Here is a 72089-nt window from a genome sequence, read left to right as displayed (position 1 = left end):
CCACACGAGATGAAGGAAGCTCAAGCACAGGACAATCGCGATCTTGCGGGCATAGTAGGTCAAGTAGACAAAAGTGAGATGGTTGTAGATCTCTGCGTTACTATGCTAACAAGGAAAGCATAAGTAATTCATGTAGATATTAGTCTGAGAGCTACTCTAAAACTAGATTTATAAGTAACTATGAACAAAGGCATCGCAAACCTAATTTACGCAAGAGATTAAATTGAAAGCAGCCTGACCTTCGCAAGCACCTAAATTGAAATGCACTTAATTTGCATAATCAACTTAATAAAAATGCAAATCAATAGCCAGTGGATCCCACCCAATTACGAGTAATTCAATTAGAGGATAAATTCAGAAAATATCAACATGGAAAATATGGCAAGTTGCCAGGTTACGACTCAGACGAAGAAACTGAGCCATTTCATCCCAATATCTTAAATTCAAAATTTCCTTAAGGATTTAAGAACCTACATGTCTCGTAATATGATGGAACCATATACTTGGTTGCTCATTTAAATAATTTTAATACCATTATGCGAGCAAGTAATGTTTCAAAGATCTTGCGCTGCATTTTATTTCCAACCTCCTTAATAGGGGCCACGAGTAGTTGATTTGATAAATTCATAAATCATTCCATAACATCCTGAGAATAGTTGTCGAGAGACTTTAAAAATTAGTTTTAGGCTTTAAGAGACCGTCGACTCGAAGCATCATCTTTGACCAACATAAAACAACAACCTAGGGAATCTCTTAAAGCGTACATGAGTCACTTCCGTTCAACTGCTGCCAAAGTCACAAACCTGAATGATATTATAAAACTAACAACACTTCAAGCAGGAATCACAACTGACTGATCTACAACATGAGGTGAGTTATGGGATGTTCTCCAGGGTCGCCCTATGAGGAATATTAACGAGTTTAATGAAAGAACACAAGTCTTTGTGCGAAAAGCGGAAGCAAGGACTGAAATGAAGCTGTTGAAGACTGGCTTGGGAAGTAAACCAAGCATAAGTACGGCTACAGTGAGCACAGTCACAATGAAAGTAGACAATTCTAATGGAATAAATATAGAAAGAAAGAATGAGTTAAAAGAATCATCCAAAAACAAAAAGAAACAAAAAAAAAAAACATGAGAAGTATGTATCCTTCACTCGGTATATACTGAGTTGAATGAAACTCACAAGAATATCTTCCTCGCTAATGAAAACAGGGTTGTGTTTAGCAAACCAGAGCCAATGAGGCACACGAGGCAAAAGCAAGATTACCCTAAATACTATCGATTACACAAGGATATAGCGTATACCACTAAAGAATTTCGACAATTGAAAGATGAGATAGAAAGTTTGATCTTGCGAGGATACTTTAGGTAGTATGTGAAAAATCAAGGAAATGAGCCTAACCAGCCTAACAACCCGAATAACCCGAACAATCTGAGATTGCAACCTCCCCCTATTGAGGGCGAGGATATCTTGGTAATTAATGGAGGGCCACACCTGGCGGGAAACAACAACAATGCCCAAAAGAGGTATATAAATGAAGTGAAAAAGGAACAATCAGCATTCGCTCTAGTACCATTGAAAAGAGCAAAATTGAATGAACCACCGATTATCTTCTCTGAAAAAGATACAAAACATGTGCGATACCCACATGTTGATCCCCTCATGATAACGATCCAGCTCAAAAATAAAAGGGTGAAAAGAGTACTAGTAGATAATGGGAGTTCAGTCAATATCATTTACAAAGACACCTTAAAAAATGGGATTAGAGGATGCAAAGTTGAGACCATGCATGGTAAGCCTATGTGATTTTACAAGTGATAGTGTTGCGAGCTTGGGCATCATCAAGCTTCCATTAAGTATGGGAGAACTGCCTTTATCAGCGACACAAATGCAGTTTTTTTTGGTTGATGACATCCCTTCCTTGTATAATGTATTGATGGGTCGTCCAACTCTAATTAGACCAACGGCAGTGAGTTTGATTAAACACTTGTCCTTGAAATTCTTTACACAGTTAGGAGTGGGAGTGGTTAGAGGCGATCAGTTATTGGCTCGAGAATGTTACCGAATGGAACTTCAGAATAGGAGAGCCAGTCATTAATTAATGGTAATTCTAACTAAAGAAAATAAGAGGGAAGTAGAAGATTTGGATCCGAGAATCCAAGATGAAAGTATCAAACTCAAACCAATCGAAGAGTTAGAAGAAATTATTTTAGATCCAAATAAACCCATAAAGTGTGTTTACATTGGGAAAAATTTGGAGGAAGAACTAAAATAGCAATTAATTATTTTTCTCAGGGCAAACCAGGATTAGTTCGCCTGGAGCCACTCGGACATGGTAGGAATAAATCCAAAAGTAATTTGTCATCATCTAAATATCGACCCCAACTATCGAGCAAAACATCAAAAGTGACGACCATTGGATTCTAAGAGACAAGGTGCACTCAAAGAAGAAGTTGACAAATTGTTAACTAATGACTTCATACAAGAGGCCTTCTACCGCTCGTGGATTTCAAATCCAGTCCTTGTTCCAAAACCAAATGGCACTTGGGGAACTTGTATATATTTTTTAGATCTGAACAAGGCATGTCCCAAAGATTGCTTTCCACTACCTAGGATTGATCAGTTAGTGGATGCAACAGTAAGACATGAGTTGATGATTTTCATGGATGCATACTCTGAATATAACCAAATTAAAATGCATGTCCCAAATCAAGAGCATATGAGCTTTGTAACAAACATGGGACTTTACTATTATAAATTCATGCTGTTTGGATTAAAAAATGCTAGAGCGACATACCAATGTCTTGTAAATGGTATGTTCGAGAACCATATTGGATGGAAAATGTTCTTGGGATTTCCTCAGGAAAATTTTTGGTCTTCATTGTCAATGCAAGAGGAATTGAAGCCAATCGAGAAAAAATAAAGGCCTTAATCGAGATGCCCTCACCAACAAAGCCAAAAAAAGTTCAGGCTTTAATAGGAAGGATGGAAGCACTCAATAGATTCATTTCAAAATCAACTGATAAGTATCTCCCATTTTTTAACATTTTGCGAGGCAATAAAAAATTTAAATAGACTAAAGAGTGCGAGGAAGCATTTAAGGTGAGAAACTTTATATCTTTATATTCTTGTCTTGGAACATGCCATCAGTGCAGCTTTAGTGTGAGAAGAGAGTAAGAACCAGCAACCTATTTACTATGTTATTAAAAGTTTACTGGGGGCAGAATCGAGATACCCACCTCTAGAAAAACTTGCACTATGCTTAATTCATGCATCTTGCAAGTTGCGGCCATCTTTTCAGGCACATCCAATTAAAGTCTTAACGAATCAATCATTAAGACACGTCTTATAAAATCCTGATGCTTTAGGAAGATTGATAAAATGGTTGATTGAATTGGGACAATTTGACATAACTTATCACCCGAGAGTATTAATCAAAGAACAAGCTTTGGCTGACTTTTTAATAGAAGGAATAAACTCCGAAGAAGACCTTGATGTTGAACGCGGGGCAGAAACATGGAAACTATATGTTGATGGGGCTTCAAATGAGAATGGCTCGGGGGCAGGAGTTATAGTGATGTCACCAGAAAACTACAAATTCCACTATGCACTGAGATTTCAGTTTGATACTTCAAATAACAAGGTAGAATATGAGGCCTTATTAGCATGTTTAAAAATAGCTGAGGCACTAAAAGTCAAAAACATTACGTGCTATAGTGACTCATAGCTAATTGTGAACCAAGTCTTGGGAGAATACCAAGCGAAAGGCCTAAAAAGGGCTAAATATTTAGAGAAAGTTTGAAAAAACTTAGAAAAGATTGATTATTTTAAAATTGAACAAATTCCAAGAGAACAAAACTCTAATGCAGATGCACTAGCAAAACTAGCATCTCAATTTGATCTCGATAAATTGAATTTGGTACCAGTGGAGGTCTTAGGCGATCCAAGCATATGTGAAGAGGAATAAATCGAGATGATAGATACTTTGCCAACATGGATGACTCCAATTTTCAAGTATCTAGTAAGTGGAGAACTTCCTACAGACAAAACCAAGGCACGCAAACTCTTATACTTAATACCTCGTTATACGATGGTCGATGGGAAATTGTACAGGAGAAGTTATTCCATGCCTCTCTTACGATGTGTGTTACCAGTAGAAGCAAATGAAATAATTAAAGAGATCTATGAAGGCTTCTGTGGAGATCATGCAGGTTGGCAGAGCTTATCCGTCAAGGATATTATTGGCCAACAATCAATAAAGACACACATGAATTTGTTAAGAGATGCGATAAATGTCAAAGGTTTTCACATATACCTCGCATACCACCAACCAAATTGAGAATGATGACCTCGCCATACCCATTTGTAATATGGGGAATTGATCTGATTAGGGCCTTACCCACAGGGCGAGGTGGAGCGAAGTATGCAGTTGTGGCAGTCGACTTCTTCACAAAATAGATAGAAGCCAAACCTTTAGTTTCCATCACTTGCAAAAAGGTTCTCAATTTTGTTATCAAGAACATCATATGTAGCTTTGGCATTCCAATCAAAATAGTATCTGATAATGGAACTCAGTTTGATGGTGAACTATTCACTGAGTTCATAGAAAGAAATAAAATCATTAAAAGGTTTTCATTAGTATCGAGGCCTCAGGCAAATGGACAAGTAGAAGTTGTTAATAAAACCTTAAAGGATACTATTTAGAAGAAGTTATATGTTGCCAAAGGAAGATGGGTAGACGAACTACCACAAGTGCTCTGGGCCCATAGAACTACAGAGAAAATAATAACAGGACACACTGCATTCTCATTGGCATTCGACTTGAAAGCAATGTTACCCAAGTTAACATTGCGACCCACAGGCGCGAATTCTACAATCAAGAGCAAAACCAAGAACTTTTGAATATGTCCTTGGACCTACTTGAAGAAAAATGCAATGAATTGCAAATAACCAATGCAGCTTACCAATGCCAAATAACGAGATACTTTAACAAAAGAGTCCGGAAAAGGTTGTTTAAGGTAGGAGATTTGGTATTAAGACGTGTTTTGCAAACACGCGAGATCCCATAGCACGAGTGTTCAACCCAAACTGGGAAGGTCCATATATTATTGAGGTTGTTGTAGGAACTGGGGTTTATAAATTAGCTTGGCTTAATGGCTAGCTAATAAAGACTCACTGGAACAACGAGCATTTACGGCCTTATTACCAACAATTTTATTATATAAATGTTGTATTTATCTCTCTAATGATTGATCAATGTTATGAATAAAGTTTAATTTTTTCAAGTAATTACAAAGCTTATTTCCTTTAAAATTAACTGGGGGCATATACATGTGTATAATAACTAGATTCCACCTAGAAATATATAATGTATTGCAAAAAACCTAAAAATTGAAATTTTTTCACAAAGGAGAAGGATAATTGATTAAAATTGTCTTTGGACAGTACAAAGTCAAGAATTGAAAAACCTTTTCTTTAAAAAAAAGAATTAAAATAGCAGTTGTAAGTGAGACTTTTTCTCATAAAACAATAGAAAGCTATATGTAATCTGAGAATAACAGCTCACATGTTTGTAGCGTAGATTGTAAACGAGACACAAACGTGCCTTGATAAATAATACATAAGCTAAAAATATGAATAGAGGATTAATTATTCATATAAGCAATCAAAAATATTCAAAATAGTTTTCAAAAGAGCTTTTTAGAAAATTGAAAGTTTGCTTTAAACATAGCAGATTATAAAATGCTCGCGAATAACATAGCAGATTGTAAATGCTCGCAAAATACGTGGTAGATTATTAATTACTCGTCTAAATTATGATAATGACGATGGAACACATGTAACTCAAGTATATCCTAAGAGAAATTGAGAAAGAAAAATGTTTGATTGTGAACTAAAATGCAATAAACAAACATAAATAACTCGAAAAAAGAAGGATAAGAGGCATAAAAAGTAAGATTATACAAATAAGCAATGTTGGCCATCCAACAAAATAAAATTTTTACAAAAAATGCCATAAGGGGCAACCATTGTCTTCCCCAAAAGGTTATTGTTCAGAAATTAAAATAAAAATAACTAAGTCTACTTGGTTGGAGACTTAGTTGGTTCTTCTTCTTCTTCCTCGGCCTCTTCATCCTTAGCAATCCCTGCTTCATCTTTTTGGTTTGCTCGCAAAAGGCCAACATCGCAGTGACTCCTTCCCCCAAAAAGCTTAGGTCCATATTTGGATTTGCCACCCAAGGTCAATAAATAGATCGTTTGGCGATCAAATTTATCCTAGCTATGGCATTTTCCTTGACCCTTTCAAGTTTTTTGCTGGCTTCATTAAGCTTTTTGGTGGCCTCGTCAAGATCTTCCTAAATTCTCTGATGGGCTTCACGGAGATCACTGGCTTCTTTTTTAGCACCTTTGAGCTCAGCCTTATGACTTTTCTTCTGCTCCTCAGCCTCCTTCATTAATTGAGTAACCTTTGTTCGAAATTATTCCATTGCCTCGCAACTAATTCATGTTGTTCAATGGTTGTGCGAAGCTCAGATTCCAATTGCTCAATTTTTTGAAGGCCTCTTTGGTGAGCCAAGTGAGAAAAGAGAGATTCCTGCAATTAAAAACAATTCAGTAAAAGGATGACAAAGGAAGAGTAAGAAATTTAAATATGAGATGAAGATAAAGACTAATCAATAGAGTGAGATTTAGACTCCTCTCAGATAAGCTCTAGAAGTCACCATTATTAATCAAATCCCAGTCATCTTGTTGAAAATATCTGTAATGACGCCAGTAGGAAGTAGTGAGCTGCGAGCATGCTTGCGAGCCTGTAGTGCCTGCATGACTTGGCAGGGGGCAGGAGGGCTCCAAAAACACTAACTCAGGTTGTGAACCTGAGAACTTAACCTGATGAACAGATTTTAGAACCTGTTGATCGGTGCTCGTAACAGCTGGGAGTGGGGAGGTTATGTGGGGAACGACTGGCTCAATAACCATCTGAGTCGAGGCACATTTCTTATTTGTTGTGGTCTTTCTTGATATCTTCAATGGTTCAGGGTTCGTCCCCGAAGAAGTTTTCAAAGCAACAACTCGCTTCTTACCTTTCTTGGAGCTTGGAGGGCTTGACAGAAGGTTTTCAAAATTCATATTTGTGAGACAATAAAAGAAGAACACCAACACTTGTTCAAAATAAACAAGGAAAATGTGTAGAGATAATCTCCCACTTAAGAAAATTACCATAGTCATTAGATGAAGATTAAGAACTATAATAACAAATAAATTCCCTAGATCCAGTGATCATGAAAAGGTCAAAGGTATTTAAGGGAGACATGTCCCAATCTGGATGGCTCACCCTATCAAAATTGGTGACAACTATTGGGCAATTTCGAAGTAAGAACGGTTACAACTTAATTGAATGTGGTGCTCGGGATACCAACTATCAAACATATGGGCTATGCGATCTACACAATTCCAAATGTAAAAATTGTACTGGCTATCCTTAAATTTAACTAAGTTAGTACGCTCGACTCAAAGTACAATAGGAGACCATCCAAAGAGACCAAAGTTATTAACTTGGGAGGCATCTTCTTCAGCTTCCTGAGGGGTTATACTCCTCAAATAGTGGGAGTGAGCCACGTAATCCCCGTCTTCTTCGTTGACAAGGACTGAAACTTGTTGCCAGTCAGAGTATTTGGGGACTTTGAAGTTTTAGGTAGACTGGTTGCTACTGAGGAGGTTGTAGGTCTTCAGGTTGTCCTCTTGTAGTAAGAATTCAGCCGCTTGCAACCCAAAGGGGAGACCGAGAAGAATCCTATGTCTTCTTTCAAATTCTGGAGTCGCAATGGGCCTCCTTGTAACTATTGTCAATATAACATAAATGAAATAAGTAAATGCCTACAATTATTAAGTTGAAAACTCAAAACCAAGTTTTTGAGATAAGGCAAAAACTTACATATTATACGAAATACAGTTATGTTGATAGGGGCGAGACCGGTTGTCCAAAAGAATTTGTCCTTGAATTCAGTCTTATTAGGCAATCTCACAATGATCCTTTGATCATTGGTGTGGGTCTTGAGATAATAGAAACCACTTGCTCCTACACTTCCTTGTAGGACATGCCTTCACATATTAGAAATACAAAATTTCTAGTGGGGTTGGACACTCCCACTTCAAGATTTGATATAAAACTTTCAAATTGGCCAATATTCTGTAAGAATTTGGTATCAGTTGAAAGGGAGCAATGCCTAAGTAATTGCATAACTCCTTTTAGTAGTCTTTGAGAGGAAGTACTGCTCCAAATCTTATGTGTTCGAGGCCCCAAGCGCCTATCCTAGACGGCTCGCTTGTACTACAACCTTCCTCTTGATTTACACGTTCAAGAGGAAAGCGACTGGATTCTCCTGGCGCAACAAACCTAACTCGACATTCTTGCCCATACTTGATGCCACATGACTTTAGTACCTCTCCAACATAAGCTCCTACGTATCTAACTTTAGACTCAATGAGCTCTGCCTCGAAGGTAGCGGTGGGGACTTGAGGGGTCTTGGATTTTGGAGCTTTTGAGGCCATGATCTCAAAATCTAAGGCACCTGGTGAAAAAGCAACAGTGACTAGAGGTAAAGACAAAGGTCTCGCTAAAGGAATATTAGTTAAATTTTAGGGTTTAGGCCAAGTAGCTTCTCGCAAAAAATGGTGTTTACCCTCAGCTATTTCTTGCAAAAATCGTCTAGAGAGACTGGAATTTTCATCTTGATTGGTTTTAATAAGATGATTTCTAATCCTTTCATCATTTAATTTGAGAATGGTTTTTGGTAAATCTATTGTTGACTTCGCTTTTAGCCAACGACAATGAGTCAAGGACTAAGCAATTGAATAATACAATTAAAAGAGAACCAAAACGATAAAATAAAAAGAACAACAGATTTTAAAGAGGTTCAGCCCCGTGAGCGTGGTAATAGCCTACTCCCCTTGGATTGTATTAACTTAAGAGAAGGAACAAAGTATTCTTCCTCTTTGAAAGCTCTTACAATTGATCTCTGAGTAATTCTCTTAGATCACTATTTTCTCTCTAGAATCTCTCTCTCTGAAGTAATTATTTTGATCCCTTTCATAGTGAGGCTAGGTCATTATTTATAGAGGCTTAATGCATGACGGATGGTTTCTCTTTTGCTTACAATGCATAAAATATGAAATTACAATGATTACATGATTATAATACACAAAATAGGAAACTAGAATAGGTTGCCATATTTCTCTAACCCAATCCCACGATTGTAGGGATTGTCTTCGTGTCTGTACATAAGAAGATCATTCTGAAGTAATTATCTCTTGTAAGTGGCTTGGCATAATAGTCTTCTACCTCGTCAGATGTCTTCTTTACAACTCTACTCAGGTAATTGACAATCATAGATGTTGACGAATTATGTGTAGGCTGCTAGGGACATTTACCTCTACCCAGGTATCAAAAATGTGAGACATATGTCGCTCGATCATCTTGCCACGTCAATGTGTAGAAAACTGAATCACATTTGCCCCCAAGTCTGCGCGGGACCTTCCCGGTCGCACGTGGACTTTACTCAATCTGGAGTCTTGTACGGACGGGTGACGCGTGTCCTAGGCGTCGATTGAAGAACTGACGTGACCCTGACCACGGGTCTCTTCAATTTCAGCTCATTAATGCTGATTGACAATTTTGCCTCAAATTGCATTTTAATGTTCGTGCATGAAGACGGTTATTTTGCCAGCAATGAGTACATAACGTACACTTTTGGGGGGAATTTGAGACATTTAAATTTTGAGATGATTACTTCTTTCTTTCGATCTGCCTATGAATAGGATTGAAAACCCTAATTAATCATTTTAGACATTTTTATTCTTGAAAAACCAGAGCAAAGAAATTTTCCTCTCTCAAATTCTTCGAAGAATTTCTAGGAAACTTGCCAGCACCATTCGAGTAGATCAAAAGCTTCAAATTAGTGAGTAAGTTCTTTATTTATTTCTTTTATACATTTTCATGCTTAATTTTCTTGGTTTTTGTCTACGAATCTTGATTGTTCTTGAACGTTTTCTAGGATAACCATAGAAATTCTAGGTTTAAGATTTTGAAATCTCGACTTTGCTTAACCACGACATTTGATTCTAAGTTCGATCTAATTTTAACCCCATGATATTCACCTTCACTTATCCATTTGGGGTTTAGTGAGAATCAGACTCCAATTCAAAGTTTTGAACTTTTGGGCTGAAAGTTCCATTTCTGAATGAAAATTTTATTTTTGACTCCTCAATCAGACCTGGTCGGTATATCCAACCTGTTTTTTATTCATTGCCCCAACCAATTCCCATCTTCTTGTCTCCTACCTTTTTTAGATGAACCCTGGTGAGTTTTGGGGAGGCAAACACCATATGGACCAGGATCTGCTTCAACTATTATACGAGGATCATCCTCATCTCTGTGCCAGCCCATCTTTGTCCAGTGATAACCTCTCTAACTCTATCTTTGAAGATTGGGAAGTAAGTAGTGAACACACGCCTTCCCCAGAACCCGAGCTGCAACACCATTTTTATCCCAGCCAGATCCAAGGTCCAGGATACGATCGCTCTATTCGGGAACTCAAAAAGGGGTGGAGACACTATCTTCCATCCTACTGGACATACATAGTCCGTCTCGACATCGTTGACACTTTGCCCGAGGGCCGTCCAAACCCTGTCGTTGGAGGTAAACCTGTTGCCACTTTTGCTGAAACTATCGCTAGGCACACAAACAAAATTCTGTCCAGGTGTAGAATGATGGCGCAAACCAAGCAAAATGTACAGAAATCTTCATTGTCTGACCCACACATCGCCCGTCTCGCCACCTTTCCTAAGGCAAAAAAGGGTCGGCCTACTACTGAAGAGGAGGACACAATTGGGGACGTTGAAGTCCAAGAGATGGAGGACCAAGGCGAGGTCCATCCTGCTACTCCTCCTGAGGCAAAAGGAGATGAAGAAGAGGGAGTAGCTCAGGTGCTGCCATTCGATGGCTTCAACGAAGAAGGGAAACCCGTGTCTGAGGCTAGGGAGGTTTTGGAGGTCAGTGAAGGCTTTGTTATTGAAGAGTACATCGAGGCCATCCCCCTGAGGAGGCAAGGTGCACTAGGAGATCGATGGGTCTCTACTCCATCCGTGGTGACCATGGAAAAGATGAAGAATTTTCTCAACCATGGTTACCTAGGGAGTGTCGAATGATTCCTTCCCTCCCCTTACCAACTGGCGACTAGCCCAGGGGAAGGTTACTATGCCTAGTCGGGAGTCCATACCAAGTAGGGTGCGATGTTGCCCATGCTCCCATACTTAAAGAGGATTGCCGACTATTACCATATAAGTCTGACCCAATTCACCCCAAAGGGCCTCAAGTATTTGTCTGCCCTGTTCATCCTTTACGCCATACAAGGATGGGGTGAGCCGTCCCTGCATGATACCAATTGGCTCTTTGATCTGAAGTCAAGTCCCAAGCATAACATGTCGGGATTCTTCTATGTTTCCCAGATTAAAAAGAAATGGTTGACGGGCACCACGACCAACGAGGTGACCAAGATAAGGGGCTTTGTGGACGAATACTACTTCGTCAAAGGAATGGGCACCGTTCACAGCAGCTTCCAGCAGGTGCCGTCCTATTGCTACCCTCTGTTCACACTGGAGCTTAGGAAGAAGGCACAAAAGATTCTTCAACTGCCTCCTGTCACACGGAACGTCTCCCTCTTGACTTCCAAGGCCAATTTTGTCAAGTATAAACTTTTCTAGGCTGATTTTGTACCAAGGCTGTGAGACAGCAAAGGAGGCTGTGCCCAGACAAGAAACTCCAAGCAAGAAGAGGAAACAGAAGGATTCTCCAAGTAGCCAAACACTTGTTGAGCGGTCTATCAGGATCAGGGAAGAGCTTGGAAGACCTGATCGGCAATCTGCCCCAATGGAGGGAAAGGAAAAATTTGTTCTGATAGAGCAGGAACAAGAAGACTCTTCAGATGATCAGCCTCCATCTTTACTTGTTCGGGAGAACAGTCCTGCCTACGTGTAGGGTATTTTAACTCATATTTAATTTTTATCTGTTTTGGCTTATATCATACTTTTTTTTAACCTTCTTATTATGTCCATGTGAAGCCATGTCTCAAAATGTGTTCTAGGCTCTAAAGAAGAGGTCAGGTGACAGCTCCGGCCAGACCCCTCTGCCCAAACGAATAAAGGGTGATGAAATACTGCCTAAGGAGAAAGGCTTGGTCGAGTCTCCTATCGATGTCTCTGAGGAGGTGGTGTCTGAGGTGGAGCCACCAACTAAGAAGGCCTTCAAGTCCAAGGGTGCCAAGGGAGGTAGCACAGATGGGTCTGGTCTGCCCAAGCCCTGAAACACTCCTATCATGCTAAACCCTGAGACCAAGAAGGGCAAGGAGAGCACTACAAGGATCGGCTACTTCCTGAGGTAAACGACCAACTATTCGAAGAGGACGAGATGTTCGTGGAGCTTCTGATGGGCGGGCTCCTGAAGGAGTCAACCTGAGTAAGTATTTTTTCCTTTGGTTTTTATCTTATCCCTTTATCCGTGTAGGTTTTAACCTTTTCCTATGCGGCTCAATTTGAAGATGGTCGTCACTTACTCCCGAGCCAAGTCTACTGCCGTGAAAACTATCACCACCACTACCAATCTATAGAAAGAGGTGGATGTGGCCAAGAAGGAGGTCGAGGTCGTAAGGGAAGAGTTGGGCGAGGTGAACAAACAACTTCTGGCCACCAATAATCGAGTTGAGGAGATGAAGAAGGAGATGCTAGAGATGCCATCTACCGCCCAGCTTGAGGCGGATGTCGAGGTTCTATCCAACGAGGTCAATAGTTTGAAGGACGAGAGGGAAAATCTCTGGACTCTTCTTGCCACTTTAACTACAGATAAGAGGAAATTGGAAGAGGATGTCAAATCCAGGCAGACAAGGGAGGAAGAGCTTTTGAAGGAGGTCGAGAGTTTGGAGTCTACCACCCTGGAAGTTTTCTACAAATTTTGGAAGGCCAACCTAGAAGGAAACTTTGATTACCTCAGTGATACCAAAGAGGCATATCTTAGTTACTGTGCGGGCCAAAAAGATAAGGAAAACTGTGAGGTAGCTAACTCCACAGCTCTGACCGATCAAAACACTGAGACTCCAGCCTCTAATGACCAAACTAATCCGTACAAGGAACCTGGTACTCCTGCTGTGTGAACCTTTCTTCTTCTTTTTTGTTCGGCCCATGGGCCTTTTTTAAATATAATATGGCCAACGAAGCGATCTTTAAACTTGGTAATACTTCATTTTATTTTAAGACAACTAGCTAACCGAGCACCTTTGATCCTGGGTTTATACTGTGCTTTATCATCTTTTCTTTTAAATGAATATTTTCCCTTGTTTTAGTAATTACACATGCAAACTCTTATGTTTTTTTGAGCTTGTTATTTACCAATGCTTTGTACGGGTATAGTTGCCCCCCAAGTGACCGAGCAGACTTATGACTCTTGGTCACTTACATTTCACAAGTTCAATTTTTGTCTGTTTGGCTTTTGGGTTCGAGCTCACCCTTTGTACATATTTTAATGGTAAATTCATGAGTTGCTATAAAAATAATTGATAGAATTAGAATAATAATTAATATCTTTATTCATTTATTAGTTTGAATAATTTTGTTACCGTAGTAACTTACATTTATTGAATTATGGAAGCTATTACCTGATCTAATTAATCTTTAGCTATTTTAAACATAAAACAATTGCACTTTTAAAACTGTACTTTGAAGATGGTCATCCGACCTGAGTACTAGTTATTTTATCTCAACCTTTGTGCGAGATTTTCCCAGAAGGCCATTTACTTAAGAGTAAATGTTCTAGCATTGTGTACTTGAAGTTGTCATCAGACCTTGTACAATTATTGGTAGTATTTCCTCAAATGTTCCCCATTCCAATACCTTGGTACTAGAACGAGCTCCATATTTTTGTCTTACCATCCCAACTTATTGTTGGGTTTTATGCCCTAAATAAAACTCATTTCAATATAATCAGATTTACTTATTAATAAAGATCAGAAATAACATTTAATGTTGCATGGTTCACATGATTTATTTCATGATTATATATACATTATGTATGAATTCTATTTAAGTCCAGAACATATGAATTTGTTAATGATTATAGTGTTGTCAGCACAATGGAATATAATCTTAATTATATGTTCGAAAGTTTATTCCCTGATTTGTCAGAACAATGGATTTAGACTGGCATGATAATCAGCGATAGGTATTCTTACACCTTGGATAAGTGTTATGTCCCTTCCAGGGCATTGGCAAAGTTTACCAGTATCGGATGTATGGACTATACATCGGAAGGGACCGATATTGAACTTTGATTAGATACATTAAAATTTACCGTAATATCTATTCAATTCAATATCACCCGTTGATCCTAGATTAAATGATCTTAATCCTGATATGTTTAGGTTCGATCTCAAGAGTATTATACATGTTCTTTGATTTGTTAGTTAAGCCTATTTTTTGGTCAGGGTGATACGTACATTTTGGGAACATGATAGTATAATTGAGTGGGAGCGCTAACATAAATATGGAATCTATAACTTCTATAGGAATTTAGAAGTGAAACGATGATATCCTTCGAGCTTGGCTAAACAGAGATAAATGGTGGAGATCTCATTTCACTTCGCTGAAATATCATTTATACGAAGCTAAGTGTTTTAAGGATAAAATACATTGAAGGTGTAACGGTAATTTAGTGCGTATTCAATGTAGATCATATATTAGAGGGTCATTGATCAAATTAGGATTATAACAATGGATAACTAATGATGCATCTATATCGTGGAACATATAGAGCGTTTTATATGACTGAGACTGCAATTCCAAGTTCTAAGTGTGGATTCAATAAGGAATTAATAAGTTAGGGAATTTACTTGGTAAATTCGGTTCGACTTATTGGAAGCTCGGAAATATAGGCCCACGGTCCCCATACTAGTTGAGACCATACTACTTATAAGACTTAGTTAATTGATTTTAATTAATCAATTTTAATTCTAAAGTTAGACTATGTCTAGTTTATGAATTTTCACTAAGCAAGGGCAAAATTGTAGAGAAAAGAGATTCTAGGTTTATTTATTAATTAAGAGACTTTATACGTCTAATTAATAAATATATTAAATGACAATATTATTTAATAATTAATTTTAGTTATTAAATAATTAGAATTGACATTTAAATAGTTGAATTTGAAAATTGTCATTTTTGAGAAAATGAGATGCAGAAATGATAAAATAACAAAATTGCATAAAAAAGGCCCATTATCCAAAGCCCATGGCCGGCCACACTTAATGGATTTTATCATTTATTTTTTCATTATTTTAATGCCACATAATTCTAACTTCAACCTAGGTGGTTACCTATAAATAGGTAGTGATGGCTTCAGGAAAAAGATGATGCATCTCCTTCCTTCAGAGAAAATCTTCTAGCCGCCACCTTCTCTCTTCTTTTCTTCTTCCATTTTGAAATCATTGAGTGATAAAGTAGTGCCCACACACATCAAATGGTATCTCAATCATAATGTGTAAGACTGTAGGAGATTCCAAACAACAAGAAGGAGAATCAGCATCAAAGGAAGGAGAGAAAAAGTTAGTAGATATGCAGTTCAAAGATCATTAATTTGATTTTGAATTATATCCAAACTTACCTCCCCAGAAATTCGAGTTGCATATTGATGATTAGTTACTAGTTGTTGCCTAAATCCTTCTATGGTAATAAAATTTCAGAATGATGCAATGGTTGTATACTTAATGTAAATCATTACTAGATTCATGGATGACCCAATTGAAATCTTAAGAAAAGCTAGAACTGCTAACCCTGGTTTGCATGTTTGTTAGCTATTCTAAGTGATTAGGGGTGGAGCATCCCATAGTCATTAGATAAGAAAGTGTTTGTTTAAACAAATACTACTTTTCTAAGAAAATGACTAAGTTTGAAAATAAAGTAGCAAATAAAGGAGATAATATTTTTTGATTCCAAAAGTGTTCTATCATCTTATTTTTACAAGATGATCCCACTGCCTCTGTTGTCTTAACACAACTGAAGAGGTCTATACAATTTAGTTTTCTTTGACATAGTTCACGGTACCTTGTTGTAGTGGGAGAGTTTTTAGGAACTCACCTTCTTATAACTTGGAAGACACTAGTGATTAAAATCCATTGTGAGTTTAAACAAGTAATGGATTGTCAAGATAAGAAACTAAGAAGAAAGCCAAGAGAACTATCGTTTGTTCCATGATTTCCTTCGAGCTTAACAAAACGAAGATAAATGGTGGAGATCTCATTTCACTTAGGTGAAATATCATTTATACAGGGTTAAGTGTTTTAAGGATAAAATACATTGAAGGTGTAGCGGTAACAATAGTGCCTTTTCAATGTAGATCATCTATATAGAGGATCATTGATCACATTAGGGTTATAACAATGGATAACTAATGATGTGTCTATATCATGGAACATATAGAGCGTTCTATATGACTGAGAGTGCAATTCCAAGTTCTAAGTGTGGATTCAATGAGGAATTAATAAGTTAGGGAATTTACTTAGTAAATTCGGTTCGACTTATTTGAATCTCGGTTATATAGACCCATGGTCCCCATACTAGTTGAGACCATACTGCTTGTAATACTCAGTTAATTGATTTTAATTAATCAATTAAAATTCTAAAAGTTAGACTATGTCTACTTTATGAATTTTCACTAAGCAAGGGCGAAATTGTAAAGAAAAGAGATTTTAGGTTTATTTATTGATTAAGAGACTTTATATGTCTAAATTAATAAATATATTAAATGGCAATATTATTTAATAATTATTTTCAAGTTATTAAATAATTAGAATTGGCATTTAAAAGGTTAAATTGGAAAAATTTGTATTTTTTAGAAAATGGGAATGGAAAATAACAAAATGGGAAAGTTGCAAAGTGAGGCCCAATACCCTTTGTATGACCGGCCCTATGCATAGGAAATTCCATTTGTAGTTTCCATTATTTTAATGCCATGCAATTCTAACCTAAACCTAGAGGGAATTCTATAAATAGAAAGTGTTGGCTTGAGGAAACACACACACATCTTTGATCACTTTGTTTCTCTTAGAAAAAGCCTCACATGCCTCTCTCTCTTTTCTTCTCTCTAAATTTCGAAACTTTGAGTGAATGAGTAGTGCCCACACACATCAAGTGGTATCTCAATCATAGTATGTAAGACTATGGAATTTCTGCATCAAAGAAGGAGAGAAGAAGATCCAGGTTCAGATCTTGGTGATGCTCTGGACGGAAATGAATCAAGGGCTAGAGATCTGAACGGAAGGAGTCATATTATTCCGCTGCACCCACTGTAAGGTTTTCTAACTTTATATGTGTTTATTTTCATTGTTTTAGAATTCATATTAGGTTGTTAATTTAACATACTTGTTAGTAAATCTAGATCCTGGTAAAATAATTTTCAACACTTACATGGTAGTAAATTTAGATCCTGGTAAAATATATCTAACAACTGGCCTTAGAGCCATGGTAATGATTTACTTTCATGAAATATGAATTAAAACGATGTTATGTGTTGATTTAGATGGTTTCATGTGGTTTATGTGCTTATTTGATGATAGTTTAGAAATCGCAATATATGTTGCTGAAATATTTTTTATTTCGATCTTAAATTATTTTTTCTGAAAAGTAGACAAAAAAATAATAAATTTAGGCTTTTACAGAACCTAATTTGGATTTTTTATGAATTAGTTATGATTTTTTGAAGTTGAATGAAAATATCTGAAATCGGGTTGCACACACGCGCGCGCAGGAAGGGAATATCTGAAATCGGACACGGGCTGTCTGAAGACGCATCCCGCCGAGCTCCCTCGGTCAAGAAGGCTGTATGCAGCCTCATGGCTCGGTCGTCCCCTTGATTCCGCGCGCGCAGGGGTATGCAATGCATACCCCTGTGCACCAATTTTATTTTCTTCATAACTTTTGATTCAAAAATCGTTTTTCATTGAAACAAAAGCCAATTTTTGGTAGAATTTTGTGTAGAATCTGAGTTTTCAATTAAAAATCTAATTGTCAGAATAAAACTAATTTTTATTATTTTTTAATTAACTAAAATTAGTTTTAGATATTAGTAGGCTTTGATTTTTGAAAATTTGATTTCTCACAAAGGAGCCTTATGGTTAATTTTGAAATTTTAGATTATTTTATTTATTTTAATTATAAGATCAGATATTATTTTTTATTAAATTTGAATGATCTTACTTTGATATTAAAATATTATCTTTTAAAATAATCTTGTTCAAATTTCAAAGTTTGCTAACCATATATTTTTTTTTTTAAATTTGTTATTTTTTGAAATATATTTTATTAATTAAAATTATAAGAGTAGGAATATGTTAGGTTTAACATTTTATCTTATAAGACATTTTTTTTATTAAAATTATATTTTGGCAAAAATAACATGAAGATTTAAAAAATTGGTTAGTTTAGTTTGATTAGATATTTTACAGTTTCAAACCATAAATTTTTCAAACTTATTATTATTTTATTTTTTTTTTAAATATTCTAACCATATAAAATATCTTATTTTTCAATTAGTTTATTTATGTAATATTTAAATTTATTAAATTATAAGACTTAGAATATAATAATGAAATATCTAAATTTAAAATTCAAGATATTTTATTATATTATCTTATTAGAAATTTTAATTAAATTTAAATTTTGAATAAACTTGATATTTGAAAAATTGGTTAGATATTTTTATTTTTTGTTAGAATTTAGGAAATTTAGGAGTTTGTTGAATTTTGAATTTTTTCAAATATTCTCTAACAACCTAAATTTGAATTCTAGTTAAGATATTTATTTTAAAATTTAATTTTATTTTAAATTTTAAAATTGAGATATTTTAGCTTACTTTTCAGATATTCCAGATCAGTTATTTATTTGTATTGTTTGTTTATATATTAATATACAAATTTTTTTTTACAAACCTATTATTTATTTGATCTAAATTGCTATGATTAACTTGTTGACAGATCCAATGATCTGATTTTAATCATAGTCCAATTGTCAATAGATCTTATAAATAATTTGTAACAGGTAATTTTTGCTATTTCTTTCATCTGTGTAAACCTAGTAACATGATAGGGCCCATACAAATCATTTGACCTGTGTGAGCCTATATGTTTGCTATTGGGCTTAGATGCATAGAGGAAGTCCATTTAAGTTTTACTAAGTAAATGGACTAGGTTGCTAAAATAAATTTTGACATAAGTAAATTTATTTAGGCCCAATTAGATTTGGGCTTATTCAATGAATAACAATTGTTTATTTAAAGGTTAAATTCCTCTCTTTTGGGCCTTGTGTGAGAGTTGGGGGCCAATAGAAGTGGGTACGACATACTGAACCCAGCTCCCCCTCACATGAACTACCCCAATTGTGAAGGCCCATTTTCCTTATTTAAATAATTGTATTAGGTTAATTATATTAGTCTAACCTAATTAAAATTGAATTAGCAGCATAATTAACTTTTAAAATATATGAAATCTATTTTTCATTTAATATTTTAAGGTTAATTTTAGAAAAACACTTAGTTAATGATATATATTATAGATAGTTATTTCTAGTACTAATTATTTTTCTAATATTTAATTAGGAAAATATCATAGATTGTCAAATTGATTGTTTAATATTTAATTTTGGTACAATCTAAGTTAAATATATTTTTCCTAGTATTAAACTAGAATTAATAATTAAGTCTCATCTATACTTAATTATTTATTTCTTGAACTTAATGCATTTAATTAAATTGAAAATTAAAATATCTAAGTTGATTTTCATAATGATACTTAAATATTATTATTTTCATGTTATTTAATTAAAATTAAAAATTATTTTAAGTTTGAAATCTTATTTCAGAATAACTTAAATTTGAATAATTTTCAAAATATATTTTATTTTATTTTATTAATCTTTTTCCCACAAATTTCGAAATTGCATTTCTTAAATGCAGAAATTTCGAATTTTCTTTGAAAAATATATTAAAGTTGAAAATTATTTATTTTAATTTTGGACCAACTTAAATCAATGATTTTTTCATTTAATGATTAATTAAAATAAATGAACTAAAATATATTATAATTAGAAAATGAATTAATTAGTCAATGAAAGTCTAGATAGTTATTATCTGTTTTACTTGAAGTATTTTTCTAGTGTATTTAATTAAATAGAAAATTAAAATTTAAGTTGATTTTCATCATGATACTTAAATATTTAAAATTTTTCTTTAATATTTAATTAAATTGGAAAATTATATTTTTTGTTGTAAATTAATTTTATTAATTAATTTTGGGCCAACATAAAATTAGAATAATTTTTTCCAAGATTTATTTTATTTTATTTTAACAAGAAATTTCGAAAATTGTATTCTTAAATACTTCAATTTTTCGAAATGCAATATATATTTATAGAAAATTAAATTTGAGTTGTAAGTTAATTTAAATTAATTTTGAAACAACTTAAATTGAATAATTTTCTAAATATTCATTGGAAATTATTACTAAGATGGCAATAATTCATTTTATTTTCATATCCATCTAAGTATAATTTATAAATATTAAATTAAAATTTATATTTAGAATTTTTCATTCTAAATTGGAAATTTTAATTAAATAAACATATATTTAAAATAAAATGATTAAAATAAATATTAGAAGACAATAAACTTTATTATTATTAGGACATTCGATCTCCATTGTTGGTCTTACAATAGTTAAATGTTTTCAATATAACCTCGAGACGCTAGACTTCGTCCCCCTTATGGATGGTTATTCGTTGAACGCATTTAACACCGTAAAATCTCATTTGATAAGTGTTTTGTAAGTTTTCGTCTCTATTAGACTCTCCCCTACGGTGACTACTTAGAGATAAACTTATAAAACATGAAACAATGGTGGAAGCTCATAAAATGAGAATAACCTTGACTCTCGCCTACCGGGACAACTTTGGATTCTTATTTTGATCGAATAAAAGGTTGTTAGAATGGTTTGCATTTTAGATGAGCTGACAACTCTGTTCAATGAATGATACTTTGACTCTCGCCTACCGGGACACTGTATCAGTTTGTTGAAAACCTTGGAAATTATTTAGGATTGTATGTTTTAGTTGTAACACCCCGATTTCCCGAGATGTCACATAGGATAGTCCGTATAAAACAATTTAATAAGATAAAGACAATCAAATACTTCTTTATTGAAAAATATCCAAGCATGAGATCTCATTGTTTAAAACAAAATACTTTAGTACTGTAAACTTAAATAAGAACTAGTTAAGTCAAAATAATAGTTCCAAAATGTTTAGCAGTTAAAAAAAACATTAAAAGCAAAATACTGTGTCAGCCCCCCTAACATGCGGGCCACACCTCGAGCTCTTCAATCTCACTGCTTAGCCTTACCCTTACCTGCACACAGAGTACCCGTGAGCTAACGCCCAGTAAGAAGAGCTATGTAGGACATAACCCTCCTAACTAGTTACTTGACATAATTTACTCTTTAATATTAATCAACAGTAATTCACATTCCATAAATATATCCACAACGCATGTTGTTCTCACATGCACACATCAAGTCTCATACCGCACATTATACTCACATACGATAATCAACTATTCTCTCATGTTGATCAGACATGAGGTAACCTGCCCTGCCTTGTGTTATTCTCACACTTGGCATCCAACAGGGCAATTAATTACCATAAGTTGTACTCACCCATGATAAGGTTATAACCTGCAAGTGATATGCTCACACAAGCAGCAAGACCCTAATATTATTCTCATGCTAACGATGCTCACAAAATATAAGGAAATCACAACACAATCAAATTAAATAGCAAACCAACCCAAGTTGTATGCATAACATACACCCTGTGCAAAGATGTCCACTCTTCTTACCTCAGTTGCTAAGACCACACTTGCTACCTCGAGCACCTCAACGAATTTCCTTGTTGAGAACAAGATCCTAAACATTCATTAACACAACAATACACTCAAAATACATTCAAGTATGAATCTCTAAACTCATACAGAAACTTACGTAAAAATACGTAACACATAGGTCTATTTCACTTGCATGACACACCATACATAAGCATTTATTATTTTGATTCACACAAGCATATTGCATGGACTCAAACAAACATTCTTAACGTAAAACATGAATTCGTACAACACATTTTTACGTAAAATTTACTAAAATACTATTTATTCTTATTAAAGTCCAAATAAATAGTTAATTAATCACCAATAATTATAATAAATACCTACAGCAACCAATAAATAATAAAACCTATTCCATTCGATATCATAGACAGTAAATGGTATTTCAAAAATACATTTTACTATTTTAACAGCACTTATCCATTTTTCATAATTAACTTAAGCATTAATTAAGTAAATTCATGAAAAATATCAAAATTGATTAAAAACCGAATGTAACTCTTCTAACACAGTTTATAATCTGTACTAAGTCATAAATAATTTTCTTTGAATTTTCTAAGCAACCTAGGTATTTTTCATAATTAAAATAAGAAATAACATCAATAATTCATGAAAAATACATAATCGCCTGAAAATTCAATCTACCAATTTTATAACCGTTTATATATCATAGTCCATCATATAAAATAAATCTAGATTTTTCTGAGCACCCTAAGTATTTTTCATAATTAATCTATGAATTATACTAAATAATTCACAATAATTCCAAATAAATTCAGAAAATTATGAAACTTCACCAAGCACCTTAGAATAAAATAAGGAATCAAAATATACAAAAATATATAAGAAAAACACCTCAGAAACGGTTAGAACGCGGTCGCCAGCGTTCTCGTCGGTTTCGTCGCCGGTAAAGTGTAACTTTGTCTCCGATTGCTCTTGAAGCGTCCTTTCGATTGGGGAAGCTCTCCACAATGATCAGGTTCTCAAAACGATCAAGAAAAGTTGTCCGAGAAGGCAGATCGGGGTTGTCTTCTTCGTTGGCGGTGTACCGTCTTTAATGGAGTCAAAATTTTGGATTTTCGTTTTGGACGTTAAGCTTCGTTTTCTTACGTCAAAAACATTCCTTAGGGTCCCATGCACTCAAATATAACCTCCCTTGACCCAAGAACAAGCTTAAACACGTTCGAATTCGAGTCCGTAACTAAGCCGCACCTTTGAAGCTTCAAAAATGGCGAATCTCAAAACGACGACTTCTGCCCCTTATACCACGTTAAAAAGCTTCCTTAGGTCGTATATAAGTGATCCCAAACCCCCACGTTCACTCAGGTTTCACTCCGCTTGAAGAAACGAAAATTTTCGGTATCGTATACGCCGTATACGTGCTCTCTCTCTCTCTCTCTCTCTCTCTCTCTCTCTCTCTCGTTGGTTCTCTGTTTTGGGTGTACGAAAATAGAGCTTAAAACTTAATTTCTATCGTGTTTAAACCCAAGCAAAATATCGCTTTGAACCGAAGTGGAACGATTCCCATTCCACAAAAATCTCGGTTGTTACGGGACGGTTCTACATAATATCGTATATATGCATATCTTAATGTTAATATTAGTAATAATATTGATAATAATAATAATAATAATAATAATAATAATAATAATAATAATAATAATAATAATAATAATAAAACTACGTTAATAATAATAATAATAATAATAATATACCCATATAACAATATATATCTATTAGGCATTATGCACATGCCAATAATATCATATCATCACAAAGAAAAATCTCATACATATTTAAATCCATAAATATGTAAAATAATAAAAAAAAATACTCTCAACTAAATAAAATTTCAAAAATACCCTTTCGGAGTTAGCAGATATTACAATTATCCCTCTCTAAAAGAAAATTTCGTCCCGAAATTTTACTCAAATAATTCAGGATATTGTTCTCGCATATCAGACTCAAGCTCCCAAGTAGCTTCCTCAACCACACTGTTTCTCCATAGGACTTTCACCAAGGTAATAGTCTTATTTCTCAAAATCCTATCTTTTTGATCTAGAATCTTTATCGGGCGTTCATTGTAAGATAAGTCTTCCTGCAAACCCAGTGTTGCATAGCTCAAAACATGTGATGGGTCTGACACATATTTCCGGAGTTGAGATACATGAAATACATTGTGCACCCCAGATAATGATGGCGGTAAAGCTATTCTATAAGCTACACTGCCTACTCTGTCCAATATCTGAAATGGACCAACATATCTGGGACTTAGTTTCCCTCTCTTGCCAAATCTCTTCACCGAGAGTCCTTTTCGTGGTGTCACTCGAAGGAACACATGATCACCCACTTCGAACTCAGTGTCTCTCCGCTTCAGGTCTGCATAAGATTTCTGTCTGCTCTGAGCTGTGATCATTCTAGCCCTGATCTTCTAAATAACTTCGTTGGTGTGCTGAATTGCATCTGGCCCTAGGAGTTTGTTCTCTCCCAACTCATCCCAATGCACTGGAGACCTGCATTTTCTTCCATACAACATCTCATAGGGTGCTACCCCGATAGTAGACTGATAGCTGTTGTTGTAAGAAAATTCAATCAAAGGCAGGTATTTGCTCCATGATCCTTGGAAATCTACCACACATGCCCTTAACATATCTTCCAAGATCTGATTTGTTCTCTCAGTCTGACCATCTGTCTCTGGATGATATGCAGTGCTGAACTTCAATCGAGTTCCCATTGCTCTCTGTAAGCTTTCCCAAAAAGACGAAGTGAACCGAGCATCTCGATCACAAACAATAGAATACGGTGCCCCATGTAATCTCACAATCTCATTCACATAAAGTTCAGCAAAATGGTCCATGGAGTAAGTCATGCGTACTGGTAGAAAATGGGCAGATTTTGTATACCTATCGACGACTACCCAAATGGCGTCATGTTGCTTTGTAGTCTTAGGTAACCCAGTCACAAAATCCATGGAAATCTCTTCCCACTTCGATTCAGGGAGCTTCAGTGGTTGTAATAATCCTGCTGGTCTTTGATGCTCTGCTTTAACTTGTTGACATGTTAAGCATTTGGCCACAAATTCAACTACATCCTTTTTCATACCAGGCCACCAATACAATGCTTTTAGGTCATGGTACATTTTAGTGGTCCCGGGATGAACTGAATAAGGTGTAGTATGAGCTTCTACCAATATCCCCTTCTTGAGCTCATCATTATCGGGCACATAAATTCGTCCCTTGAACCGAATTAATCCCGTGTCTGATATTTCATAATCTTTGGCGTTACTATTCAAAATTTCTTGCTTTAGTTCACTGAGCTTTTGATCTGTCGTCTGCCCCTCCTTAATTCTTTCTAACAAAGTGGATTGAAGTGTGACCTTTGCAAGTTGCCCTGTAATAAACTCTATACCAGCTCGTTCCATGTCTTCCACTAATTCCCTTGATACTCCTTGTAAAGTTGAAACTAGTCCGGGACCTCTACGGCTGAGTGCATCTGCTACCACATTGGCTTTACCGGAATGGTACATTATCTCGCAGTCGTAGTCTTTGACCAGCTCCAACCATCTCCTCTGCCTCATGTTTAGCTCCCTCTGGATGAAAAAGTACTTTAAACTCTTATGATCGGTGTAGATTTCACATTTCACTCCATAGAGATAATGACGCCAAATTTTTAGTGCAAAAGCCACTGCGGCTAACTCTAGGTCATGTGTCGGGTATCTCTGTTCGTATTCTTTTCATTGCCTTGAAGCGTAAGCAATTACCTTCCCTTCTTGCATTAGAACACAACCCAACCCTTGTTTAGATGCATCACAATATACCGCAAATTGTCCCTCTTCTGTTGGTAAACTGAGGATTGGTGCTGAGATAAGTCTATTCTTCAACTCTTGGAAGCTTTGCTCACACTTGTCTGACCAGGAAAATTTTAGATTCTTCCTAGTTAATTCTGTTAAGGGTGTGGCTATCTCTGAGAACCCCTCAACAAACCTTCTATAATAGCCTGCTAAACCCAAAAAGCTTCGAACCTCTGAGGCGGTCTTTGGTCTAGGCCATTCTTTCACTGCAGCAACCTTGGCAGGATCTACTTTTATTCTCCCGTTAGTGACAATGTGGCCCAAAAATGCAACCTCGGACAACTAGAACTCACATTTTTTGTACTTGGCATACAATTGATGTTCTCTCAGTCGCTGCAAGGTCAAGCGTAAGTGCTCCTCATGTTCCTCCTCTGTCTTAGAATAAATCAGTATATCATCTATGAATACAATGACAAACTGATCCAGATATTCCTTGAAGACTCGGTTCATGAGGTCCATAAAAGCTGCTGGGGCATTTGTAAGTCCAAATGACATCACCATGAACTCATAATGCCCGTATCTCGTTCTGAAGGCTGTCTTCGGTATGTCTTCATTTTTGATTCTTAGCTGATGGTATCCTAAACGAAGATCAATCTTAGAAAACACCTTTTTCCCTTGAAGCTGGTCAAACAAGTCGTCAATTCTCGGTAATGGGTACCGATTCTTTATAGTCACCTTGTTCAGTTCTCGGTAATCTATGCACATTCTCATAGTACCGTCTTTCTTTTTAACAAATAGAACTGGTGCGCCCCACGGAGAGTAGCTAGGACTGATAAACCCTAACTTAAGCAATTCTTCCAACTGTATTTTGAGTTCTTTCAATTCAGATGGTGCCATTCTATATGGTGCACGGGAAACTGGTGCTGTTCCGGGCACTAATTCTATCACAAATTCGATTTCTCTGTGTGGTGGTAACCCGGGTAACTCCTCTGGAAATACATCAAGAAACTCAGCAACTACCCGTGTTTCCTCTGGCTTTCTTTCAATTTTCTTGGTGTCATCAACCACATTAACTAGATACCCTAAGCACCCACGCTGCAATAGTTGCCCAGCCTTCATTGCCGAAATAATAGGAGTGCGGGGTTTCTTTCCTACACCCCTGAACTCGAAAGTCTCTCCATCTTCTGGTGTGAAAACAACTTTCTTTTGCTTGCAGTCAATTGATGCTCTATATTTGGTAAGAAAATCCATGCCCAAGATTACATCAAAATCAAATAAATCTAATACAATCAGGTCTACAAATAATTCTCTACCATCTATCCTGACAGGTATACCCCTAAGCCAACTTCTAGAGATTACAACCTCCCCAGATGGTAACATGGTTCCAAACCCCACAGTAAATAATTCACTCGGTGCATTTATATGATTAACAATTGTGCTAGCAATAAAGGAATGAGTTGCACCTGAATCAAACAAAACTTTACAAGTGGTGTTGGCCATAGGAATCTGACCTGATACAACCGAAGGACTGGCCTCAGCTTCTGCTTGAGTGATGGCAAAAACTCTGGCTGGAACATACTTGTCATCTTTCTTGGGTTCTGCTCTGTTCCCAGTCTGTCCCCATAGTGGGCAATTGCGTTTGATGTGTCCTTCTTTTCCACATTTGTAGCATGCTTTTGCGCGACACTCGCCGAGATGACGTTTGGTACATTTAGGGCATTCTGGAATGTTTCGCCCACTGCTGCCATTAAATCGTTGGTCGTTATCACTTTTGTACCTCTTGTCTTGACTTGGCTGCCCGGACTGGTCCTGTCCTCGTTTCTTGTGGTCATTAGAATTGGCTCCACCTTTCTTCGATTCTCTCCTGGTAACATTTTCCTTCCAAATTTTGTTTTCACTCCGCTCAGCTGTAAAAGCCATTTCGACAACTTGAGCATAACTGAATTGACCCCTTGACACAATTTCCACATCTCGAGCAACCATTGGTTTCAGGCCCTCCACAAATCGATGTGCTCGCACTCTATCAGTAGGTACCAGATCTGGAGCAAATTTCGCCAATCTATCAAATTTTTGTGCATGCTCAGTCACAGTAAGACTCCCTTGGACTAACCCAGTAAATTCATCGACCTTTGCTGCTAGAACTGCTGAGTTATAATACTTCTCATTAAAGACCCTTTTGAAATCGTCCCAGTTCATGGTATCTACATTCTTTGTTTGTTCCACCACCTCCCACCAGATACGAGCATCTTTCCTCAGCATGTAAGATGCACACTTCACTCGGTCATTCCCATCCACCCTTAGCATCTGCAAAATGCTTTCTATGCGACTTATCCACTCCTCAGCCACTACCGGGTCTATGCCTCCCTCAAACTCAGGTGGGTGTTGTTTCCGAAATCTCTCTGCTAACAACTCATGTCTAGCCTCTGTAGCAGGATATACCACTGCAGCTGGTGGGTCTCTATTTTCTGCATCCTGCCTTATTTGGACTGGCGGCTCCGGTTGACGTCTCAGCTGACGAAGTTCTTCATCCTGCCTATGAATGATTCCTTCCAATGCGGCAATGCGCTCTTCCCATCCCTGTGGTGCTTGAGGTGGGTCATTGATCCCTCCATCATCTCGGCCTTGGCCTTGGCCTCGACCTCGACCTCGACCCACTCTAACTGACCTTCTAGAAGGCATTTCTAAACTCCTGAACCACACAAACCAATACACATCAAGATCATTTTGATCATAAATTTTACATGAAAATAATGTTACCCTCTCGCATGCAGAAATTTAAGGCAACTTAATTATAAGTAATAACCACTTAGAGTACAGTGAGTCGAGCTCGTCTCATGGCGGTGAACTTTACATGTTAGGGCTAACCACATTCTTTAGGACCGTATTGCTCTTATACCATATTGTAACACCCCGATTTCCCGAGATGTCACATAGGATAGTCCGTATAAAACAATTTAATAAGATAAAGACAATCAAATACTTCTTTATTGAAAAATATCCAAGCATGAGATCTCATTGTTTAAAACAAAATACTTTTAGTACTGTAAACTTAAATAAGAACTAGTTAAGTCAAAATAATAGTTCCAAAATGTTTAGCAGTTAAAAAAAACATTAAAAGCAAAATACTGTGTCAGCCCCCCTAACATGCGGTCCACGCCTCGAGCTCTTCAATCTCACTGCTTAACCTTACCCTTACCTACACACAGAGTACCCGTGAGCTAACGCCCAGTAAGAAGAGCTATGTAGGACATAACCCTCCTAACTAGTTACTTGACATAATTTACTCTTTAATATTAATCAACAGTAATTCACATTCCATAAATATATCCACAACGCATGTTGTTCTCACATGCACACATCAAGTCTCATACCGCACATTATACTCACATACGATAATCAACTATTCTCTCATGTTGATCAGACATGAGGTAACCTGCCCTGCCTTGTGTTATTCTCACACTTGGCATCCAACAGGGCAATTAATTACCATAAGTTGTACTCACCCATGATAAGGTTATAACCTGCAAGTGATATGCTCACACAAGCAGCAAGACCCTAATATTATTCTCATGCTAACGATGCTCACAAAATATAAGGAAATCACAACACAATCAAATTAAATAGCAAACCAACCCAAGTTGTATGCATAACATACACCCTGTGCACAGATGTCCACACTTCTTACCTCAGTTGCTAAGACCACACTTGCTACCTCGAGCACCTCAATGAATTTCCTTGTTGAGAACAAGATCCTAAACATTCATTAACACAACAATACACTCAAAATACATTCAAGTATGAATCTCTAAACTCATACAGAAACTTACGTAAAAATACGTAACACATAGGTCTATTTCACTTGCATGACACACCATACATAAGCATTTATTATTTTGATTCACACAAACATATTGCATGGACTCAAACAAACATTCTTAACGTAAAACATGAATTCGTACAACACATTTTTACGTAAAATTTACTAAAATACTATTTATTCTTATTAAAGTCCAAATAAATAGTTAATTAATCACCAATAATTATAATAAATACCTACAGCAACCAATAAATAATAAAACCTATTCCATTCGATATCATAGACAGTAAATGGTATTTCAAAAATACATTTTACTATTTTAACAACACTTATCCATTTTTCATAATTAACTTAAGCATTAATTAAGTAAATTCATGAAAAATACCAAGATTTATTAAAAACCGAATCTAACTCCTCTAACACAGTTTATAATCTGTACTAAGTCATAAATAATTTTCTTTAAATTTTCTAAGCAACCTAGGTATTTTTCATAATTAAAATAAGAAATAACATCAATAATTCATGAAAAATACATAATCGCCTGAAAATTCAATTTACTAATTTTATAACCGTTTATATATCATAGTCCATCATATAAAATAAATCTAGATTTTTCTGAGCACCCTAAGTATTTTTCATAATTAATCTATGAATTATACTAAATAATTCACAATAATTCCAAATAAATTCTGAAAATTATGAAACTTCACCAAGCACCTTAGAATAAAATAAGGAATCAAAATATACAAAAATATCTAAGAAAAACACCTCAGAAACTGTCAGAACGCGGTCGCCGGCGTTCTCGTCGGTTTCGTCGCCGGTAAAGTGTAACTTTGTCTCTGATTGCTCTTGAAGCGTCCTTTCGATTGGGGAAGCTCTCTACAATGCTCAGGTCCTCAAAACGATCAAGAAAAGTGGTCCGAGAAGGCAGATCGGGGTTGTCTTCTTCGTTGGCGGTGTACCGTCTTGAATGGAGTCAAAATTTTGGATTTTCGTTTTGGACGTTAAAGCTTCGTTTTCTTACGTCAAAAACAATCCTTAGGGTCCCATGCACTCAAATATAACCTCCCTTGACCCAAGAACAAGCTTAAACACGTTCGAATTCGAGTCCGTAACTAAGCCGCACCTTTGAAGTTTCAAAAATGGCGAATCTCAAAACGACGACTTCCGCCCCTTATACCACGTTAAAAAGCTTCCTTAGGTCGTATATAAGTGATCCCAAACCCCCACGTTCACCCAGGTTTCACTCCGCTTGAAGAAACAAAAATTTTCGGTATCGTATACGCCGTATACGTGCTCTCTCTCTCTCTCTCTCTCTCTCTCTCTCTCTCTCTCTCTCTCGTTGGTTCTCTATTTTGGGTGTACGAAAATAGAGCTTAAAACCTAATTTCTATCGTGTTTAAACCCAAGTAAAATATCGCTTTGAATCGAAGTGGAACAATTCCCATTCCACAAAAATCTTGGTTGTTACGGGACGGTTCTACATAATATCGTATATATGCATATCTTAATGTTAATATTAGTAATAATATTGATAATAATAATAATAATAATAATAATAATAATAATAATAATAATAATAATAATAATAATAATAATAATAATACGTTAATAATAATAATAATAATATACCCATATAACAATATATATCTATTAGGCATTATGCACATGCCAATAATATCATATCATCACAAAGAAAAATCTCATACATATTTAAATCCATAAATATGTAAAATAATAAAAAAAATACTCTCAACTAAATAAAATTACAAAAATACCCTTTCGGAGTTAGCAGATATTACATTAGTATTTTCACTTGTCATTCCTACTTGCTATGTGTTTAATATTTTCTGAATTGTGTATGAATTTATATTGAACCATGTTATTTTCTGTTATTAAATTGTAGTTTAATTTTGAATCTTCATTGTTAGTCTAACTTGGTTTGTTGTTCTAATGGGACAAATCCCTAATGGATTGTCACCATTAGACAAACATAATAGTCTTGGATCTCGAAAGATAAATATTGTAAATGCAACATCTAGCTGTTCATCAATTGATGACACCTTAGACTAGTATTTACAATATGAAACAAGAAGATTGTATAAATAAGATTACTTTGACTCTCGCAAATCGGAGCATCGTTGGATTCTTATTTAAATACGAAATTATCCTAATTCCTCTTAGCTTATTCATGACGAATTAGCTCAATAACATATCATTGGATGAATGGTCTATAAATCATTTCATGTCATTCTATATTTTCTCTTAAGAAATTGAATGACGCATTTGATTATATTCTCGAAATTCTATCCCGAATTGATATAAATCCTCAATCTTAGAAATCTCCTACTTGTATGGGCAAATAAGACTTAGAGTTAAATTAGTAGTGGTGGTCCAAGAAAGAATTACTCATTATATTTGGTATAAATTTAAGTCTTTGACTTTAATTTTAGATTCCAAACAGAAATTTCTTATATTTCTATTTCCAGAATACAATACAGTTACACTTTCACAAGTGTTTAATATCCATCTTCTGTTAATGGATTCAAAAACTGTATGTTAAAGTATGGATATGAGTTTAGTATTCTGTGACCAAGATCCACTTGGGCTATTCTAAGAACTCTTTGATGTAACTAAACCTAATCATCAAAAGACTACAACCATATTTTATAAATCTATGGCATTTGTATCTTGTTCATAGTAATTTTGACAAGATCATTCACTGCAAAGAGTTAATATGCCTATGTCCACTGAAATTAAGTTCATCTCATTCGCAGATGGATGTACATTCAGGGGTGGATATGAGTTTTTTGTTGTATTCTTAAAACGATCACTCTAGATTTTACCTTAAGCAAAAGAAATTTGAAATGTTTGAAAAATTTCATGAATTTCTAGCAATGGTGAAAAACCATTAAGGTAAGTGGTTAAAGATCTTGGGAACTGATAGGGGTGGAGAAATAGTTAGTAGATATGCAGTTCAAAGATCATTAAATTGATTTTGAATTATATCCAAACTTACCTCCCCAGAAATTTCGAGTTACATATTGATGATTAGTTACTAATCGTTGCCTAAGTCCTTCTATGGTAATACAATTTCAAAATGTTGCAATGGTTGGGTACTTAGTGTAAACCATTACTAGATTCATGGATGAACTAATCGAAATCTTAAGAAAAGCTAGAACTGTTAACCATGGTTTGCATGTTTGTTAGCTATTCTAAGTGATTAGGGATGGACCATCCCATAGTCATTAGATAAGAAAGTGTTTGTCTAAACAAATACTACTTTTCTAAGAAAATGACTAAGTCTGAAAAACAAAGTAGCAAATAAAGGAGATAATTTTTTCTTGATTCCATAAGTGTTCTATCATCTAATTCGATACACGATGATCCCACTGTCTCTATTGTCTTAACACAACCGAAGAGGTTAATACCATTTAGTTTTCTTAGACATAATTCACGGTACCTTGTCGTAGTGGGAGGGTTTTTAGGAACTCACCTTCTTATGACTTGGAAGATACTAGTGATTAAAATCCATTGTGAGTTTAAACAAGTAATGGATTGTCGAGATAAGAAACTAAGAAGAAAAGCCAATAGAACTATGGTTTGATCCATTCACATGGAGTAACCTAAAGTTTTCTATTACGAGGACATAAAAAGGAAATTTTCGTTAATAAGTCTATTCAATGGACTTAACAAAAATTCCTGTTCCTATTTTTGAGTTTATCTAAACCTATGGCTTGTGGTACAACTGGTAATTACTTACTCTAATGCAAGCAACTTACTTTAGTAAGATGCTGAAGCATTTTCTTTTCTAATGGAAATCTATAGAAGCTTCTCGACTTCTAGGCATAGATTTTATTTATCTAAGGAAAAGTCTCAACTATTCCAGAAAAGATAAAGCCATGAAAGAATTTCTTATATCAACAGTGAGAGGTCTCAGATATGCTTTAGTATGCCTTAGACCAGACACCTGCTGTTGAGTGGGAGTAATGAGTAACTATCAGATTAATCCAGGAGAGGAACATTGGAAGACAATCAAGTAAATCTTAAGATTAAGAAGAGGAACTATATGTTAGTCGATAAGAGTGTGTTTAAAACTCTTAGACTACACCACATCAGATTTCGAGACTTTCCTTTGTGCTAGAAAGTCTACTGATAAGATGGTGATTACTCTGGGGGTGGAGTAGTGATTTTGGAGAAGTCTTAAAACCTATCTGAAGTCTCTTGGTCTACCAGAGAGAGACTGAATGTTAAAGATGCAGGAAAGGTACTTATTCAGTCTAAGGAAAGTTCTATACATTTGTGGTACCGTTCCAACTTGTCTTAACTACTAGTGTTATTTCCTGATTAACCAAAAAGTAGTTGCCAAAAGTATAGAATGTAATATCCCAAGAGAGTAGACATATAGAGAGGAATTTCACATTATCAAGGATTTTGTGATTAAGGAAGTGTAATGGTGGAGAAAAGGTTGTGTTTAATTCAACCTGTCAGATCCTATTACGAGGAGTATACTACTACTACACTTGATTTGTATATAGAGGTGTTGAGATTATTTGAAATGCACATTTTGTTTTATATTAGTGCAAGTGGGAGTTTGTTGGGTTTTATGCCCTAAATTAAACTCATTTCAATATAATCAGATTTACTTATTAATAAAGATCAGAAATAACATTTAATGTTGCATGGTTCACATGATTTATTTCATGATTATATATACATAATGTATGAATTCTATTTAAGTCCAGAACATATGAATTTGTTAATGATTATAGTGTTGTCAGCACAGTGGAATATAATCTTAATTATATGTTCGAAAGTTTATTCCCTGATTTGTCAGAACACTGGATTTAGACTGGCATGATAATCAGCGATAAGTATTCTTACACCTTGGATAAGTGTTATGTCATTTCCAGGGCATTGGAAAACTTTACCAGTATCGGATGTATGGAGTATACATCGGAAGGGACTGATATTGAACGGAAGGAGTCATTATATTTTGCTGCACCCAATGTAAGGTTTCCTAAACTTTATATGTGTTTGTTTCATTGTTTTAGAATTCATATTAGGATGTTAATGAAACATACATGGTAGTAAATCTAGATCCTGGTAAAATATATCTAACACTTATATGCTCTATTGTCTGTGACTTCGACCACCTGATATTGTCATTCCCAGTTAGGTCAGAGCACGCTGGCCGCACTATCTTTTGTGTTTAGGAATACTCTTCTGAGGACCATATCTCCCACAAAAAAATTTCTTGCCCTCACTTTCTTGTTGAAGTACCGAGCTACCTTTTGCTGATGAGCCACTAGCTTTAGGTTTGCCGAGGTTCATTTTTCTTCAATCTCGTCAAGTGATTATGCTAAGAGGGCATGATTAGCTCCTTGATCGTAGGTTAATATTCTGTGGGATAGAGGCTCTAATTCCACGGGCAACATGGCTTCATAACCATAGGCCATAGCAAATGGTGTTTGCTCAGTTGCTATTTTCTCTGTTTTTTGGTATGACGACAATACTTCTAGTAGTTCCTCCGGCCAGTTTCCTTTAGCTTCTTCAAGTCATTTTTTTAGGGTGTCTTTAATTGTCTTGTTGACTGCCTTGACCTGACCATTTGATTGAGGTGTGCTACTGTAGAGAAACTTTTTATGATTCCATGTGTCACACAGAAATTTGTAAACATCTGGCTATCAAACTGTTTGCCTTTGTCCGAAACGATCTTGTGCAAAAGTCCAAACCGACATATTATGTTCTTCACCACAAAGTCTAGTACTTTTTTAGAAGTGATCATTGCTAAAGGCTCGGCCTCTATCCTCTTTGTAAAATGATTCACGGCGACCACTGCATATTGTACTCTGCCCTTGCCCTTGGGCAATTGTCTGATCAGATCTATTCCCCAAATGGAAAAAGGCCAAGGACTTTGCATCTGCATTAGCTCGTTAGGCAGTGCACGGGTGATCTTCAAAAATCTCTGGAGTTTGTCATATTTCTTAGGCCTTTGAATCTTCCATCATTGTCAGCCAGAAATATCCTTGCCTTAGTATTTTCTTTGATAGGCTTTGTCCTATTGCGTGGTTGCCACAGAATCCGTCATGTATCTCGGACTGGAGTCGTGCAACTTCTTCTTTTGTTACACATCTAAGTAATGGAATAGAGAAACCTTTTCTATACATCACACCTTCTACTATGATATACCGTGCAGCTTTCATCATCATCTTCCGAGCTTCGCTCCTGTCATTTGGAAGTACTCCAGTGTTGAGGTAGGCTACTATGGGTGTCATCCAGTTTGGTGTTGTGTCTATCATTTTGACTTCTTCAGCACAATTGATATTGGGTTCTTCTAAGAATTAGATTGGGACTAGGTTGGCCTTATCTGTTACTATGCTGCTCGCAAGCTGGGCTAAGGCGTCAACAATTGTATTTTCTTCTCTTGGAATCTACCTGAGGGTGTAACCCTTGAATTGTGCGAGTAGGTCTTGTATCTTGCTTATATTGGCCATCATTTTCTCTCCTCGGGCCTCGTACTCTCCTGAAACATGACTCACTACCAGCTCCGAATCACTACAGAGTACAGACCTCAATGTACTCAGCATGCACTTCCCGAGCAAGTTTTAGTCCAGCTATGAGGGCTTCATATTCTGCTTTGTTGTTGGAGGCCTTGAACCCAAATTTTATTTTTGCATGTAGGTGTTGCTCCCCAGGTGTGACAAGGGCAATTCTTGCACCAAAAAGTTGGTATGTGGCTGATCCGTCCACGTGCAATTTTAAGGTATGTCTATCTTCGTTGTTTTCTGCCAGGGACTCTTGTACTGGCTCCGGGATGTCCGTTATGTTGCTTTCTTCTTTGCCTGTGCACTCTACTACAAAGTCTGCCAAGGCTTGTCCCTTAACTTTGGTACAGGGTTGAAAGATTGTTTTGTACTGACCCAACTCTATTGCCTATTTAACTAACCGCCCAGAGGCATCAGGCTTTTGCAATACTTGGCACAATGGTTAGTCGGTGTATACTCAAATAGTGTGAGCTTGGAAATAGGGCCTTTTGCTAAGATCAGGCAGTAAGTGAGCTTTTCTATTAAGGGATATTGTCATTCAGCTTCAACGAGTCTTTTGCTGATATAATAGACTGGATGCTAGACGTTGTTTTCTTCTCTTATCAGCATGTCGCTTACAACATATTCGGCGACAGCCAAGTATATTCCTAACTCTTCTCCATCTAGGGGTTTTGAGAGTACGGGAGGCTTTGTAAGTTTTCTTTTTAATTCTTGGAAGGCGTTCTCGCATTCCTCTGTCCACTCAAACTTTTTATTACCTCAGAGGATGTTGAAGAAAGGAACACACTAATCTGTTGATTTTGAAACGATTGCTAAGTGGGGCTATCTGACCAATCAAGCTTTGGACTTCTTTCGTCTTTGTTGGCAATTTCATGTCCAGGAGGGCTTGTATTTTCTCTGAATTAGCCTCTATCCCCTGAGCATTGACAATGAAACTAAGAAACTTACCCGAGCTAACCCCAAAGGAACACTTTAAGGGATTGAGTTTCATGTTGTATTTTCTGAGGATTTTAAAGCATTCATCCAGATCCTCTATGTGCCCCTAGCCTTCTTGGATTTAACGAGCATATCATCTACATATACCTCCATATTTCGTTCGATCTAGTCTTTAAACATTTTGTTTTACTAGTCTCTAGTAGGTAGCTCCAACATTCTTCAGACCGAACGACATAACCTTGTAACAGTACAGACCAATATCTATTCGAAAACTTGTATGTTCTTGGTCTGGTGGATGCATTTTGATTTTATTGTACCCCAAATAGGCATCCATGAAGCTCAAGATTTCATGCCCGGCTGTTGCATCCACAAGTTGAACAATATTTAGAAGTGGAAAACAGTCCTTGGGGCACGCCTTGTTGAGGTCAGTGAAATCAATACATACTTCCCATTTTTTGTTAGGCTTGGGTACTAGTATGAGGTTAGCTACCCAAGCTGGGTAGAAAGCTTCAATGATGAACCTATTTTTGCGCTGTCTCTCTACCTCTACTTTCAATGCTTGCGCCCATTCTTTGTTCAGTAGTATTCTCTTTTGTTGGATGGGACGAAAGTTTGGGTCAATGTTTAGGGCATGAGACATTATAGTGGGATCAATACTGACCATATCCTCATGTGACCAGGCAAAAACGTCCAGGTTTACTCTCTGAAATGTTATTAAAGCTAATTTTATTTCGAGCAATAACCCTTTACCAATTTTGAGTTTCCTAGTTAGGATATTTGGGTCGATTTCCACTTCTTCTAGTTCTCACATTGGCCCTACATTTGCGTTTGATTCCCCAAGTTGGGGATCCATGTCTTCGTCCTTGTCTTGGGAAACTTCCTATTGGGTCATGCCTTTTCCCTTGTCCGAACTCTAGCCGGAGGTATTTTCCTTCTTGACCTTAGTTAGAGCAAGGTTGTAGCATTCTCGAGCAATTCTTTGGTTTCCCCTGAGACACCCCACCCCATTCTTTTGTTGGGAACTTGAAGCACAAGTGTAAAATTGATGTAATAGCTTTTAAGTCAGATCGGGTCGGTCGTCCTAACATGACAATAAAAGCTGATGGAACATCAATTATCAAGAATTGTGCCATCACAGTTTTGCTCCTTGGAGCTTGTCCAACGGCGAGGGGCATGCAAATTTGTCCCAGAGGTGCAATGCTCTGGTTGGAGAAACCATATATGAGCTGGGTGTAGGGGATTAGATCTTTAAGCTGGAGTTCCATCTTCTCATAAGTTGTTTTAAACAGGATGTTTGAGGAAGCTCCATTGTCTATCATAGTCTGTGCAACTGACTTATCTGCAATTTGCACTTCTACAACCAAGGGGTCATTGTGCGGGAAATGGACGTGACTAGTATTTGCTTCAGTGAATGTTATTATTGGCTCCCCTACCCGTGGTATTTTTGGTTTTCTCTCTTCCAAAGCCAAGATCGTTTGCTCGTACTGTAAGGCTCTCTCGAGCTTTGCCTGAGTCTCCAGCAAGATGTGGAACCCCAATTATGACCTGTAAATGCCTGTCCACTTGTGGAGGCATCAAATGGTTCTAGTTATTGTCTTCTTGGGCAGCCCTTGGTTTTGGTCGACCTTGACAAACTTCTATAACTGCGGGTTATTCTTTCTGATCAAAAGCTAAATTTACCACTTTAGGTTATTACATTCCTTCGTGTCATGGTCGTAGTCCGCATGAAAATGGAAAAACTTGGATGTATCTCTTTTACTTACATCCTTCTTCATGAGAGATGGTTTCTTGTACGGGACCATGGACTGAGTTGTTGCATAGATTGTCTCTAGGTTGTTTGTTAGGACTAAGAAGGCAGTGAATTTTGAGGCATTTTCCCTGGGGTGCTATTCGATATTGCTAGTTAATTTGTCTTTTTTTTCCATTACCTTGCCTATTGCCGTTGTGAGACCTCTTCCCATTTGAATTTGAGCTGCTAGGGTATTATGGATTCTAAATGGATGTTCCTACCGAGGTGACACGTTGCTGGCTTTTTTTTGTCCGACAGTTCCACACGTTGAACAGCTTCTTCGAGCTTCATGAACCCATTTGCTTAATCTAGAAATCCAGCCATTGACCCCACGGTTAGCCTCTTTATGTCCTTCCACAGTTCTTCGAGTGGCTTAATGCCCCTAGTATTGTGGCCAGCCTTCCTTCTTCAGTCAACCCCTTAACTTTTGTAGCTTCGATCATAAACCTACTTATATAAGCTTTGATGGGTTCTCTTGGCATTTGCTTTACTTTGACTAGGTCTTCTAGATGCGAGGGAAGTTGACGGGAGGAGGAAAAATGTTCATCGAACTTCGAGGAGAAGGCATTCCATGAGTTAGACCTCCCTAGGGGCAACTTGAAATACCACTGCTGGGCGGCCTCTACGAGTGTGGCAGGAATTAGCTGCATCAGACATCACTTCTTTCCCCCTGTAGGTCTATTTGCATCTCAAAATACTTCAGATGTGATAAAGGATCTTCTTTCCTTGTATACATTTTCCAGGTTGGCATCTTAAATTTAGGGGTAGTTTAAGGACTTCAATCTCAGGGGAGAAGGGTGATCCGCGTGCTCGGTCAAGTTTGAGATCAATGAGTTTTGACCCGGTCAGGCCTTGTACCATGTTTTTAAGTTGATCCAGTTGTGCTTGCACAAATGGATGAACTTGTTCAGCTAGTTGATCGGCTTGTCTCACATTGGGATCTCTTTGGACTGGATCCTGAATGCGGATACCTGGCTGGACAGTTGGTGGGATGTATTGTTCGTCCAGGCCCCTTCTTTGATTTAGGCCAGTCCTGAGGTCATGTGCGGCACCCAACCTATCGAATACTGATGTACCAGGTGGCCTTGGTGTCTGACTTGTTTGGCCGGCAGGTTGGCCAAAAATTTCAGTTGGGGTGAAGTTGATGTGTGTAACTCCACCCAAGGGACGGTTCAGTAAGATCTGGTCGTCTACTGTTTAGCCCACAGGTTGGACATGTGGGTGTGGATTGGATGACTGACCATTGTGAGTTTGTGCGGTATGCCCAGCTACATACCCATCTGAACTGCCCAAAGGAATACTGGACGCAGTATCCAGTTGTTGATTGGTGACTTAGTAGGCCTTTATTATCAGTACAGTGGCCTGCCTCGTGCGATCATCAATGGCTACTTGCCGAGCCCTCAGAGTTTTCATCTCGCTGTCCCTCCATTCTATAAATTGACATCTTTGCTCGTCAAATGCAAGGTTTATAGCTGCACGGAGATCCTCTTAATCATGGTGCAAAGCGTTATTATGACCTTGCATGAGCCCAAGGGCTGCTAGGAGGTTTTGGATTTCAGTATCATCTTCAACTGGCCTCTAAACATTAGTGGTAGATGGGACCTCAGTATTGGGAGTGGATTGATCGGCTGCTGAACTGGTGTTCCCAGTCTTTTGCACGCCTGGTATGATCCCAGCCTGAGGGGAAGTCACTCCATGGCCCACAGTAGGTGGTTGTGTATTAACCTGCTCGGGATTTGTCCCTAGTGCTCCTTTCGTGTTTCTAGGAGTCTGCACGTTGGGATCTATCACCATCGGGTCACCTTGATCAGTAAGGCCTCTACGAGTTTGTACAACAATCTTGTATGCCTGTCAAAACTTAAGACAAAAAACTTGTGTTTTTGCTCTCAATGAAAGCACTAAAATGTTGATTTCGCTTTTAGCCAACAATAGTGAGTCAAATACTAAGCGATTGAATAATATAATTAAAAGAGAACGAAATCGATAAAGTAAAAAGAACACCAGATTTTAAAGAGGTTCGACCTTGTGAGCATGGTAATAGCCTACTCCCCTAGGATTGTATTAACTTAAGAGAAGGAACAAAGTATTCTTCCTCTTTGAAAGCTCTTACAATTGATCTCTAAGTAATTCTCTTAGATCACTATTTTTTCTCTGAAGCAATTCTTTCGATCCCTTTCATAGTGAGGCTAAGTTACTATTTATAGGGGCTTAATGCATGAGACATGGTTTCCCTTTTTCTTATAATGCTTAAAATAGGAAATTACAATGATTACATAATTACAATACACGAAATAGGAAACTAGAATAGGTTGTCATATTTCTCTGACTCAATCCCACGTTTGTAGGGATTGTCTTCATGTCTGGACATAACAAGATCATTCTGAAGTAATTATATTTTGTAAGTGGCTCGACATAATAGTCTTCTACCTGGTCACATGCCTTCTTTACAACTCTGCTCAGGTAATTGACAATCATAGATGCTGACCAATTATGTGTAGGCTGCTAGGGACATTTACCTCCACCCAGGTATCAGAAATGTGAGACACGTGTCCCTCGGTCGTCTCGCCACGTCAATGTGCAAAAAACTGGATAGCATGTATTTTGGGTCTAAATGGTACAATAGAAATTTGAGGATAATTTGATTCTAGGAATTCTGGGATTGTGATTTCTAGAATAGATTGGGACATATTTACAGACAATATCACCCTAATTTCTGGAAAAGTTAAACACAAGTTCAACCCAAAAAACCAATGAATCAAATAACCTAAAATTTGTCAGCCCTAAAACTATTCAAACAAACAAAATCAAAATTACCTATAATAACAAAATAATGCAGATAGGGAATATCAATCAAGAAAAAAAATTATGAGTACAAAAAAGAAAAAATTAGTAAGAAGAGGAAGTGTATCACTTACTGTCTTGGTTGAAATTTCTGGAAAAGTTAGAACTACGCGATTGAAATCTCAAAAATTGAGAAACTGGGTCCTAAAAATTTCTGAGACTGGAAATGTAATCTGATGTTACACGCAGGAAGTAGGTCAGAGACAATGAGGGCATGCAAGTTTAGAAGGGGAAGCAATCGTGATTTTCAGAAAGCTTGGAGGTTTGAAAAAACAAAAATGGTGAAATAGATGTTTTGTTTCAATTTTATACCAAATTAATAATTACCGTTCGATCAAAGGAAATAAGATCTAACAGATGGGAACATTGGAAAATAAGAACGGTCAGAGCATTAAATGCTCAATGATGCGTCTCGAAGTCTTGAACTGCCAAAACTCGAAGAGTGTAATTTTTAAAAGGGTTTAATACGATTATACCCCTGTAATCATTTAAAAAGTTCTTTTTTACAAAGCACTTTTTAGGGGGTAATTGTTGTACATGAAATTCGGCTATGTACCAGAAGCTAACACGTGTCCAACAAAAAGAATTTGAGCCAACTCAAATATTATAATAACGGCATTGCATCATTAAATGCACTTTAAAATAACTCGTTACAATTAAGTACAAGTTGATAGAAAATGTTCAAACTCATGGACTGTTTAGTCTTATGCGAGACAAGAATAACAACTATTAAACTAAGATTGACAAGACGCATGTTTACCTCGGGACAGACAGAGTAATAAAATGTACAAGACGAGACAGTCAAGGACCTCGTGAATCATTAACCCTCTCTTGAGAAGAGAAGAACTTATGACGCTCAACCACATCGCGTTACTCATATTGTGGAAATCATCTCGCATCACTAATGCAAATAAAAGAGATACAGCGAGATGAGGTGCTTTTAACACTTAATGTTTTTCCTATTAGGATGGATAAGAAGAACTCACGATTGATGAGATGTAACTCTCCTAGTTAGCATAATCTTCTGAAGGATAAAAATAAGGATCGGTTGGGTAGCTATTAGTTATTATCCCATGTGCAAATAAATGAAACGTGGGGAATGTCCATGTTTCATTAACTGTTGTAAATGAATCAATCCCAAAAAAGAATAACTACCAACCTATATTCCTATAAATAGGGGCGAAATCCATGGGAAAAGGGACGATAAAATTGAGAGAGAAAATCCTATTATTTCAAATATTGAGATTGTATTTTCTATCCAGAAAATATCCCTAATAATAAGGACTCATGGAGTATGTAGATTTTAACTACAAAATCACGTAAAATATCTGGAGTTATTTATTATCATTTATTTCTGTAGTGTATTTATTGCAAAAAGGCTATTTATTTAGTTAACGAAAATTTGCGTAAAAGTCATTACTCGTTAGCCAAGGGAGTCGAACCTTTATAAATTGCTGTGTCTATTTATTTACTTGCTTTCATTGTTTACACGTGGTGATTTCGATCATAAATAAGGCTCTGCTGTCAGTTGACAAAATATGAGGTCAACAAAAGTCTATTTGCATTTCAAAGTATTTAATGTGAGATAAAGGATCTTCTTTGCATGTATATAATTTTTATGTTGGCATTTTGAACTTAGGCGGTAAATCGAGAGCATTGATTTCTGGTGAGAATGGCAATCCTTTAGTCCGATTAAGTTCTAGATCTATGAGTTTGGGCCGGTTAGGCCTTGAAAAAGGCTCTTAAGATGATCCATTTATGATTGCATTAATGGATCAACTTGACTTGCCTGTTGACCGACCTATATCACATTAGGATCTCTTTGAACTGGATCAGGGACATAGTTGTTTTGTATTATTTGGTTGTACGATAGGAGGAATATCCTATTTGTCTAATCCTACAATTCAAATCATTTTTAAGGTCGTGCATGGTGCCCAACCGATTAAAAACTGACGTGTCTAGACCTTTGCGTCTGACCATTCTAAGCGAGGGGTTCGCCTGATATCTCTATTTGAGCATGGGTATTAAACTGATCATTCCCTCCCAAGGGATGTGTTGGCAAAATTTTCCCGTCTACCATTTGGCCCACATTTTGAGCTTGTGACCTTGGATTGGACGATCCATTGACTTGGGTTTGTTAGGTATGTTCAGCCAAACACTCTTCCAACCCGTTCTATGGCCCTATGGGAATACTAGTATTAGTCATTGGCTATTGGCTGGTGATCTGAAAGGTTATCCTGATTAGTACAGTGGCCTGCCAAAAACGGTTGTCAATTGTCGCTTGCTGGGCTCTCATGATCTCCATCTCTTGATCCCTCCACTCGTCAAATTGGCATCATTGCTCATCAAAAGTAAGATTTATTACTGCTCGAATATCTTACTGGCATGGTGAAGATTATTATTATGGTCTTGCATTACCGCTAATGCATCTCGCAAATTCTGCATTTCAGTGTCGTCTCTGACTTTCCTTTGAGAATTTTTAGTGGACAAGATTCCAGTTCCAGGGGTAGTCTGCTCAGTTGCAGTACTGTTACAAAAATTATGGTTACTACGCAAGTATACGCATTTAAGTAGTATCTCACGCAAGTGAGGTCGAACCACAGGGAATTGGACTAAGTACTACTAAATTATACTTATGATTCTATCTGGTAAAACAATACTTTTTGTGAATAAAATAGAACAATTCAGAAAATTAAAAGAATAAATGAAGATTAATCAGTATGAGAGAGTAGAGAGGTGAATCTTGTTGTTAAGTTACCAATGTTAATACCTAAGTGCTATCCTTTTCTCAATGTGAATGACAGACTATGAATTAACCTAACTCTTTTTCAGATCTTTTAGGTTCTAAATCTCATGTTCTCCAATTAACTTCTTAATTAAATCAACATGAAATCAGCATTAAGCAATAATCTTTTTATCACTAAGGCTATGTAAATACTTTCGTTTTACATCAAAACCTAGACTATCCAATTTTAGCATTCTCAATTCTCACTTTTCAGATTTCAAATTGAGATCATTAAACATGTAAAAGGTGATCAATCTTGCACATGGAATTAAACATAAATATAGATAGTATTCACAATCAAGATGGAGGAATGACATTTATTTATTAACTAGGCATAAACTTAAACAACATTCATCATCCTCCCTTAATGGGAAATTTAGCTCATAAAAACAATAAAAACATCCATGATTAAATCTGAAGCAAAACTAAACATAAAAGAAAGAAATAAGGGTAAAAGAAAGAAACTAGAAGGTGATATCGCTCTGGGTCTTCAAGATAGCTTCCTCTCCACTTTCATCCACTATTCAGGTCTATTTCTGCTTAGTTTGACCTTTTGAGTCGTATTCCTTATATAGGGATCAAAGGTGTGCCTCCAATTGAGTGAAAAATAAAAATTAGGTCAAAACCACGATGTCCGTACCTAGTCGCGACTAGCCTATAAGCTGGTCACGACTATAGGCAAACCTTAAAAATCCTAGGTTCTGCCAAAATCTCGAAGTCCCGACCAGAGTTGCGACCACAAAAAAGGGTCGTGACCTGGCTCATTGGTGGTCGCGACTACTGACGTCTCTTGAGTAGATTTTCCAATTTTTCACCAGTTTGTCCCGTCTTTTCACCAATTAACTGAATTTGAACTTTGATACCTCGGGAACCTGAAACAATGAAAATCAAGCGTAAAACCGCTCCAAAAGACACCAATAGATGAGAAAATGCTTACTTTTCAGTCCCGAAACATAGGCTAAATATAACCTAACAGAATTCCCCCAAACTGGTTTCTTACTCGCCCTCGAGTAAGATAAAAAAAAACTAACTACGCTATCAGATAATCACTACACTGCTGACTCATGCTCTGCTTTCTTCCTTGCATAAACTAGAATTTCGATCCTACTAACTCTAACAATTAATTCAGATGCTCAATTCATAACACTACGTATAACCACAAAATTTATTCACATGTGAAACATTGTTATAAAAGTTTTACTCTTTCCAACTGTTCCACAGCCCGATAACTCATAAGCTTGCATGTTTACCTTTCTCCACTAATGTTGACAATATCTTTTGGAATCATTAGGTCTTTTCAAAGTTTAGGCATTATGGCTCAGATATTCAGAAATAGGCAAAAGACGGTTTTGGCTCAAGATATCATAAGCACACAAAGAGAACCCACAAGCTTCTTAATTTTCTTTTTCAGAACCCCCTAGCGTTCCCGCATTTACCAAGATTGAGAGAAGATATTTGAAATATTTTTCCCAAGCATCACTGAATTTTTTTTTTCAAACACATTCTTACTTTTTATTGTGTTTTTTTCTTGTTCATCATTCATTTTTCATTTTTTTTCAGTGACATTGCATTACACATTTTTTTCTTTTCTCAATCTTACAAGTTCTTCTCCCTCTAACTGTTTTCTCACACTAAATATTTCTCCTCCCCCAAACTAATTATTTAGCTTATGATATCATGGATAAAATGGTGGAGAAAAATTAATAGTATGGTTACAATTTTTTGGGTCAATGCGTGAAAAACATAACGGGTTTAGGCTCAATAAGGTTAACTAGGGATAAACATTACTATGGTAGGCTTGAAAGACTCAAACTATCCAACAAATGCCTAAGTCATATTCCAATTGAACACTATCAAGGATTTCGTCTCAAGAGAATAAACATGCAAGTTCTAAGCTATCCTGTCAATCTTACCACAAACCATAGTAAAACAATTATAACAATTTTCACAGATTGAGTAGTTGCAATTATACACAGGTTTTTAAGCATCCAAACTAATCCAAAGAGTTAACAGAATCAAGCACACAGTTATTTTACAATTTCAGATCACATTACACTAATCAACAGTATACAACTATCCTCTAGATTATTGCCATTCCTTAACTAAAACAAAAAAAAAAACTAAAATAGAAAATTAAAGTGCAGAAAATAAAAATTTTTAAATCTCTCCCCCCAAACTAAATATGACATTGTCCCCAATGTATACAATGAAATGCAGAGAGAAGAGACTTACCTGAGACCTTTTCAGAAAGGGTTAGGTGGCGGCGGCTGATCATATGGATAGAACTGAGGAGGTGGCGCCAAGTAATTCGGGTCATCAATCCCAATGTTCATTCTGTTGATGAGAGAGTTAAGTTGGTGAACTTGTCCCTCATCATGGATACTCTTTTGCACCATATAGTTTTGCATGTGGTTGCTCTGCTGAATTATATAACTCAGCTGTCCATGAGTATATTGCATCATTGGATCGATAGGCCCAAGAAATTGTGGGGGCCGCTCCTCCTCTTCTTCAACACTAGGCTCTCTTTGCCGCCTTCGGCCTTGCGGTGCATCAGGTTGAGGCTGGCCATAAGGATCTGGCTCTTTTAGCCTGTTGACAAATGTGATATCCATCTTGCGAAGTGGCACCACCGTGTTGTCATACTCCAATTGTGGAACATCATATGCCCCGCAGAGTTCTGTTATGATACCTGCCAAACCAAAACCACCTCCCGTGGCTTTGGTCAATACTATGCCGGATGACTTGTCCAATATTTATGTTGTACCCCTTCATAATGGCGTACACATATTTCAGGCGATCCATTTGGACATCGGAGAAGTGTTTATTTGGCACCAACCGAGCACTCACGAAGTACAGCCATGTCTTCGCCACCGGGTTTAATTCACACCAATATAGGATGTTTGGCGACCCCTCTTGGCCATCATTGTCGTGGAACCTCAACCCCAGGAATCCCACCGTCTCAGCCACATCCACCAAATCAAACTGCTCTTCCTCCTCAATAATTCGGCGGCGTTGCTCTTCCCTAGAATAATCCGGGACAGAAAACATAACATGGAAAGCATCAGTAGTGGCGGGAATCTTCTTTCCTCGCACCTTCACCTCTCCATTCCGGCGCTCGGGCTAATTGGCAAGAAATTCACAGGCCATAGTCACATTAGCCCGGCCCCGAGCATCCACAAAACTACCCCATTTCATCCTCTCAATTTGGGCTCGAATTGTCTCAAACCTTGGTTGACGTCTCAAAGGATTTTCAGGGAATTCAATACCCCGGTCTTCAATGTAAGGCCTAATTTTTAGCCTCATAAAACGATTTTGCGCCTCCTCATTGACAAACCGGGTTCTATCGAAACCCGTAGTTGGTGGGTTTGATGACGAACCTTCCTCAACATGCCTAGTTCTCTTAGGTGCCATTTTTTTTCTTAGAAATAATAAAATATTTTTTTTTCTTTTCTATTTTTTCCTTTTTTTTTTCTCTTTCTTTTTTTTCGGATTTTTTTTTTCTGATTTTTTTTTTCAAAATAAAGCTAAGAAAAATTGGGCAGCACCTCCCCTTAATTTTCTATATCCCAAAAATTCAAAACTAACCAAAATAATTCAGACAAATACATTCACAATCCAAAATCACACTATAAACCTAATAATTCCTATGTCAACCAATGATTCCAAGAATAATCACTATTTTCACAAAAATACTCAAAATCCTCATGCAATTTTTCAAATGTAATAGAGAATAATACTTACAAACCCGAAGACGCCTTTACTCCACCTCCATTGTTGAATGTCCTTGAAAGTTTGAGGTTGAAGAAGAAGAACTAATGTATTTTCGGATTTGGGGTGAAATTGATGAGTATTTGGGTGGTTTTTGATGGAAAGTGTAAATTGATTAGAGAAATTAGGTTTTAGGATGGATTGGGATTGAGAAATTGGTTTGAAGATGAAAGAATTGAAGATTTGGGAAGGAAAATTTTGAAATTTTCGAATGGGAGAGGTTAGGGTCGGCTGAGAGAAGAAAAATTTGAAATTGGTTTAGGGTTGAATGGGGGAAAAAATTGGGATTTTATAGAAAAATCGTGAGCTAGTCGTGACTTGCCCTAAGGCTGGTCGCGACTAGCTTACATTCAAATTTTAGGCGTTTCTGGAAAGTGGCCTAGTCGAGACTGGGGTCGCAACTTGGAAAATAGGTCGCGACTTCCTCTGACCCTAGTCGCGACTACTGGGAATGAAATTTTTTTGTGTTTCTGTTAAAACCCCAGGTCGAGACCAGGGTCGCGACTACCAAAAAGGGTCACGACCCAGGAACCTGGTGGTCGCGACCACTGGGTTCCCGGTCCCGAAAAATAATTTTTTTTTTCTCGTTTTTCACAATTCAACTAGAAAAATTTAATGTTTGGTACTCAGCTAAAAATTTAAAATACTAAAAATACTAAAGCATAAACTAAAAACATAACCAGAAAGTCTGGAAAATTAAAGAAAACACTTGGGTTGCCTCCCAAGAGCACTGTCTTTATCGTCGTATAGCCGGACGCTGAGCTGTTGTCTAGAGAGGCGCCAGAATAATGGCGGACTTGGCTTGGTCAAATTGACCTCCCAAGTAGAGCTTTAAACGCTGTCCATTAACTTTGAAAGTTGCTGGACCTTCACCTTTTAACTCCACAGCGCCATAGGGAAATACCTTGACCACGGTAAATGGTCCTGACCACCTTGACTTCAGCTTACCAGGAAACAACTTTAACCTTGAATTAAATAGTAACACTTGCTGCTCAGGTTGAAACTCTTTCCTAACTAAGCCTTGGTCATGCCACCTCTTGGTTCTCTCCTTGTAGATCTTTGCGTTCTCATAGGCCTCATTACGAAACTCCTCAAGTTCATTCAATTGTAGTAGCCTTTTCTCTCCTGCAGCTTTCAATTCCAGTTGAGAGTCTTCATGGCCCAGAAAGCTTTATGTTCTAACTCCACCGGCAGATGACAAGCCTTTTCAAACACCAACCGATATGGAGACATGCCAATCGGTGTTTTAAAAGCTGTTCTATATGCCCACAATGCGTCATCTAACTTTCTTGACCAATCTTTCCTTGATCTCTCCACTGTTTTCTCTAGAATCATCTTTATCTCCCGATTAGAAATTTCAGCTTGACCATTACTCTGGGGATGGTATGGTAAAGCAGTTCGATGTCGGACACCATATCTTGAAAGGAGTGCTTCAAACTATTTGTTGCAGAAGTGACTCCCTTCATCGCTTATGATTGCTCGAGGAGTACCAAACCGAGTGAAGATGTTCTTTTGCAAAAAGCGGAGAACTATTTTACCATCATTCTGTGGTGTAGCTGCAGCTTCAACCCATTTAGACACATAGTCCACAGCCAATAAGATGTATTGATTGTTTAAAGATGAAGGAAAAGGACCCATGAAGTCTATCCCCCACACATCAAACAATTCCACTTCCAAGATTCCTGTTAAAGGCATTTCGTTCCTCCTTGAGATATTACCTATTCGTTGACAACGATCACATGCCTTCACAAAGGTACTAGCATCTTTAAATAGTGTTGGCCAAAAGAATCCACTTTGCAACACCTTAGCAGCGGTTCTGGTCCCACTGAAATGTCCTCCACATGGCAAAGCATGACAATGATTTACGATAGAATACATCTCCTCTTCAGGCACACATCTTCTAATTATCTGATCAGCGTAGTGCTTGTAGAGGATTGGCTCTTCCCAATAATAATGTTTCACCTCAGAAAAGAACTTCTTCAATTGTTGACGTGAAAGCTCAGGAGGAGTTATTTTTGCAGCCAAGAAGTTGACATAATCAGCATACCACGGTACCATCAGGTTTTCCCTCACACTAAAGAGTTGTTCATCAGGAAATTGCTCATTTATCTGTACCTCTTTCGTATTCTGACTCTCTTCCAGCTCTAGTCTTGACAGGTGATCTGCTACCAGATTTTCAGTGCCCTTTTTGTCTTTTATCTCTAAGTCAAACTCTTGGAGTAGAAGTACCCACCGAATCAATCTTGGCTTGGCATCCTTCTTGGTCATAAGGTATTTGATCGCTGAGTGATCTGTATAGACAATAACCTTATTCCCAATTAGGTAGGGTCGGAGCTTCTCACAAGCAAACACAATTGCCAGCATCTCTTTCTCTGTAGTGGCATAATTTAATTGAGCATCATTCAGGGTTCTGCTAGCATAGTAGATTGTGTGAAACACCCTGTCAACCCTTTGACCCAAGACCGCTCCGATTGCATAATCACTTGCATCGCACATCAACTCGGAAGGCAACTCCCAATTTGGTGAAGTGACTATTGGTGCTGAAATCAATTTTTCCTTTAGAACCTGGAATGCCTTTAAGCAATCTTCTCCAAAGTCAAATGGAACGCCATTAACAAGTAAACTAGACAATGGTTTGGAGATCTTTGAGAAGTCCTTAATAAATCATCGGTAGAAACCAGCATGTCCTAAGAAACTCCTTACTCCATTCACAGAAACTGGAGGTGGCAAATTCTCTATTGTTGAAACTTTAGCCTTGTCCACCTCAATTCCTGCTTTTGAAATTTTGTGTCCTAGAACAATTCCTTCTGTTACCATAAAGTGGCACTTCTCCCAGTTTAGCACCAAGTTAGACTTCTCGCATCTAATTAGCACCTTTTCTAAATTTTCTAAGTAATGATCGAAGGAGGAGCCAAAGACCGAGAAATCATCCATAAAGATCTCAATACAGGATTCAATTAAGTCTGAAAAGATAGCCATCATACACCTTTGAAAAGTAGCAGGGGCGTTGCACAATCCGAATGGCATTCTTCTGAAAGCAAAGGTACCGTAGGGACATGTGAAAGTAGTCTTTTCCTGATCTTCAGGTGCTATGGCTATTTGGTGGTATCCAGAGTAACCATCAAGAAAACAGTAATATTCTTGCCACGCCAATCTGTCTAGCATTTGATCAATGAAGGGCAAGGGAAAGTGATCTTTTCGGGTTGCTTTGTTGAGTTTCCTATAGTCGATACAAATCCTCCAACCAGTGACTGTTCTTGTGGGAATCAACTCATTCTTTTCATTCTTGATCACGATCATTCCACCTTTCTTTGGAACCACTTGCACCGGGCTAACCCACTTACTATCTGAGATGGGATAGGCCACTCCAGCATCCAACCACTTGACTACTTCTTTTTTGACAACTTCCTTCATAGGTGGATTGAGTCTACGTTGTGCGTCGATTGTTGGTTTGGCATTCTCTTCCATCAGGATTCGGTGCATCACAGTTGAAGGATTGATTCCTTTGACATCACCCAGTATCCAAGCAATGGCCTTGTTGTGAGCTCGGAGTACCCTCAACATTCTATCAATTTCCACATCAGAAAGAGAATCTGACACAATAACTGGCAGTTTTTTATCTTCACCCAAAAACTCATACCGCAAGTGACTAGGAAGCACCTTCAACTCAAGCTCTGGAGGTTTTTCAGTAGATGGCATCAGCTCTTTTGGAACTACTGCCAACTCCTCATAATACCTTCTGTTCAATGGCCCATAGGAGTCAAGCCATTTCACATAACCCATTACATCTTGTCCCTCTTGCTCCGTCAATTCATCTTCAGTTAGGCTCAGTTCGAGAGGATCATCTAGCAGCTTTTTCTCACTCACAATTGTATCAATCAAATCAATGAAGAGACAGTTATCACTTGCCTTTGGGTATGTCATTGCTTTTAACACATTAAAGACCACTTCTTCTACTTGGACTCTCAGCTTTAATTCACCCTTCTGGACATCGATCAAGGCTTGGCCAGTTGCCAAGAATGGTCTCGCAAGAATGATTGGGACATTGCTATCTTCTTCCATATCCAGAATAATAAAGTCAGCTAGAAAGATGAACTTGTCAACTTTGACTAACACATCCTCAATGACTCCTCTTGGATGAGCTAGTGATCGATCCGCCAATTGTAAACTTACCGTGGTTGGCTTTGCTTCTCCCAACTGCAATCTTTTAAACACTGACAGAGGCATCAAGTTAATGCTGGCTCCCAAGTCACATAGTGCATTTATTCCTTCAATTCTCCCAATGGTACAAGGAATAGTGAAACTCCCTGGATCTCTGAGTTTGGGAGGGAGTTTCTTCTGCAGAATGGCGCTGCACTCTTCAATTAGAGCCACTGTCTCATAGTCCTCCATCTTTCTCTTCCTTGACAGAATCTCCTTCATGAACTTCACATAACTCGACATTTGTTCTAAAGCTTCAGCAAAGGGAATGTTAATGTGTAGTCTTTTGAAAACCTCTAGAAATTTGGTGAACTGCTTGTCTAGATTGGTCTTTCGGAGTCTCTGAGGATAGGGTATTTTCACATGATGATCAATACCGATTGGTGGAAACTGTTGTGGTGGTGCTGGGCTATCAGTAGCCTTCTCTACTGTTGATGTTGGGGTTGGCACTGGTTGAACTTTAATCTCCTCATCTACTGGTTGTGTCAATTCAGGCCCATCATATTTCTTACCGCTCCTCAGGGTAATTGCCGTGCATTTTTCTTTGGGATTGACTTCAGTTGTGCTAGGAAAATTTCCTTGAGGACGGGTTGCTACCTGAGTTGTTAGTAGGCCCATTTGAGTCTGCAAGTCTTTAATGGAAGATCTAGTTTCAGTCATAAATTGTAGCAATAAATCTGTTTGCAAACTAAAATTTCCACCAGAGGCTTGTTGTTGAGTATACTGTTGGTTCTGTGTCTGGTTCTGATTTCGTTGCTGATAGAACCCACTGTTTCTTCGGTTACCTCCTTTATTGAACCCATAGTTGTTGTTGTTGTTCTGAGAATAATTTTCAATGGCTTTTGCTTCATCCATTGGCAAATCATCCACATCTGCTTGACACTCAGAAAAGTGATGGGGACCTCCACATATCTCACAAACCACTTGAGCTTGTTTGGCTTGCCCTGCGATCAGCTTTGTTAGGGCCTCAACTTGAGTTGTTAGCTTTGTTATGGCATCCACCTCTAGCACACCAGCTACCTTCTTAGTTTGACTCCTTTCAGTTGGCCACTGTTGATTGTTTAGAGCCATCTCCTCCAACAGATCATAAGCCTCATTTACACTCTTTCTCATAAAAGCTCCACCAGCTGCTGCATCTATAAGAGTCCTAGTATTACCAACCAACCCGTTGTAAAAATTGTGAACCAGCATCCACTTCTCTATACCATGATGAGGGCACTTTCTGATCAGATCCTTAAACCTCTCCCAAGACTCATGGAGAGATTCATTATCGTGTTGACAGAAGTTGTTGATTTCTCCTCGCAGTTTGGGAGACTTTGCTGGAGGAAAGAACTTTGACAAAAATTTCGTTGCAAAATCATTCCAGGTGGCTATAGAGTTGGGTGGCAGGGAATTCAACCAGCTCTTGGCTCGTTCTCTGAGCGAGAATGGAAACAGCCTCAGACGAATGGCATCATCACTAACTCCATTGACTTTAAAAGTCTCACAAAGTTCCATGAAGTTCGAGAGATGCAGATTAGGATCTTCAGAAGGGAGGCCACCAAACTGAACTGAGGACTGCACCATTTGAAGTATGGCAGGCTTGATCTCAAAGTTATTAGCATCCACTGTCGGTGGCCTGATACATGACTGCACTCCCATAAAAGTAGGGAGAATGTAATCTCTCAAACTACGACCATTAGCTTGATCTTCAACGACACCACCATTATTATCGTTATTAGCAGCATTAGCATTCACATTAGCAGCCATGATTTCTGATGTTTCAGCAGTTGCTGAAACTCTTTCTTGCCTCTTGTTCCTTCGGTTTCTCCTACAAGTTTTCTCGATTTCAGGGTCAACGGGTAATACAACTGCTTGCCCTTGGCGGCGCATGCACTCAAATTACCTGAAATAGATAAGAACAGTTTTGTAAGAGAAAGGTTAAAAATTCAGCAAGAGAAAATATACCAAAGTAGAAGTTAGTATAATTTTGTGTAATATTAATCTTTTAACAATTCCCCCGCAACGGCGCCAAAAACTTGTTACAAAAATTATGGTTACTACGCAAGTATACGCAATCAAGTAGTATCTCACGCACGTGAGATCGAACCACAGGGAATTGGACTAAGTACTACTAAATTATACTTATGATTCTATCTGGTAAAACAATACTTTTTTTGTGAATAAAATAGAACAATTCAGAAAATTAAAAGAATAAATGAAGATTAATCAGGATGAGAGAGTAGGGAGGTGAATCCTATTGTTAAGTTACCAATGTTAATACCTAAGTGCTATCCTTTTCTCAATGTGAATGACAGATTATGAATTAACCTAACTCTTTTCAGATCTTTTAGGTTCTAAATCACATGTTCTCCAATTAACTTCTTAATTAAATCAACATGAAATCAGCATTAAGCAATAATCTTTTTATCACTAAGGCTATGTAAATACTTTCGTTTTACATCAAAACCTAGACTATCCAATTTTAGCATTCTCAATTCTCACTTTTCAGATTTCAAATTGAGATCATTAAACATGTAAAAGGTGATCAATCTTGCACATGGAATTAAACATAAATATAGATAGTATTCACAATCAAGATGGAGGAATGGTAATTATTTATTAACTAGGCATAAACTTAAACAACATTCATCATCCTCCTTTAATGGGAAATTTAGCTCATAAAAACAATAAAAACATCCATGATTAAATCTGAATCTGAAACAAAACTAAACATAAAAGAAAGAAATAAAAGTAAAAGAAAGAAACTAGAAGGTGATATCGCTCCGGGTCTTCAAGACAGCTTCCTCTCCACTTTCATCCACTATTCAGGTCTATTTCTGCTTAGTTTGACCTTCTGAGTTGTATTCCTTATATAGGGATGAAAGGTGTGCCTCCAATTGAGAGAAAAATAAAAATTAGGTCAAAACCACGATGTCCGTACCTAGTCGCGACTAGCCTATAAGGTGGTCGCGACTACAGGCAAACCTCAAAAATCCTAGGTTCTGCCAAAATCTCGAAGTCGCGACCAAAGTCGCGACCACAGAAAAGGGTCGCGACCTGGCTCATTGGTGGTTGCGACTACTGACGTCTCTTGAGCAGATTTTCAAATTTTTTGCCAGTTTGTCCCGTCTTTTCACCAATTAACTGAATTTGAACTTTGATACCCCAGGAACCTGAAACAATGAAAATGAAGCGTAAAACCGCTCCAAAAGACACCAATAGACGAGAAAATGCTTACTTTTCAGACCCGAAACATAGGCTTCATATAACCTAACAAGTACTAGCATTCCTAGTTTCTTGCATGGGTGGAGTAGAGGGGTAGTCACTCCTTGACCTACAGTCTGTGGACCTGTTGGTGGTTGAGAATTAATCTACGTGAGGCCTATCTCTTAGGTTTTATGCCCTAAATAAAACTCCATTTCAATGTAATCTATTTTATTCAACATCAATAAAGAAACAGAAGTATTTTTCATTCATTTGTGTATGTTTTGGTTCACTTTATCAATTGCTTGTCTATTTAATTTATAAATTCATCTTAAACCCTTTTCACATACTTGATCCTATTTATTGTGTTGTCATCACATTGGAAAGTAAACATGACTATGTGAATAAAGTTTCCTAGATTTATCAAACACAGGGTTTTACTGATATGATAATCTACAACAAGAGTTTACTTGCATTTGGAGAAATGCTATGTTCTTTCCAGAACATTGGTTAAAGTAAAGCTCAGGTTGGATGCATGGAGTATGCATCGGAAGGGACCGATATTGAACTTTGACTTAGATTTAATTAAACTTACCGTAAAATCTATTCAAGTCAATATCGCCAAGTTGATCCTAGATCAAATGTTCTTAATCCTGTTATGATTAGGCTCAATCTTGAAAGGCTATTCGTGTTCTTTGATTTTTTAGTTAAGCCTACTTTTAGGTCAAGGTGATACGTACATTTTGGGAACACGGTAGTGCAATTGAGTGGGAGCGCTAGCATAAACATGGAATCTATAGCTTCTATCTGGCGAATAGTAAGCAAAGGATGATGTCCTTCGAGCTTGACCAAACGAACATAAATGGTGGAGTACTCATTTCACATAAGCTGAAATATCATTTATACGGGGTCAAGTGTTTTAAGGATAAAATACATAGTAGGGTGTTACGGTAATCTAATCCCTTTACAAGGTAGATCATTCATATAGAGGATCATTGATCAAATTAGGATTATAACAATGGATAACTAATGATGCGTCTATATGGTGGAACATATAGAGCATTCTATATACTGAGAGTGCAATTCTAAGTTCTATGCGTGGATTCAACGAAGAATTAATAAGTTAGTGAATTTTAGTGCTAAATTCTTGATCTACTTATTTGAAGCTCGGTTATATAGACCCATGGTCCCCGCACTAGTTGAGATAATATTGTTTGTAAGACTCATGTAATTGGTTTTGATTAATCAATTATAATTCACAAATTAGACTATGTCTATTTGTGAAATTTTTACTAAGTAAGGGCGAAATTGTAAAGAAAGAGTTATTAGGGGCATATTTGTTAATTATGATACTTTGTATGGTTCAATTAATAAATATGATAAATGACAATATTATTTAATAATTATTTATAGTTATTAAATAGTTAGAATTGGCATTTAAATGGTTGAATTGGAAAATTGGCATTTTTGAGAAAATCAGATACAAAAGTGTTAAAATTGTAAAATTGCAAAAAGCAAGGCCCAAATCCATCAAGCCATGGTCGGCCACTTTTGTAGGCATTTTAAACTGATATTTTCATTATTTTAATGCTAAATAATTCAAACCTAACCCTAGTGGAATGCTATAAATAGGTAGTGAAGGCTTCAGGAAAAACACACTTCTGAATCAGAAAACCTGAGCCTTTCTCTCTCTACCTTGGCCGCCACCCTCTCTCTCTCTTCTTCCTTAGAATTTCGAAATTACCTTAGTGATTAGAGTAGTGCCCACACACAGCAAGCAATACCTCAATCATAGTGAGGAAAATCGTGAAGAAAGATCATCAGCAAAGGAGTTTCAGCATCAAGGATTCAGAGAAAGTGATCCAGGTTCAGATCTTGATAATACTCTGCTACATAAAAGATACAAGGGTTAGAGATCTGAACGGAAGGAGTCATTTAATTCCGCTGCACCCAATGTAAGGTTTCTTAAACTTTATACGTGTTTATTTCATCGTTTTAGAAAGTTCATATTTAGGATGTTAATAAACATACTTGTGAGTAGATCTAAGATCCTGGTAAAATAATTGTCAACACTATCCTCGGCAGATCTCTTGGGTTCTCAAGTGTCTGCACATTCAGATTTGTCACCATTGGATCGGTTGTATTAGTTTGATTTCCCCTTTGATTTTGCACAATTATCTTGTGTCCTAAAAAAGACTCAAGACAAAAACTTTGTGTTTTTTTGCTCTCAATGAAAGCACCAAAATGTTGGCATCGCTTTTAGCCAACAATAGGGAGTCTTAATTAAAGCGATTTGACAATAAATAATATAGAAAAGTAAAGAAGACACCAGATTTATAGAGGTTCAACCCCTTATAGGGAAAAATCTAATAATTTAATATTTTAAAAATTAATATTTATAGTTAAATTGTTTAGTAACCATCAATGGGTAATACCCATTAAGAAGTGTTCTATATATATATATAGATATATAGATATTGATATATTGATTGATTATTGATTATTAAAATAATAGTAAAATATCAATTTGTAGATTTATGGTCTATTAAAATATTAAAAATTAGAGAATTAAGGAGAGTAAAAAAAAATAGCTTTGAATTAATTTTATAGCGTCATATCACCGTCTTATTTTTCTCCTTTATATATATTGATATTGATAGTAAAAAATTTTGTCATATTGATATAGTAATTATGTTGATCTATCAACAATAACATCATCAAACATAGCATCTCAATAGCATCTTCAAAGATTGCAAATTTTATAGGCTCTTGTTATCACTCTTGTTATGAGAGGGAGAATTCCTCTTGTAGTGCGCACATTTTCTAAAGCTATTAAAACCTACATGTTTTACATTATTCCTTGTTGTTGGTGAGGCTGTATGGTTGCCATGACCTTTTTTAAGTGCATGAATATTTTACCATTTTGTGCCACAGAAAGTGCTAAATATTATGCTCAAACCTCTAAGAGCAGGAAACCATACAAAAACTGAGAAACCATGTGGCTTCAATTTACTATCATCTTTTCGGTTGACATAGTCTCTTCATTCCAAATTTTAGGAGAAACAAATATACAGGTGGTTGGGCACAACACACAATTATTTATTACCTCTATAATACAGGACAGGCATACACAAAAATAGAGCTGAATTATCTTTTATAACATAGATTTATGAAAAATAAATATTTGAATCACATGCATAAAATACTGATCAATCTTTTTCATGATTGATCATCTCTTAGGCAGAAACTATATTGAAAATCTTACAGTTCTAAGATCGATGAAATACAAGTATTTTAAACATAATCTCAATCCATAGTATTCTCCATTTTGAGAATGAGTAGTGGAAAAATGGGGATAAATTTTTTAAAAAATCTTATATTATTCGAGATTTATATAACAAAATGATGATATGAAGATAAAACACCATAATATAGTCAACTTACATCCCCAAAATCAAAACCAGCATATCACAGTAATAAAACAACCTCCATTTAGACATGAACAAAAATTGAAAATATATAGAGTGGGGGAACTATGAAATGGTACCTGGTCATTAGAGATGATCTCAACTTCTGCATTAAACAAAACCAAGCAAAAATTGAAAGGGACACAGAAGGAAAAAAATTATTGGAACTTTTTAAAGTAGCAATGTATAATAAGATTAATTAGGTTAGCATTGTCATTTATATAAACAACAAAAGACAAAAATCGTTCAAACATATACCACATCGTCTATGTATAGAGCTTCTGGCTCATTAAAGTAGTTCCTGAACACTGAGCAAATTATGAAGAAATGTCCAACTTTCAATTCAATTGCAAAAATTGTGAAGAGAGCAAAACATCAGTGACAGTAATTAGTTAAGAAGCCTGGATATGCTACCATACAAATTATTTGGAATTGATCTCTCAAAAAATATCACTTAAGCAAAACTGAAATGACGTGCTTGAAAAACTATCCAGACTACCAAGACCAAGCTTTTGGACCCAAAAACCACCAAACAAAAATAAAAAATTACTGCCTTATGACATGGAAAGGAAAAAAATCAGCTTCTCAAATATTACCACCTTCAAGGACGAACTTACCGCTCATTGTAGTCTTGCAGATTCTTTATTTTCTTATTGTAATGATTTCCAGACAAAGTAACCTTCTTCCTGGTCAAATTTCTCAACTTATCTCCTGGTTAAAGTTCTGAATCACAACATATATATATATATATATATATTTTGATTTTTGATACAAATTATCAGTAAAGAATGAATTATGAGTACAAATTCTTTAGACTCTAAACGAAACAGAAAAAAAAAGAAACTATTCAATGCAAAATATAAAAATATAAAAAGTAAACTTTTAGTATTTCCTTATCTCATATAGTTATAATCTACATATGTAATTAATAAATATATATATGGGTGACTATTCAATGGTTACATTTTTATTGTAATCATATGGTTACATTTTTTTTAACCTGTAATAGCAGGTTACTAATAGGTAAACTTTCCTTTTTTAGATTTAATTAATTATAATTAACTATTTTCTTAAAATAATTAATTAAATAGACATTCTTTTTTTAGAATTATTTAATTATAATTAACTATTTTCTTAAAATAATTAATTAAATATTTAACAAGACCTCTTTTAGCAATTACTATTTATATTTAAATCCTTAGTTGACTTATTTTAATAATTAAACCATTTAATTATAATATTTACAATAAAATTTATTTTTTTTTTTTACAAAAATTAAACTTCTTTTGACACAAATTAAAATTCTCTTCTTATAATAAATTTTCAAATAATTAATTATTTTTAAATGATATTTAATTATTTTGTTACAATTATATGAACTAAGTATGAGGCCTCAAGCTAATCAATCGATAACAAGTGCAACCATTTTTTTTTCTAAAAAATCCTTCAACTTATTTCATTTTTTACTTTTTAAATATTTAAATAAAAAAAATAAATAATTAAGTGTAATAATTTAAAATTAAGATTACAAGTATAATAAAATTTAAATTATGAAATTATATGTGTATAATTTTAAATTATAAAAAGTTTTGCTATAAAATTTTAAATAATTTAAGTATAAAAAAATAAATTGCTAAAAGATCCTTATATAGTAATGAATTGCAAAAAATTAATTAATAATTATAATTAATTTAATTTTAAAATATAATTAATCTTAATTAAAGTTTTATAAGGAAATAAATGATTAGGTTACTTTCAGGTTACAAGTTATTTATTATTTATTTTTATTTAATTTCCAAAATAATCACAACCATTTAATAGTAATCTAATGGCTTAAAAAAATGTAACCATGATGGTTACAATAAAAATGTAACCATTGAAACCTCTTCCATATATATATATAAATACATTGAATAATATAGAATTTAGAAAGATAACAAACACCTACTAATTTAAAGATAAAGCAAGAAATTAAAAAAATACTGAAGCCTTTGTTGGAGTCATAGCCCATGATCTTGCACCATTAGAGTTCAACTCCATTAACTTCAAAATAAAGTATAAAAATTCTTATGAAAAATTAAGTGAAATAAAATAATCAACATACATAGCAAAAACCAACATAAAATTTAAATTTTTGAAAGCCAAAATTACTAACTAATCAAGATAGAAATAACCCAAACTATAATAATATATATATCATTTAGGCTGTAGCACAAAGAAAAAAAATTGACAGATTAAGAGAGAGAGAGAGAGAGAGAGAGAGAGAGAGAGAAGAGAGAAAGTGAGAGAGAGAGAGAGAGGAGGAGTAGTAGTAGAAGGGTCATCTCGTATTTAGAGCATTTGTTCTAAATCTATATATATAATGTTGTTGTGAGGGATGGTGATGTGGCAAGTTACCATGTTAGGAACCTAATTTTCTTAACTCACATATAATTAATTTTTAATGCAATCAAATAAATATTAACATTTTCATGTTTCTATGCATTAAAAGACTGAGAAATTTTAATATGACACATCCCCTTGCTTAGTAAGAGAATTATATAAATATATAGATATAGAAGAGATGGGGACATAAAAAATATAAATACTTTGAGACATATATATGGCAAGAAGAAAAAATTTTGGGGTGAGAAGTTTGGAACTAATTATATCATGAATGATATATGCAACATAAAGAGAACAAAAGCAGCTAAAAGGCACACTTATAGTAGGATAGATTAGTACATAAGCTTACACAAAGATTTAGCAATATAAAATTTTTATATTATTGTAAAAATATGTGTGAATCGCGAATTATTTCATTAAAATAATATATAAAAATAAAAATAAATAACATATATTTTACATATATTATTTTAATATTCTATAATTTAAATATTATTTTATTCACTAAAATAAATTTAAAATAATTTTATTCTTGCTCTAAGAAGTAGCAGTCTTTATGAGTTTTTTTTAGAATTTTTTCTATAATAAACTAAAAAGGAAGGCAATTTACATATATAACCTAAAAAAAATAAACATAAATAGAAAACAAAAATTTCTATTTACAAAAATACCGACCAACCCAAAATAAACGGAGGAGAGTCCTCCTTTTTCGTGACCTAGCTGAACCACCCCAAACAACCAAATCTCCACCATTTTCTTTCAAAAACCAGGAAAATCAACTCAAAACAAGATGTAGATCTCAAGGAAAAAGCAATCAAATCCCGAAAAATCCAAATACGAAAAGGAGAAAAAAAAAAGAGTAATCAACCTCCATTGCTGAACAAAAAATGCAAAAACAACCTAGAATCAAAAACTCACCGCGTACAAAGGAGAGGATTCGAAGAGAAGGACATCGGAAAAACATTGAACCTCACCCATAATCGAATCAGAGAAATAATTGAAGGTTCAACAATTTCTTCGTGAATCTCTTCCTAATTTTTGATTCTACATAATTGAAAATGTGTTATAAATTGAGGAAATCATGAACAAATTGAAAGGATAAGGAAATTTGGTAAATCTGAACAAAAAATCAAGAAGGGATTGCATCTAAAAAATAGTAATGCACATAATTAGAAGCGACAGGGTTTTAATCTGTAAACAATTGTTTATAAGTTGTTTTCCAGTAATATAATTGTTGTTTAAGTATCTGCTAACAAGAATTGTTGAATTTATTCTTATTACCGATTGCATGCTTCAAAATAGTTGTTTAATAGTTGATTTGATAGATAAAAATAGTAATTCACATTGAAATGTTATTTGCAACTATTATCATTCAAAAGAGTTGTTTATTAGTTTTTTTTGTTAGATTAAAATAGTTATTTGCAACTTCTGAAACTTAAAAAAAAAATATTAAATGAACATTATTTCAAGACATGGAACCTCTACAAATTTTGGTACAGAGCAATGGACATTGGGATGACAAGAAAAACTATGTTGAATATGAATCAAGTGGAGAATTAATTTCCAGCAATTGCACTTTTGATGAACTAGTGAAAATAATGATGGAAGAACTCAAATGCAACCCTAAAACAACACAAATACAACTGAAATACCAACTGAAAGAAGGATGCCAACCACTACATATAAAGGATGACAAAAGTTTGTTGTTTTACATAAAGCTATTAAGCAAAGAGACTGATTTCACACGGTACCCATTGTGTGTGAACAAAATCAGCAACACAGCAACACCTAACCAAACAATGGTGTGCAACAATATGATGATGGCAACATATGACAACAACTCAGCACAGGCAGATGTGCAGCAACCTGGAAACAACCCACCAACAACTTCCAAACAACTATCTGCACACACAATTGGATCAGTTCAAGATGATACATTTTTTCTCGAGACAGGGATTGTAACATCAAAATCAACCATCCAACAACCAGAAAACAACAACGAAAAAACTCCAGCAGTAGATGAATATTTTGACTTCACCGACTGCGCAAAGCTTGTGGCTGTAAAAATGGTACAACAACTTGAAAACAACCAGAAAGAAGAAGAAGAAGTCGACCACACAGAAATGATTATCATCAATGACAAATGACATGAAATAATAGAAAATAGACAAATTTACAAGAAGAAAGATACATTGATAAGTACCCTATGCTACTTTGCAATGAAGAAAACATTTTAATACAAAGTAGTGAAATCTTGCACCAAAGAATACAACATAGTTTGTTAGGACACAAACTGCAAATGGAGTTTACAGCCTTCCAAAAATAGGAACACAGAAACATTCATAATAAGGAGTTATCAAGAAGAACACACATGTGTGGTTCCAATAAGAATTGGAGATCAACGACAAGCAACAGCAAAGTTGATAGCAGATTTTGTAAAACCAAAGTTCTTAAACTTGAAAACAAAGTGCAGTCCAACAGATATAAAGGGAGAAATAAAAGACAAATACGAAATAAAGATGAATTACATGAAAGCATGGCGTAATAAAGAGGGAGCACAAAGCCAGCTACATGGAAATGCTAAAGAATCTTACAATCTCTAGCTAAGATACCTGTACATGCTACAGAAAACAAATCCAGGTAAAGAAAATATTTTTTTCCGCAAATATTTTTTGAACTGAAAAACGTTGTTTTTGCGTTGCCAACTGGTTGAGTAACAGTTGCTAAATATTCCTATTTAAATTAAATGCAGGCACGATAATTGACATAGAGAAACAAGAGGATGATAGTTTCCAATATGCATTTGTTGCATTAAATGCTGCTATTAAAGGTTGGCCAAACTTCAAGCCAATCATGGTTGTTGTTGACGGGACATTCCTAAAGGCCGCGTATGGAGGCACTTTGCTCAGTGCAAACACACAAGATGCAGAATCGAAAATATTTCCACTTGCATATTGTATTGTTGATTTTGAGAATGATAAAGCATGGGAGTGGTTCTTCAAAAAAATAAAAGAAGCATTTGGGGTTCGAGAAGATCAATACCTAATATCAGACAGACATGAAAGCATCATCAAAGCAACAAGAAGAGTGTTCCTAGAAATAACACATGGCTACTGCATCTTCCACCTCTTGTCAAATCTGAAAACAAAATTCAAAATAAATGCAAAACATTTCAGAGGTCCATTCTTTCCAACCGCAAAAGCTTACACAGAAATGGAGTTTGAATTTCATATGAGGGAGCTAGACAACTTGGATAAGCGCATAAGACCGTATCTGGAACAAATTGGCCATGAGAAATGGTCAAGATATCATTCAAAAAATAACAGGTAAAACAATAAAAATTAATTTTAGAAAAGGATAACATGTTTTACAGTTTCTGATATTAAAAATGTTGTTTTTGGGTTTTTTTAATGTTGCATATCTCTTGGATTAAAAATTAGAACGATGGTACAAACTGTTTAAATGATAGGTACTCTACTATGACATCTAACATAGCTGAAGCATTGAACTCAGCAAATTTAGCAGCAAGGGAAACACCAGTCACAACATTAATGGAGTGTTTGAGGGCACAAATACAAGAGTGGACGTACAATAATAGAAAAGAGGCACAAAACTGCACAACAAAGCTGACACCATCATCAAAAAAAAAAACTCATAGGGAGCTATGTACACTCATTGCGATTAATAGTAAGTTGATATTATTAGTCGCATACAGTAAACTGTGAGAGTTGTTTTTCCAGAGTTTTTTGGTTGTTTTATAGTTGCTTCATAAAAAATGCAGGTGAAACCAACAAATCAAAACCTAATTGAGGTGATAGATGAAGACAGAACAAGAATAGTAAACTTGAAGGACAAGACATGCACATGCAACAGATTTCAAAAAGATGAAATGCCATGTAACCATGCAGTTGCTGTCATGAAGGACTTGAACATAAACACATACAACTACTGTGCACACTACTACACATCAAAGCATGACTACAAACATATAAAGAGATAGTATACCCAGTTGGAAACCTTAGAGAATGGGATCTACCAGAATTTTTTGAACACGTCATAGTGTTGCCTCCAAAAGAAAAAAACAAATCAGGAAGACCGAGGAAAAGAAGAATGACGGCAGCTTGGGAAACAAAAAAGCAAAACAAGTGTGGAAAGTGTTGACAAAAGGGGCACAACAAAAAAACGTGCAGAAGAATTACAGCATAAAAGAACAAACAACTATTCAGCAACTAGAAAAAAACTATACTGAAACATTTAGATAAATATACATAGTATTTTCATTTGTGGTTTCGTTATTTTTAACTGAAACTTTTTATTTGGTGAAAGTTTTCCAGACATATTGTTGAGAGAGAATGGATATTATGATCATTAATATACAAATGACATAAATATTACAGTTAAATGATTAAATGTTTGCATGATCAATTAAAAGCAAGTTGTAATTAAGTTGATGTTCAAATGTTATTAATACAGTAAATGAATATTAACATTATAAATATTCAAATAACAAAAAAATTCACATAAAAGTGTTTAAATGCAAGGTTCGTTGATTAAAAAAAAGGTTGTAATTAGGTTGATATTGAGATGTTTTCATGTGTTAAAATGAATATAGCGACTAAAAAACAAAAAGTAGTTACAAAATAAAAACAATAACCATATAAAAATACTTGCTAGAAATAACAAATTGTTTATGATTGCCAACATAATCTGATTATAAAAATAACAAAAACTAAGGTGGCGTTTGGTAACACTTTTGTTTTTCAATTTTAAAAACAAAAAAATAAAAGTAGATTTTTTGTTTTTAAAATTTTGTTTTTAAAAAACAAAAATGTGTTCTATAACTACTTTTACTTTTAAATTTTAAAAACAAAAAATAAAAGTGTGTTTTGTAACCACTTTTTTTTATAATTTTAAAAACAGAAAACAAAAGTGTGTTCTGTAACTATTTTTATTTTTCAATTTTAAAAACAAAAAACACAAATTTTGATTTTTTTTCTCTTTTTAAATAAAAAATTATGAATATAATTTATTTTTATTTTTAAACAAATGTATAAAAATTATAAAAAAAATAAAAAAATAATACTCATTAACATCTTAAAAAAATTCAAGTAAATTAAAATCACGAAACTCATTATCTATAACACAAAACTGATAAAGTCATAATAAAATATGAACTAATAATTGTCTAATCTTGAAGAAAACTATTAAAAAAGTTCTAATTGTTAATAATCTTCACTCATTATCTTCATCGTCGATTTGCTCTCCATATATGATCAGCAATTTCATCACGGACATTAGCCATTTCACGAAGTTGATCTCTTGAAATGTTAAACTCAACACTATTATTCAAAGTTTCGTGGGTGCTTTGTATAGTAGCATCTTGTACTTCAGGAATGTCTTCATCTCCATCAAAATATACGTCTTTTTCTGCATTTGTCCTTATAAAATTATGAATTCCACAACAGGCAATCACAATGTACTTCTGTATTTTTAGATCATAGGAAGGCATTTGCTTTAAAATAGGAAAGTGAGCCTTCAATACGCCAAAGCACCACTCGATGACATTTCTCAAAGACGAATGTCGATAATTGAACAACTCCCTTTTTCCTGAAGGATTGCGATCTGTATATTAATTCAAATGATATCTTTCTCCTCGATATGGGGAAATAAAACCAGGCATGTTTGTATATCCAGAATCAACAAGATAATATTTTCCTAAACAATGTTAATTGATATTAATTTTTCATATAAATATTAATACAAAATAATGTCAATAAACATAATAAGTTTGATAACACTTACCATTGGGTGGAGCTGGGAATTCATAATCTGGGTTTGTGGCACATTCTGAAAGAATTCGTGCATCATTAGCTGATCCTTCCCATCCCGCTACAACATATGTGAACTTCATGTCAAATGAACATATACACATGACGTTTTGAGTTGTATCCACCTTCCGACCTCGATATGGTATTTGTTCATTAATGGGGACATGAGTAGAGATATGTGTCCCATCTATAGCTCCTACACAATTCTGAAAATAAAAAACAAATTAATGGCTTTTGTTCTTTCTTTATTTATTAGATTTTAAAATAATAATAAAAGAGATAGTATAAATTTTTTTACCTTGAACAATGGATAATATTTTGGATTGAATCGAATTTCTGAAGGAACTACATCAAACAAAGGTGGACTAATTAACTCTTTGGATAAACGACATACCGCCTTCAAAACTTTCCTAAAGTATTCAGATGTAGTTGAGGTGGAGTGTTGAAATCGCTCAGCAACTACACGATGTCGTTCATTATGTACAATGACAAATAAGAACATAGCAACTTGCTCCTCAACAGAAAGATAGCGAGAGTTCTTCAATAAATTTTTTTCTTTTAGAACACCACAAAATAGTTTGAAGACGTCCTTATCCATTATGAATAAATCATAACACCTACTATCGTGACCATGCAATACTTCCATTACATACTCATGTCCTGAAAGGGCCGAATTTTTACACGGTTCCTTAGTTAGATATAATTGATTGTACTCCACGCAAGCAAATAAAATTAATAACTCTCCAAACTCATCGTCTGAATCGTCAAGAAGTAGATTATTTTTGTTGAATGGTGCCCCAATTGTAGACATTATCCTGGAGACATTTGGAGACAAAATATATAATAAAAAATAATAATAACATTGTAGATAAAAGGAGATAGCTAAAGTAAATTACTAACAAGTCATTCATACAAACAAAGTCATCCTTACAAACAAAGTCATACAAACTAAGTTATTCATAAATCCCAACAATTATAAAGTGTAAAGGTTAAACAAAGTGAAAAAAATCACTTCAAATAGTTCAACCAATCAATTCTTCTATGTTCTGGCATCTTTAGAAATAATGCTCTAGACACCTCGCTCTCAAATTTCTCAATAGCCTTTGCATATACTTCTCCACTAATTCCATCAATTTGATTGAGAGCTTCGATACACTCATCAAATAAGTGGTGTTTTGTCGATGTCATTGAATTCTCATACACTTCCATCTTTCGCTTTGCGGTTTCATTATACACTGTTAATGTTTCTGCTAATGCGACTGAGAACTTTGCTTTTTTTTTCTGATCGAGAACTCGTAGTGGAATTTGATTTACCTCTTCTTTTGCTACCATCCTCATCAAAACTACTTTCTTGATTCCTAATATATGGACTCTTTGACATAGCATCATCATCATCATTATCAATATTTATGGAAGGACTCCGAGTTGAAGGATGAGCATTGGAACCAGTTGCAGTGGTATCACCAAAAATAACGCATAACTTTCCATAAAGTACACAACCCTTTTTTCTAAATTTTTTAGCTGACTTGTTAACCTACATAAAATAAAATAATAATGATAAATATACCAACACTTATTAAAAATCAAGCAATAAGTTTTCATTTGAAAATATTTTTTACCCGAATAAGCCTATCCCACACTTCATCTGGCGCAGTAACTTGTCCAGTCACTACACTAAATCCTATGCCAGTCTCTTTCAGTAAAGACTTGAAATCCTTGTGCTTTTATCTTAACATATTGTATTTGTTCCTTAATTGCGTATCAGTGTAACTTCTCTTCGCTTGTGCATAAAGCTCCTCCTTTATACGCTTCTATGATTGCTTTGTAAAGGTTGTAGTATTCCTATTTCCATTCAAAACTTCTTCTTCCATAAGTTCAATACAAATTTCTTCATGTTTTTCAGGCCAAACAGAAGCTTCGCTATTATTAATAATAACCACCTCACTATTTGTTCCTGTCATCTATTCAATCTACATGTAATTATAAAACTAATTCTAAAACTTATGTAAAAAAAATAATAAAATTAATTTAAAAAGTTACAAACTAATGCAAACTAATGAAGCATACTCAAGTGTTGGCAACAAGTGTTAGATATCAATATATAAAGCTCACTAACACATTCAAGCATAAACTAATCCAATCCAATCCCATTCCAACAAAGTAACAATAAAATTAAGAAAAAAAAATTACAATCATTGTCTTGTCTCTAACAAAATAAAAATCTGCACAATAATTTTCTCAATATAAGAATCATTTATCAATAAAATGGGCATGTGTAATTTCAAGGAAGCAAAGAATGAGGACAAACTTAAGCACTAAAATAATACTGCTCATCTACCCTTTGTGATGAAAAGCGTTCTGTATTCATGTTCATCTTATTTCTAAGTTGGAAGCTGATGATAAAGCTATAATGTACATACATATCATTAGGTTAAGCCAAGCAAATGCAAGTAATAATTTCCAGTTAAAAAGATAGGTAGATAGATAGAAATGTAATGAAGTATAGTCTTTATCGAAGTTGAGAAAACTAACTTAATAAATGCAGACTATCTCTCCTTTCAAACACTGTTATCAAAAGGCTGAAACAAATTAAAGTTTCGGTGTAGTCAAATTAATAAGTTTTCCCATGTGAAAGGACAGAACCCATTTTAATGCAACTTGTGTACAATTATTATAATACGGACCAACCAACCCCCACTAAGTATATTTAGACAACTTGTTGTTGGAAGTTATTTTACCAGGAACTTAGATCTACTCACAAGTATGTTGATTTAACAACCTAAATATGAACTTCTAAAACGATGGAAAATTAAACACATAAAAGTATCAGAAATCTTACATTGGGTGCAGCGGAATATATGTCTCCTCCCACTCAGATCTCTAACCCTTGATTCCTTTCTGTAGCAGAGTATAATCAAGATCTGAGCTTGATAGTCCTTCTTTGTTGTTTATGAATTCTACACAGCCTTCCTCACTATGATTGAGGTATTACTTGATGTGTGTGGGCACTACTCTAGCACTTATAGATTTCAAAACAGTGAAGGAATAGAGAGAGAGAGAGAGGGTGGCGGCTCAGAGAGAATTTTCAAAGAGAAAATTCTGTCAGAATAATGTTGTGTATCAGTTGTGTTGAAAACTGGAGCCTTTGCCTTCTATTTATAGAAGACCACCCAGGGCTATGATTGAATTAATTGACATTTAATATTGAAAAAAATCAAAGGGAAAAGGGAACTTAAGTGGCCGGCCTAGGCATTGTGGAAACAAGGCTTGCCACTTTTCCAACTTTCCATTTCGTACACTGATAGTTTCCTGTTTTGTCAAAAACTGCCAATTCCTTTGTTCAACCACATAAATGTCAAATCTAATTATTTAATAATTAAAATTAATTATCAAATAATATATTGTCATTTATTTTATTAATAATGAAACTAATTAAAGTTTCCTAATTAATAAATATGCCCTTCAAAATCTCTATTTACTGTTTTGCCCTTAATAAGTGATAAATTCTCAAATAGACACAGTCTATCTTGAGAATTTTAATTGATTAATTAAAATCAATTAAATGAGTCTTACAAGTAATATTATCTCAACTAGTGGGGAGACCATGGGTCTATATATCCGAGCTTCCAATAAGCAGATCTAGAATTTACCACTTAAATTCACTGACTTATTAATTCTTCGTTGAATCCACACATAGAACTCAGAATTGCACTCTCAGTATATAGAATGCTCTATATGTTCCACCATATAGACACATCATTAGTTATCCATTGTTATAATCCTAATGTGATCAATGATCCTCTATATGGATGATTTACACTGTAAAGGGACTAAATTACCGTAACACCCTACAATGTATTTTATCCTTAAAACACTCAACCCTGTATAAATGATATTTCAACTAAGTGAAATGAGTACTCAATCATTTATCTCGTTTGGTTAAGCTCGAAGGAAATCACCCTTTGCTTACTATTCGCCAGATAGAAGCTATAGATTCCATATTTATGTTAGCGCTCCCACTCAATCGTACTACCGTGTTCCCAAAATGTATGTATTGCCCTGACCAAAAATTAGGCTTAACTAACAAATCAAAGAACACGAATAACACTCTTGAAATTGAGCCTAACCATATCAGGATTTCGATCATGTGATCTAGGATCAACTTATGATATTGAATTGAATAGATATTTACGGTAAGTTTCACAAATCTATTTCAAAGTTCAATATCGGTCCATTCCAATGCATACTCCATGCATCCAACCTGAGCTTTACTTTAACCTATGTTCTGGAAAGAACATAACATTTCTCCAAATGCAAGTAAACTCTGTTGTAGATTGTCATATCGCAAAACCCGGTGTTACGATAAATCTAGGAATACTTTATTCACATAGTCATGTTTACTTTCCACTGTGTTGACAACACAATAAACATGATCAAGTATGTGAAAGGGGTTTGGATGAATTTATAAATCAAATAGACAAACAATTGATTAAGTGAACCAAAACATACACAAATGAATGAAAAATACTTCTGTTACTTTATTGATATTGAATAATCTGGATTACATTGAAATAGAGTTTTATTTAAGGCATAAAACCCAACACTTGTTTCTTCTATTACCCTCACACCATTGGTTCTCTTCACTAGGGGTATATGATATGATAACACTGATAATCTAGCAGAGTATAACAAGATGAAATTAAAGTTACTGATGAAGAAT

General features: G+C 35.6%; 3 protein-coding genes, 1 long non-coding RNA gene and 1 other non-coding gene across 5 annotated transcripts; 2 read left to right on the top strand and 3 right to left on the bottom strand.

Moving 5' to 3' along the window:
* Positions 1 to 21477: 21477 nt before the first annotated feature.
* LOC133031890 (uncharacterized) lies at positions 21478 to 27850 on the bottom strand. The gene is made up of 2 exons (XM_061105650.1): positions 27331 to 27850; positions 21478 to 22051 (listed from the first exon to the last, which is right to left on the bottom strand). The coding sequence occupies exons 1-2, from the start codon at positions 27800 to 27802 to the stop codon at positions 22008 to 22010; spliced, it is 516 nt and encodes a 171-aa protein (XP_060961633.1). The 5' UTR covers positions 27803 to 27850; the 3' UTR covers positions 21478 to 22007.
* Positions 27851 to 50952: 23102 nt separating this feature from the next.
* LOC133031876 (uncharacterized) lies at positions 50953 to 54441 on the bottom strand. The gene has a single exon (XM_061105628.1). It carries the CDS (start codon positions 54373 to 54375, stop codon positions 50968 to 50970), a length of 3408 nt encoding a protein of 1135 aa, XP_060961611.1. The 5' UTR covers positions 54376 to 54441; the 3' UTR covers positions 50953 to 50967.
* On the top strand, positions 53705 to 53811 carry LOC115721560 (small nucleolar RNA R71). Its single transcript, XR_004012575.2, has one exon. It is a non-coding gene; the product is annotated as a small nucleolar RNA R71 (small nucleolar RNA).
* Positions 54442 to 64159: 9718 nt separating the features above from the next.
* On the top strand, positions 64160 to 65541 carry LOC133032273 (uncharacterized). Its single transcript, XM_061106154.1, has 4 exons — positions 64160 to 64181; positions 64294 to 64867; positions 65011 to 65146; positions 65323 to 65541. The coding sequence occupies exons 1-4, from the start codon at positions 64160 to 64162 to the stop codon at positions 65539 to 65541; spliced, it is 951 nt and encodes a 316-aa protein (XP_060962137.1).
* Positions 65542 to 66633: 1092 nt separating this feature from the next.
* On the bottom strand, positions 66634 to 70436 carry LOC115720872 (uncharacterized). The gene is made up of 2 exons (XR_009685021.1): positions 67344 to 70436; positions 66634 to 67256 (listed from the first exon to the last, which is right to left on the bottom strand). It is a non-coding gene; the product is annotated as an uncharacterized LOC115720872 (long non-coding RNA).
* Between the last annotated feature and the right edge of the window lie 1653 nt (positions 70437 to 72089).

This window comes from Cannabis sativa, chromosome X (assembly GCF_029168945.1).
Source record: "Cannabis sativa cultivar Pink pepper isolate KNU-18-1 chromosome X, ASM2916894v1, whole genome shotgun sequence".
Classification (NCBI taxonomy): Eukaryota; Viridiplantae; Streptophyta; class Magnoliopsida; order Rosales; family Cannabaceae; genus Cannabis; species Cannabis sativa.
This window is presented reverse-complemented; position numbering and strand designations above follow the sequence as displayed.

Bases quoted from the DNA above. Each gene is read 5' to 3' on its own strand.
- LOC133031890 (XM_061105650.1), bottom strand. From the start codon at position 27,802: ATGGTTGCTCGAGATGTGGAAATTGTGTCAAGGGGTCAATTCAGTTAT. The intron at 22,052-27,330 runs GTCAGATTCCTA...ATGAATGTTTAG, and splicing joins CAGTCCTTCGGTTGTATCAG to GATCTTGTTCTCAACAAGGA.
- LOC133031876 (XM_061105628.1), bottom strand. From the start codon at position 54,375: ATGCGCCGCCAAGGGCAAGCAGTTGTATTACCCGTTGACCCTGAAATC.
- LOC133032273 (XM_061106154.1), top strand. From the start codon at position 64,160: ATGCTACAGAAAACAAATCCAG. The intron at 64,182-64,293 runs GTAAAGAAAATA...AATTAAATGCAG, and splicing joins GCTACAGAAAACAAATCCAG to GCACGATAATTGACATAGAG. The intron at 64,868-65,010 runs GTAAAACAATAA...TTTAAATGATAG, and splicing joins TATCATTCAAAAAATAACAG to GTACTCTACTATGACATCTA.